This window comes from Schistocerca cancellata, unplaced genomic scaffold (genome assembly GCF_023864275.1).
Source record: "Schistocerca cancellata isolate TAMUIC-IGC-003103 unplaced genomic scaffold, iqSchCanc2.1 HiC_scaffold_799, whole genome shotgun sequence".
Classification (NCBI taxonomy): domain Eukaryota; kingdom Metazoa; phylum Arthropoda; class Insecta; order Orthoptera; family Acrididae; genus Schistocerca; species Schistocerca cancellata.
The window spans coordinates 4253200-4325288 of record NW_026046810.1 but is presented as its reverse complement, the minus strand read 5'-3'; the positions used below and the strand labels follow the sequence as shown (position 1 = coordinate 4325288).

Below are 72089 nucleotides of genomic sequence, written 5' to 3'. Positions count from 1 at the left end.
ATAAAATGCAAGCTATCTTTTCATTGTAATGGACGATGTAGGTATTCAAATGTTCAAATGTGTATGAAATCTTATGGGAATAAACTTCTAAGGTCATCAGTCCCTAAGCTCACATACTACTACACTTAAACAATTCTAGGGACAAACACACACACCAATGCCCGAGGGAGGACTCGAACCTCCGCCGGGATCAGCCGCACAGTCCATGATGTAGGTATTCTCTGTACTTAACAAATGTAGCGAGAATTAAAACCAACTACATGACACCACAACTTTGAACGACACCAATATATCACAAAAACCTGCAATATTATAAACTTGCACCAACTTGGGTGCGGGCGGGAATAAACAATGAAATACGATGCCGGGAGCGAGAGATAGCAGGCTACGCCTTCAAAATGAGGTAATTTCCCGACGTGCGTTGCTAAGGCTCTTTGAAGTTGCGTTCCGTTTCTCCACTATTATAAAACTCAATAAATTAGTTACGTTCTATATCTGTTAATTTATAAATGTCATTGACAATTTCCTATTATCTTTTTTAATAAAAATTGGCAACCCAGTAAGAGTTTAATTATAATTAATGTAGAATGGTACGAAAATTTTTAAATGTGGGGTAATTATTGAATTTAATCCGAGTTTAGAAAATCTAGTTTCCAGTAGATCTCGACGTTGTATGGTTCTACATATTCCTATTCTCTCCCACTGTGAGTAGTACCTCCTCATTCGTAAACTGATCAGTCCACCTAATATTCAACATTCGTCTTCAGCAACACACCTCAAATGCTTCGATCCTCTTCTGTTCCGGTTTTCCCACAGTCCATGCTTCACTACCCCAGAATGCTGTTCTCCAAACGTACAGGCTCGGAAATTTATTCCTCAAATGAAGAAGGCCTATGTTCGGTACTGGTAGACTTCTCTTGGCCAGGAATGTCCTTTTAGCCACTGCTACTCTGCTTTTGATGTCCCCCCCACTCCGTCCGTCACGGGTTATTTTCCTTAACTTCATCTGCTTCGTGGCCATCAGCCCTGATTTTAAATTTCTCTCTGTTCTCAATCCTGCTACTTTTCATTACTTTCCTCTTTCTTCGATTTACTCTCAATCCATACCCTGTACTCATTAGACCGTTCATTCCTTTCGCCACATCATGTTATTCTTCTTCACTTTCACTCAGGTTAAGAAATAGTATCACTGATATCTTGTCAGCTTGAATTTAATTCCACTTCTGAACCTTTCTTTTATTTCCATCCTTGCTTCTTCGATATGCAGATTGAACAGTAGGGGCGAAAGGCTACACCCCTGTCTTACACCCTTTTTAATCCGAGAACTTCCTTCTTTGTCTTCCACTCTTATTATTCCCTCTTGGCTCTTGTACATGTTGTGTATTATCCGTCCCTCCCTATAGCTTACCCCTACTTTTCTCAGAATTTCTAAAATATTTCACCATTTTACAGTGTCGAGCGCCTTTTCCAGGTCGACAAATCCTATGAATGTATCTTGATTTTTCTTTAGTCCTGCTTCCATTATTAACCGCAACGTCAGAATTGCCTCTCCGGTGACTTTACCTGACCGTCAACTAACACATGCTCAGTTTCCTTTCCCATTCTTCTGTATATTATTCTTGCCAGCAACTTGGATGCGTGAGATTTTAAGCTGATTGTCCTGTAATTCTCGCACTTGTCGGCTCTTGCGGCCTTCGGATTAGTGTGGATGGTGTTTTTCCGAAGGCCAGGTGGTGCGTCGCCAGACTCTTACGTTCCACACACCGACATTTTGTTGCCACTTCCCCCATTGATTTTAGAAACGCTGATGGAATATTACCTACCCCATCTGCCGTACTTGATCTCCAATTTTCCAAAGCTGTTTCAAATTCTGATTCTAGCACTAGATCACATATCCCCTGTTTCTTACTTTATCCGCTTCCCACGCCTGGGTTTCCGGGTTCGATTCCCGGCGGGATCAGGGATTTTCTCTGCCTCGTGACAGCTGGGTGTTGTGTGTTGTCCTTAGGTTAGTTAGGTCTAAGTAGTTCTAAGTTCTAGGGGACTGATGACCATAGATGTTAAGTCCCATAGTGCTCAGAGCCATTTGAACCAATCTTCTTTTATCACGCCATCGGACAAGTCTTCACCGTCAGAGTGGCCTTCCGTTTTCTCTTTCCACCTATCCACTATCTACTTTAACAGTGGAATTCCCATTGCACTCTTAATGTTACCATCCTTGCTTTTAAATTCACGAATGTTTTGTCTTGGCTATGTGCTGAGACAGTCCTTCCGACGATCTTTTCTTATTTTATATCTTTACATTTTTGAGGCAGCAATTTCGTCTTAGCTTTCCTACACTTCTTACTTATTTCGTTCCTCAGCGGCTCGTATTTCTGTATTCCGGAAATTCCCTGAACATTTTTGTACTTTTTTCTTTCATCGATCAACTGAGGTATTTCTTCTGTTACCCATGGTTTCTTTGTTCTTACGTACTTTGTAGCTATGTTTTGCTTCCCAACTTTGCCCTTTTTAGAGATGTCCATTCCTCTTCAACTGTACTGCCTTCTGAGCTATTACTTACTGCAGACTTAGAGAACTTCAAGCGTATCTCGTCATTCCTTAGTACTTCCGTATTCCAGATCTTTGCATTTTTATTCTTGCTGACTAATCTCTTAAACTTCTGCGTACTCTTCGTCACTACTACATTTAGATCTGAGTCTGTATCTGCTTCCGGGTATGCCTTATAATCTGATATCTAATTTCGGAATCTCTGTCTGACCATGATGTAATCTAATTGGAAATCTGCCTGTATCATCCGGTCTTTTCCAAGTGTACCTCCTACTTTTACGATTCTTGAACAGAGTATTCGCTATTACTAGCTGAAATTTATCACGGAACATATTCTCCTGTAAGCTTTTTCTTCTCCTCCACTCCCGAATAGGGGACTATTCCGGAATCTATGCTAATGGAGGGATCATCATGACAGTTTTTCAATTACAGGCCACATGTCCTGTGAATACGCTTTACGTATCTTTAATGCAGTGGTTTCCATTGCCTTCTGCACCCTCATGCGGTTGATCACTACGCTGCATTGGGGACAGTTCCCAACCCAACCCCAGTACAGGAAAGTGTCCTGAACCTCTGTCCGCTCCTCCGCCCTCCTTGACAAGGCCGTTGGCAGAGTGAGGGTGGCTTCTTACGCCAGAAGTCTTCGGCTGACAATGCTGATTATTAATCAAAGTCTAAGCGGTGGCGGGTTTCGAACCGAGGACGTTTTAGTTACTAATCAAAGACGCTACCCCAAGACCACGGATAATCTAGACTTAGATATCTTGAAAATTTGAAATACTTTTTTTAAACTTTCGTTTTTGTATTTTCTCAAAATTTATTTCTAATCTCTTTTAAACGACTCGACTGACTGACTGCAGAATCTAATCGACATTTTGTCTCGACAAACAACGCCAAATAACGCGTATTAAAAAAAACGGTAGATTCGGCCAAAAGTTATCTCTTTCAAAAATTTCCACAAATGTTTTTTTCAGAATAACTTTTCGATTTCCTAACCAACAGACATTTTTGTAAAGAGGGAATTTCAAGAACTTACAGCAGCACGTCGAATGCCGTCAAAATCGTTTAATTCATTTGGGAGATATTACAAAAAGTTTACGGAAAAGTACCTTTTTGAAATAACTTTCAGATATCTTGATGGAACAACAATTTTGAAGAGACATTATTTATTGTACTGAAAAACAGCATGCATTGCCACAATTCAGTTAATCCCTCGGTAAATATTGTCTTTCAAAATCATAAAAACGGCCATTTTTGTTCAATTTCGACCTCCTTGGGCTTGAAAAATAATAAAGTGCAGTTCTAGAGCTCGAAGAGCTCAATAACTATGACAAGAAGTATTTTTGATCGTTTTGAGCTCGAAAATAGCGGGAAAATTCATAGGTGGCCACGTGGTGAACTATTTTTCAAATTTTTCTCTCTCATTTCTGTCTATTCTACATGTGGGTCGCACCACGGGGTGTCCTCCAGTACAACAAAAAAAATATTAAAACGTTTGTTGCGATTAACTCCAATGGTGAATATGCACGGAGAAACACTAAAATCGTTCTCGTCTCTCTGAAATGAAACAAAAGACACTTTTTTTCCTGTCCTAGCTTCGTTGCACCCAGGATATGGAAGCACGTGAATTATCTTTCATTAGTTCTGCCGATAGTAGTCCATAGAGATAGCTTTGGAGAAGACTGTTTCATACTACATTATTTAAATACGCAGCCATATAGGTATGGCGTTCGCTTTACGCTATTAAAACATAATGTAAGTGTTCCTTTAACGGGACTTGTGAAATCCATTTTTCGTTCCACATAATAGGCGACCGCTTTCCACCTTGCAAAGTCACTTAATTGTAAGTCCCACGCACCGTCTGCCAAAAACATGGCGGACAACTTTCATGTTTTGACCAGCATTCGCAGCTGATGTGTGTCAATTGCAGTAGTTTATACGGTTTTTTTCGTTGTCAGCTGCTGCTTGTAGACTTAAAACAGTTAACGGAAAATTTGTGCCTAACAAGTGAACACTTCTTTCGTGGCTGAATTAAGTTTCCTCGATATTTTATCCACTGAACCGCAGGCAGACGCCTGCTTCCCCTACAGCGTGTTTTGTGTCATCACAACCCCCCCCCCCCCCCTCTCTGGGTGGTTATTCCTGGCTATTTTACGCTATTTATTCTCCCCGTCGATGTATCGCCAGCAGTGTAATCGAACAGTAGCTGACTCAGTCGCTTTACATTCCGCTCCAGGCCTTCCAGACAGACAAAACTTGCGGCAGCGTGCTGGAGAGCGGTCAGCCGAGGAGCGCGAGGGACGCTCTCTGTCAGTGTCGTCACTGCCGGCAGCCAACGCGTCTGAGTCTGGCTGCACTCGCTAACTGTGCGGAAGAACACACAGTGTGCTGACAGTCCCAAATAAACCGTGTCTGCCATTTTCCTGTTTACTCCCCATTCGTAACTGACGACCTTTGTGCCAGTTGTTAATTTCGTCCGTTGGGAGGAAAACTGAGGAGAAGGAGGGAGGGAGCGACCCATCTGGACTCCAGCGAGTGGTGTGGCGCTGAGCCACTGGAGCGCCGCACCTCGGTAACGATGCAGGAGCGCAGTCTGGAAGGGCGCCACTCGCGCACCCACTTCGGAATGCCCGTAACTCGCCCAGGACTGAGGAAGAGTGGCCAGCTGGAAGACCAGTTCCGGTCAACGTTCTGGCAACGCAAGCTGGACTGGCATTGGTCAGCTTCTCCTCGGCGCAACCAGAGCTCTTTTTTATTAGGCCACATTCCTCACAACGTAGTATCAGAGGCTGGTCGCGGATCAGACTGCCAGGGACAGCTGAGAGGGATAAGAAATGACTGAGCCGAGTAACAGCAGAAGCAAGGAACGGCGATTCGTTCAGTTGCAAGAGAACGATAAGACGATTCTGTATCTGAACAGGCCTCATTCATCTTGCTCGCGTTGACCCTTTCAGACCCTCTGGCTACAATTGTGCACACCAACTTTTACCGTGTCTCAGCTGCGACGGAAATAATCTTTCCCAATCGGAACTTCAGCTACGCATTTGTGAACGTCCAAACTTTTCATCATTCGCAAGTGCTGCCAACTGTTGGGCATCACTGTGAAAGTACCAGCAGATCGGTGCAGCAGTGGACAGCATCTCGTGACAGCCAGAATACACGGATGTGGTTGGTTGCCTGTATTGCGCTGCATAATTAAATACTGTTATTGTTATTCTGCGTGGTAATTATTGAATGATCGTTTTACTATTTGTTATAACGGAGAGTATTTCGTAACTAGTCATTTTAGTACACAAACTTAAGCCAAGTGTACAATGAAGGTTTCGAAAATGAGTGTATATTTTTGTACAAATCTTGCATCTAAAGTCATTAGTAAATCACATATCAGCATTACCACACAAAGAAAAATTTTCCTTCCTTGAGAAAAAATTGACGTCTGAAAGGGTTCACATTTGATCAACAAGGCTAAAAATTATTTTAGACATCCTCACATCTTGATACCTAAAGGCAACTGGGAGATCAGTTCACACTGATGTTTTGGTAACGGAAGGTGACTGGGAATTACTGGTGGTACCCACTTCAGTATTGCCACAACACACCCAGAGGTCATTTTAGACCACGTTCCTCATAAGAAGATACCAGCGAACCTGAGGAAGATGTGAAATGTTTGAGCTGGAAACTTGTACAAGTAAGAAATGCAATATTGTCGAGCTGCTGAATCACGTGACACGACAGGTACAGAAACATGTGGTGACTGATTTATTATTCATGCAGTTAACGTCAGTTTTTCCTTAAGAAATACCAGACACGGGTTGCAGAATGAATTTTCAATTTGCAGCACAGAGGTGCTCAGTTTGAAAACTGGCGGTAGATTAAAACTGTGTGCTGGAGCGGATCTCGAACCCTAAGCCTTTGTGACTCAGGGAGATCTGCCCAACTTACTGAACTACTCGACCTTGACTCGCTGTCCTCCCTAAAAGCCTACTACCTGGGGTGCTGGTCCCGCAAGAATTGGAGCAGAAGCTCCCCAAAGTCTGGACAGCGGTAAAGGGTTGCTGGCTGAAGGAAGCCAGGTATACAGGTATACAGTGGACAGCTAAGCTGGTGGAACGACGGCGCACGAGAGGCAGAGTGTCTGGATACGAGACCTGATCTGATAATTTTTCAGGAAGGTTCAGAAACCGTAGATAGCTTCAAATAATGGTACCTCGTAAAATAATGTCCAAAGAAAGTCCTGTTTGTTGCTGCAAGTAAGCTGAGAAACATGACGAAAGGGTGAGCGTTAAAAGTCACAGAGAAGGGGGCGTTGTGCAGCTGTAAGACCACATCCTAGCCGTTCTGTAGCACATCTTTCCTTTTGCCTACTTCAGTGTGTCATCAGCAAAACCAGGAGATCGTGCTGTATGTAACTGCAAGGCAGGTAAGGGTCATATGGGATGGTTGAGCTGAATAACAGCGTAAGCAAGAAATGATGCGTTGTCGTCCTGGAATATCATGTCCAAATACTGTCGCAGAAACAAAAGGAGGGTTTGCTTTGTAACACAACACACTCCAATGATTCGTTAACAAACAGCAGAGGTTACTCTAGGTTACTGTCCCCTCCTGCCTGGCACCTGCAGTTTGTATTGTTTGTGACAGCAAGGGAGCTGAGGAACATACGTGATGGTTGGAGAACAGTAACTTTGTAAACGCTTCATTACATGCGGCTGAAGTAACTGAAGAGGACTTGGCTGTATTTATACGGTTTACTTCAGTATTCACTCCAAAAATTCGGAAAGTCATTTTAGATGAGTATTCACGGGTGACGTACATTGGAGTAACGGACCTGAGGTACACGTCGAAGAGTGAGAACAGCTACACAGGAAGCTACGAATGGGGCACTGTCCAGTCGGATCCTGGTGTGTCGCTGATGGCGGAGGAACGGAAGCAAAGTACACTCACCCTGCACACTTCGTCGTCCCCTCAGAGAACACAAGAGTCTATTCGAGGTCACTGTTCGCTGCAGCACGGTACCCGCAGTTGCTCCAGTATGTCGCAGCAGAGGAGTTGAGGAAGAGTCGCGAGGGCTGGCGAGAGCAGTGAGGGAAGCCCGGTGCAGCTGGAAGGCCGGCCGCCGCTGGCTGACAGCCGGCTCTGTGTGTCCCCCAGGCAGCTGGTCGGCGCCGTCAGGCGGTGGCGGCTGGCAAGCAGCGACTGCCCGCGCCCGCACAACCGTCTCAGCCACACAAGTTTTGTGTGAAATGCGGATGCAGGGACTTCGCATTTGCCCAACTCATTATCACCTGCATCCCGATCCAAGGCATATAGTCCTGCGTTAGGAGTCCAATGATACATTTAATCGTTGACAAAAGACGTTAATACCGTCCAAAAATAAGTCTAAAACCTTAGTAAGGTTTAAAGTTGCGATTGTTTATAAGTAACAACTTTTCAAAGATGCTTGAAAGCACTAATAATTGAAATTTAATCTTTGCAAGAACTATTTAAAAGACATGATCTAGTCAAATTCATTAACTTATTCATTCATATATCTAAATAAAACAATATTTTTCACCTGGTTTGTGTAGATTTCTTGGCTACTGCATTCTAGCATTGAAAAAGTGTTTTGTCGTTTATTTAGGCGCTTTATTATTACGTTAAAGGAATGTTATTAATGATATTCAGGTAGCTGAAAAGAACCATCTATTACAGTTTTTGGCAGTTACAGCAGGAATGAGGTCACACCATTCATTATTATCATGTTGTGTACATCCACTATTCATTTGATTATCAGTCTATCAATCTCCGTATAAAATAAAACGAACTTAATGGTACAATATTTGCTCCTAATTAAATTTTACTCTTCCATAAAGACAAATATATTACAGCACAACTAGTGAATGAGGTCTTCAGAGCGAGTAGAACCCATTCTTATGTGTAAATTATTCTCATTATAATTAACTCATTCAGAAGCAAATTATGTGCCCTAGGAGTGCCGACTGTATTGTATTTTTACCTGATTTTCCATTTGTAATATAAATTACAATCAACCATACTTTTAGCTTATGAATAGCAGTTAAACATTCTCCCAGGTAAGCAATCAAAAATGAACTTTATTGATTGCAGTTATTTTAATTAAGTGTTGACTGAGACAGTACAGTAAATGGCCATGTTGGTGATTAGTTGTACACTTTCTCATATCGTTTTGTTCCCAATAATTTGGAACTGATACCTTACCGTATTATTATATACCCATAATCATTGTCGAAATTAATGAAGCCTTAGTGGGAGGGCTAAAACATGGCTGCTCTCACATTTGATCGTGTGCAAGTGTACCGTCTGAAGGGGTTGTCACTCCGCAGTTGTACTAAAGTAGACTTGGTGCTTTGCTTCCACATGCACTCGACGATTTACATCTGCCCAAACTTGGTTATTGTGGTAATTCATTGTCTATCTCTACGTAAATCTCTCCTCACCTGGGAATAAAAGGCAAGTTGCGAACTTTGTATCTTCTGTGTCCCGTCTTAGTATCCACTGGCAGAACTGTAATCTCCCATGGGTTGACATCTCGCACAGGCTCTAAGTGGTGTGGACAAAGTCAGTGTCTGTACAGAACTGACCACCCGAGGGCGTGCGTAATGCCTCAACAACTACAGTTATCCACACCCTTTTTACAGGACCATCTCCTAGTCGCGGCAACACTCCCTCCCCCCTCTGTACCCCCCTCGCTCCCTCTCCCCCCTCTCCCCCCTCCTGCCTCCTCCCCGGTATGTCATCTCCTGTCCTTGCTGCAGGTAGCCCATGTCTGAAAGTCGCCAGAACGACCTGATTGATGCTGTGCAGTGGTAAAGATGTCGCTCAGCATACCCGATCTGTACCTCTCGATTAACACCACCGCGAGCACCGTGTCTGTCATTTCCCATGTGCAATAGTAGAGTACAATTTGACAGTTCAAACTGGTCGCACTCCACGGTACGATTAGCCCTTTCCTGATGCCAGCACCACCTCAAAATGATACGTGGGTAATGGCTGACGTACAAGACACTTGCAGGTGCTGTGTCTGAGATAATGGCATCACAGTAAGAGGGAGTGAGGCCAGAGACAAACACGTACAACAGCAAATGAGCGACGGACGTATACAGGGAGTCTGCCAAAACCACTGAATACTGGGTCTGAACTGTGGGAAGAGGTGCGTGACGTACGGTATGTATAAGGACTAAGAGGGAGAGAATGGGACCAGGTATGAAGTGGTCAGAGTAGTGAGGTTACAAGACATGCATGTATTGCCTAGTCCTATTGTTCAGGGTATGCATGACTGAAGTAATGACGGAAATGAAAGAGAGATTCAGGAGTTGGATTAAAATTCAGGGTGAAAGGGTGCCGACGACAAGATTCGGAAATGAAGGAAATGAAATAATGCTGTGTTGAATGGAATGAAGTGGGTGCTGAGCACACGTTGTGGGTTGAAAGAAAACTGAAGACGTACAAAAGAAATAACGTGTAGCGGTGATAAATTTAAAATCAGAATTGTGGGGAGCGGCAGCAGAGCAGGCAAAGTGAAGGAATTGTGCTACGTGGGAAGCCAAACATAGACGTTCATTTGTAGAAAGAAATGTGTGGCGAAGTGATTCACGGACTGTGGAGACAACTGGAAAGGAAGAGAATCTGAGCGTTTCTGATTTGGTGCCGTCAAAGAATTCTGAAAACTGAGGGGACTCACAAGAGACGGCGAGGTTCTCCGCAGGAACGGCGATGACTGCAACAAGTGGAAAACATTGACAGAAAGAAGGGAAAGGGTGATGGGACGCGTATTAAGACGTGGAGGAATAACGTCCGCGATAGTTGATGGAGCTGTAGAGGGAAAAAACTTTTTGGGAAAGGCAGAGATTGGAATACATCCGACAAAAATAGCTGAGGATGTTGGTCGCAAGTGCTACTCCGAGATGAAGAACTTCACAGGAGGGAATTTCGTGGGGACCCACATGGAACCAGCCAGACGACTCACCACCAAAAGAAAAAAAGGACGGAGAGATCCAAAGTAAGAAATTTTATCAGGCATTTACAAATTCCCATACGTCAGTATTTGATGTGCCAAAGGTTTATACCAGCTTCTTGCAGCTGACCGGCTATTCTACCGCTATTTTCGCGACTGCTGCGACTCGGCAGTGTTGCGAGGGTTTCGGCAGGGCGGCCTGCGTGCCGGCCACGCCTCAGCACAGTCTGCCTCGGTGCGCAGCGTGTTGGGCGCACCGCAGTGGGCGGCGGGGGGCGGAGCCGAGCCGCCCCCCTGGCGGCGAGACGAGCGTGCCGCGGCGGCGCCAGCCGGAAATGCGGGGGCGTGGCGACCGCTGCCGGTTGCTGATTTCCTTCTGAACGGTGTCTCAATATTTGTCATTTGAATGCTTTCTTTTAACAAGTAAGGACTTTGCTTCACTGCATTTAGGTACAAGTCTGTTGACATTTCACTGTATTTACCTGTGTCTTAGAGTGATACTTATAAGCTCTGGCCAAAAGCCAAAGGAATTATTGTTTGCGTCGACGAGCAACGATAGTAGCAGTGCTTGTGCGTTGTAGAACCTTTGGGTAGGCAGCTGTTGCGCGGAGTGGGCGTAGAGCGGGAGAGAGGCTCCGGCGCTTGCAGGGTGCGGCAGTGCGGCGTCGACGCTCTCGCAGCAGAGAGCACCAGTTTCGGCGGCATCGTGTCCGCGCGCCGGCCACGCGTCCAGCAGCAGCAGGGAGGGCAGTGGACGGGCCGAACAGCCTGTGTTGACTACGACTGCCCGCCCCTGTAATTAGCCGTGCCTCCACGACATCCTGCCGCCTTCAACAACAGCACCAGTTCCGGCAAACCAGATTCGTCGCCGGCTCCGTGTTTCGTCGCACGCACAGCACTCAAGTACTAACGGCTAGAGATGGGCAAAACTGTTCTTTTCAGAGATTGGATCAGAACTGTTCACTCCCTGAAATGAATTAGCTCTTTTTCATGACTCACCACTCATTTACAATATAAAATAAATGGAAGGCACATTGCCCTTTAAACTTGGTTTATTCCAGTACTATACCTGTATTTTGATCTTATTTGAGCCTATTTTGAAGTAACACAGATAATGAGTAAGAATTTTGTATTGTTTATTGAAATTTCCACGATATGACAAAGTTTTTGATTATTGATTTATTTTGCACTATCGTGGTTTTTTGGGTGATCGGAAAATGTTGTAACTTGAGATTTACATTAACAATATATTTGGCTATAACGTATTAAAATTGCATTAACCTCATACAAATACATCGCAAGCCATATATTTTTAAAGTGAACGTTTCCTTTCGAAGACGCCCAAAATTGCAAAATCCGTACCAGAATAAGAAAAAAAAATATAAATTTGACTGTAAAACGAAAGTGCTGCATATAGCCTAACGCAGAATAAAACAAGGAAAATATTGGTGTATCACATTTTGCGATACGTTTATCGGTTCGCTCGTAATTAAAGCGTAAATTCGAGTGTCTATAATAAAAATCCTATAGTAAGAGGAGTCATCAGGAACCTAATCTAATCAGTTTAAACAAATAAAAATAAAATAAAAACAATTGATGTATACATAACATAATAATGTAATATACATAGCGGCATTACTACGAAGAACAATATCCAGTGGGGACGAACTCCGATGCAGAGGCGCTGAGTCGAGCAGGTCGAGCCGCGAGCTGTATTACTGCGTGAGCTGAGACCGCAGAGACCGCAGTGACACCTGAGTCGCTTTGCTCGACGCTCTGGCTAGAGTCGAGACGGTGGGGCGAGCGTTGAGCGGGCGAGTTCCGAGGGAGGGGGTAGCGGTGAACTCATCCGCTCCGAGACAAATAGTTCGTTCCCTTGCGAGCGGGTTTTTGCAAGTAGTTCCTATGTTATCCGCTAGGTGGCTCTTTGTCCTGTTGCTCGCATCAACTGCCCAGAGGGCAGGACGTGCGACTGAAACGATCGCCGACAGAGTGGGATGCGAAGTTACGCTGCGCCAGACACTGCGCGGCAGACGACGCACAGAGACGCCACGGCATATGTGAAATACAAAATCCAATGGGGCACTGCACAATGCAGGCAGCCAAGGTAGAAGCAGGGCAGAGGCTGGCGCTGGCTGTGTTGTGTGGCGTGCAGTGTGCTCTGACCAGCAGAGGCGCTGCTGATATGCTCCATCTCTCTCTCTCTCTCTCTCTCTCTCTCTCTCTCTCTCTCTCTCTGCCGTGGGAAACGTTTGGAGCTACCGTTCTTTTTTTCTGAATCACTGATTGTTCACTCCTTTGAAAGAGTGAACTCTATGAATTAGTTCAAGAGCGGATCCCCCATCTCTACTAACGGCTAACCCAGCACCACAGCTGAATGTGATCTGATTGATAAAATTTATTTCAATATTAATCAGTTAAATTCAGGGTGACTGTGTCCTCTTTGTCCCCAGACATCGTTACCAACCAGGATCCTTGTTACTTCCCCCCCCCCCCCCCCCCGTATATGCTAACCGAGTGACAAAAGAAACAAATTGAATAGTTACAGCCAGTTTATTAATGAATAATTTCACTTTTAAGAATTTTAGCCTCAGTCTACTTTCAATTAAGTGTTGTACAACAGGGTCTTCAGTATTTGAGTAAAGTAAAGCAATTCCAGTTTTCAAGTTTGAGAATCTATCACTGGAAAAAAAATCAAATCTAAAGAGAATGCACAAATTAAGAGTGCAGAAGTTTTACGAATTTTACATATAGCTTGAAACACATGGCTGTTTGGTTTGGTACGTATTGTAGTATTTAATTCTATTCAAGTCAGTAAGAAAAAAAAAGGCACAGTTGTTCAGACAATAATACGAAATCCAGTTAGCAAAATAAGTAACTTCAAAGTAAAAAGTGCTTGCCTTTTTTCTAAATTTTTTTGATAACGTTATGTTGACGTCACTGAAAGTCATTGTTCGCGTAACAAAGTTCAGTACCAACATATAGTTTAATTGTATATTTTCAAATCATTACTCGATTGCCTTTTTCAAAATTTAATGCCAAACATAACGTAAGAGCTACTTCTCAGGTTTGTTTATCATTAGATACTCACAATTAGTGTCAAAAAACGTCCCAACCTTGACTTGCCACGTCAGTGCTTAATAATACGTGTTTTTCCTCTCCCATCATCTTGTAGAGGATTTTGGATGTAAATTGCCCTAGTGGGCTGGCGGCCGTTAATTATTTCCTTTTTGTTCATTATTGTAACTTTTGGATTCATGATCGGTGGTACCCCTTTTCTGACCAGTGTTGTTCGTGAGTGAATGTACAAAATAAGATTCATTTTTTCCAAATTATAGCCCTGTTCGGTTTAATTACTTTTTACTTGTAGTAGACTTTTCCATCAGAAGCGTCGGTTGTACACTTTCCTCCTACTTGTCAGTATTACTTCTTCGGGAAAGATAGCCTTATCCAACCAGTAAAAATCCAGCAGGCACACACGCGATCCACGGTCATATTTCATATCGCAGGCAGGATAGGCAGGTTAGTAGGAGGGAGGTTACACGTCGCAGGGGACACGACAATATCAGTTTGGTATTGTTCTGGGCACGAATTTGCAACGTGCAGTTTTGCAGCGAATGATAACTTGTTGCTACAAACAAAGTCGCTAACATACAATAACAGCAAGTGGCAGAAATAAGCAGCACATTTAAATTCCACAGTAATCAGCAAACTGGGCAACATGAATAAATTAGGCGAAACAAGTAATTTGATTGTACCAAATGCGGAACAATCGGTCGAACAATGCACGATGAGGAACCGGGAGACATTGTTCAGAGTTCGGCGGCTAGCATCACAGACGCTGCTGCAGAAAACCGAACAATGGCGGAAACGGAATTCCACGAACTCGCAAATGCTACGGAATACAGAATAAAAAGTAAAACGGAACCTACTGGTGACGCATACGAGGTATTTATTAAGACGTAACCGACGGTGCAACCATTGATTTCCGGAAATATAAAAGATTTGTTCAGTTTGTTAATCAGTAAAATGGATGCCCAATCACCAACAATATATGACCAGAATAAAGCAGTTGAAAATGTTAACGGTAATGTTGGGATTATTAACCCAAAGGTAGATAAAATTGGAGCAGAGGTAGTGGTATTGAGTACAGAAATCGGTAATCTGGAGAGTGATGTGGAGGAAGCCCAAATGAAGATGGGAGACATAAATAGTCGTTTCGAAACTGAAGTAGGGAGGATCAAACAGAAGCTGTTGGTCCCACAATAGAGGGCTGAAAAATTGAAAGTAGCTCGAGAAGAAGATGTAGGAAAAATAATGAGTTTACAGACTTTAGTACCCGACGTAGGTGCTAAAGTAAATAGACAATTGGTTGTGTGTGATGAAAAGAAGGAGGAGGTGGAAGCGTTATCAGTTACCACTTGCCAAGGAGTTGCAAGGATAAATGAGTTAGAGAGACGATTAGGAGAAAATCAGCAGTGTGTGTCATACCACGCACATAGCGCTGAAATATTAGCGAAGGAGGAGCGTTTAGATCCCCTCAGAAGGCAGGGTGGACTGCACGCTACCGACTTCATTAAAAATTGTGAAAGGGGATTGCCGGAATCATGGCCAGACAAGGGAAAAATAAATACAGTAATCGACGTGTTAGCTGGCGAGGCTAAGCGATGGGGTTTAAACCTCGATATAACAAACATGACGTTTCAAGTGTTCAAAAGTGCATTTTTGAAAGAGTAGTGGTCAGAGCTGATACAAGAGGGTGTATGGCACTATTTCGTAATGTCGAGGCCCTACGATGTAAACACGCGAGGCTCCATGTAAGAATTTTGTGGAAACTGGATCGGCAAATTGGAATATTTGCGCGATCGGAAAAGTGAATCGGAGATTGTGTGGGAGCTGTGGCAGAAGCTTCCAGATGACTCCAACAGATACTTCGGCAGTAGTTCGAGAACGATTGCTGCGTTTGTAGAGAAAGTAGAAGATGAATGCAAATAGCGGAATAACCGCGAAAATGTTCAAAGTCGTGGCAATGGTAACAATTACCACCGTAGTCACCGTGGCAATAATGGTATCAACCACCATGGTAATAACAATCCACAGCCGTATAACAATAATGGTTATAGTAACAATAACAACTGCAGAAATGGTAGGGTCCAGTATCAAGTAAGTACGGTACGTGGTCCTTGGAGGAATGATAGTAGAGAGGAGCGGAATGATACATCACGGCGGTCTGGTAGCCACAGGTCTGTGGGAATCGGTGAGGGAAGCAACCAGCCGCGCCCTTTAGGGGGGAGACCTCGGCGGCCCAAACGAGAACCTAGACAATGCCGCCGTGACAAATCCGGAAGGATAAGTCAGCGATGGGGGAATGTGCGAGAGAGTAGAGAGGGCGGCGCACCTAGAGTAGTGATAACTGAGCTGTAAAAGGCAGGCGGCGCAGCTGCCACTGCTCGTAAAAGTAATAATGATATTAGTGTACCGGTAGGGGAGCAGGAGGCGGCCGCAACAACGGTTACGCAAGTTTCAGCAGAGTACGAGTCGCCAGCGTAAGTACGAGAGCCGACCTCGAATAAAGTTTCCGGAATCGAGCAGGGAAATGCGAAGAGGCGTGGTCGGTCAGTTCGGTCGGATGTACTACGAACTGAAAAGTTAGAGAGGATTGTATGGGAGGTGTGCTAATGGGGAGGGCGGACAGAAACTGACGCTTCTTAGCCCTCAAGAAATTAACGTTTCTGAAACGGAAAGCACTGTAGCTGAACGGCAGGCTTGTCCAAATGAAGTTTTTGAAGTAGCCAACCCCAGCGACGCTAGTCCTATTGTAAACAGAGGCGGATGTTACGAGGAGGGGCAAGATGAATTTGGCGACAATGACCAGGTACAACCAATTGAAAGCCACGTAGACTGCAGTATCTACGAGGCCAAACCTGGCGTTACACAAGCAGTGGAGACGGACGACGGTTGCGTGAGCTCGGCAGGTGACACAGAACACAAAACAGAGTACTTTTCTCCAAGAATCTCGGAAGACGACAGCCATCTTTGCGAAGAATACCTACCTGAAGTGACAATCAGCGAACTATTGGTTAAACAAAGTTCATTAAGCGATGAAATTGATAGTAATATTGCGATGTCGAGATCAAAACAAGTTCAACTACCACAGGACAGAGAAATAGAGATCAAAAACGTTGAAACACAAAGAATTAGAAAACCGTCGGATAAACCGCTGTCGGCATCGGAACCGGACAGAGTTTTCTGGGACGACCTGCAGATAGACGAGGATTTCTTGTGCGAAGAACAAACCATTGACAATGAAAGGTGTAGACAGATTGTAGTGCCCGTTAATATGTATGGCCTACAAATGCAAATTTTAATTGATACAGGTGCAGACCTAAGTGCTATGTTGGGAAAAAGTTTTGAGTTACTGAAAGATAAACCAGAAGTGGTAGTAATGCCAGTAGTGGGAGTCAAAATAATCGGTGCTACTGGAAGCAATAGCAAACCGACAACAAACCAAATATTTGGATGTTTTGAGATTCAAGGAGGATCATTCGAACAGGAATTCGTCGTTGTGCCACCAATGTTACTGTGGGTTTAGATTGGTTGTTAAGAGATTGGAAATGCAATTCAGTGTCTTATTATTGCAGTTAATAATTGTGCAAAGACAAGACCGAAGTAAATGTGAGTTCTGATGAAACGAGTGACGATGTGAGTAGTGAATACAAACCTGTTCATCTTGTTACTTGTCCTAATGAGATTGGTTTAGGCAGGAAAATGGAATACTACGGTATCCGCAATATGAACCTCGACAATTGTTTGGAAGGCGAAATAGAAAACATTGTAGGCACACTACCAAACGCCCTGCCTGAACAAAAACGAGATCTGTATGACGTAATTATGAGAAACAAGAACGTGTTTTCAAATAAACTGGGGCTTGTTACTCGCTATCATAGCAAGTTAAATGTAATACCCCATAAAGCATTCTTTGTAAGACCATGTGCGGTACCGCTATCCAAGAAGGAAGCTGTCCAACAAGAGATAGATCGGATGATAGAATGGAATGTTATAAAGAGAAGTACCAGCACCTATAACAATCCCTTAATAATTGTAGGAAAGAGAGATGGAAGTGTCAGGATTGTGATAGACACACGCAGGTTGAGCAAGGTCGTTCAACGTGAGACGGATAGACCAGAGAGTATGGAAGAGATACTGGAAATATTTCACTGTGTACAGTCTATGACTAGCCTTGACCTCACAGCTGGGTACTGCCCAATAGCCTTAGAAGAAGAGTGTGGAAATATACGACGTTTTTATGTGCAGGCCGATGTTACCAGTACAGGGTAGTGCCGTTCGGCCTGAATACATCTGTTTCTGTCTTTGTCAGGGCCCTGGATAAGGTGAATTCGTCGTGGCAACAACATTGGGAATTGTTGGATGAAGTTTTCAGTGCGTTATGCAAAGGCGGAATGACGCTGAAACTGAGGAACTGTGAGTTTGTGAAGAAAGAACTGAATTTTCTTCGTCACGTTGTGTCAACAGAGGGTATCACTAAAGAGCCTCAGAAAGTGGAGGCAATAAGTAACTGTCCTTCGCCGAAGAGTAGGAAGCAGTTAAAGAGCTTCCTAGGGCTCTCAGGATTCTATCGCAAGTTGGCGCAGGGGCATGCGTTAAACGACCCAAACCTGAACAACTTGTTGCGAAAAGATACGCCCTTTGTGTGGACTGCCGAGTGTCAGGCCGTATCTGAAAGACTGAAAAATGAATTACTGCAGAATAACATATTGTACCATTCTGATCTTGCGTTGCCATTTCATATGGGAACGGACTCGTCTAATTATGGCTTAGGAGTGGAATTGTTTCAAGAAGTAGGAGAAGGAGGAAATAAAGAACACGGAGCAGTCGCGTTCGCAAGCCGAACGTTGACGAAATGTGAGCGAAAGTATACGATTTCTGAGAAAGAATGTCTCGCTACCGTATGGGGTTTCAGAAAATTTAAAGGTTATTTGTGGGACCGAAAGGTGATAATTCACACTGGCCACAAGGCGCTCACTTATCCAAAGGACCGTCGTTTCCCGCGTGAAAGACTGACACGGTGGTCTCTTTCCTTGCAGCAGTTTTACTGTGACGTTTGTCACGTGAGAGGATCGGACAACCGTGTGGCGGGCGCGCTGCCACGTCTGCCTGAAACCGGCCATCGGCTTGTGGGGGACGAGTCTGAAGCCGCACTGAAATTGTACTGCTTTCAAGATGTAGAAGGTCGTAAAAGAGTAGAGACCATCTGTAAAAGCATGCGTCGTCAGCAAAACTCGGATGACTGTCTAATAATTGTTAAGAACAAGTGTGACGAAAAGAGTAGAGAAGGGGAGAAACTGAGAAAGTATTATAAAATATATAACCATATCTTGTACATACGTAAAGGTGAAGAAAGCTATAAACAGCGAGTGTGTTGGCCAGGCAAGTACGTCACGGAGATGATTGACTACTATCATTTACAGTGAATAAACTACTATCACTTAGCGTATGGTCGCTGCGGACTATACAAGTGCACTGAGAAGCTGGCGGGAGTTGTAAATATTAGTAATATGCAGAAAAGAGTTGCTCAAAGAATAAGGACATGTGATAAGTGCCGGAGGGTGAAGGTAAGGAACTGCACGAACCGTGGCCCTAGGCAGAGCATAAGACGTAACGATGTGCTGGATTTGGTTTGTACGGACCTCTACGGTCTACTGCTCAAGACCAGTGAATTTCGCGTACATATTAGTGGTGCTAGAAACATTTTCTAAGTGTGTCAAGTTTTATCCGATAAGAAAGGCAACAGCCAGAGCGGTTTATAACAGATTTGAAACTTCCTGGCAGATTAAAACTGTGTACCCGACCGAGACTCGAACTCGGAACCTTTGCTTTACCACCTGAGCTACCCAAGCACGACTCACGCCCCGTCCTCACAGCCTTACTTCTGCCAGTACCTCGTTTCCCACCTTCCAAACTTTACAGAAGCAATATCCTCTCTTTCAGGAGTGCTAGTTCTGCAAGGTCTGCAGGAGAGCTTGTACAACAGTACAACAGTATTGAGTAAAGTAAAGCAGTTTCAATTTTCAAGTTTGAGAATCTATCGCTGGAAAAAATCCAGATCTAAAGAAAATGCACAGATTAAGAGTACAGAAGTTTTATTTATTTTACGTATAGCTTGGAGCACGTGGCTGTTTAGTGTGGTACGTATTCTAGTATTTAATTCTGTTCAATTCATTAAGAAAAAGGCACAATTGTTCAGACAATAATATGAAATCCAGTTTGCAAAATAACTAACTTCAAAGTAAAAAGTGCTTGCCTTTTCTCTAAATTTCTTTGATGACGTTATTTTGACGTCACTGAAGGTCATTGTTCACATAACGAAGTTCAGTACTAACATACAGTTTAATTGTATATTTTTAAATCATTACTCGATTGCCTTACTCAAACTTTAATGCCAAAAACAATGTAAGAGTGACTTCTCAGTTTTCTTTATCATTACATACTCACTTAAGATTTGTGTCAAAAAACGTGGCAACCTACAGTTACCATGTCAGTGTTTAATAAATAATACATGTTTTCCTCTCCCATCATCTTGTAGAGGATTTTGGATGTAAATTACCCTAGTGTGCTGGCGACCGTTAATTATTTCCTTTTCGTTCATTATTGTAACTTTTGGAGTCATGATCAGTGGTACCCCGTTTCTGACCAGTGTCGTTCCTGAGAGAATGCACAAAGTAACTTTCATTTTTCCAAATTCGTTTCGAGACGGGCGAAGGTCACTCCGAACAGCCCGAGCGACTGCGTAGTTGAGGGGTCAGAGCTGGCAGCAGGTTCAGCCGCCACTGCGCGCTCCAGGAGGTTGTGTCACGTATTTGGAGACGGAATGTGTCGACATCCGTACGGAACTTGACTTTGGAACGGGGTGCTCAGATGTAGCCTAACCCCGCTGCATGTGACGTACTGTGCGGAAGGGTCACCCGCTGCACTGAGAACCCTGTCCACATTCCAGGCTGTTGACAGGCGGCAGTGATGTGTGCCTTCTGTCCCAGAATTCAGTACTGCAGTCGATATCTGACTGGCAAGTAGTGTTTCGTATTCCAAGGATGATTAAGAATGGGCATCAGTATATGGTGGACTATATCATCAAAAAGGGATGTAACTCACTGCCATTGTGTAAACATTATAAAGAATCAACTGAAGACCAACCATTAAAAATAATGCAGTTTTGGGAGATGGCGCCCACGCTTGTATTCCAGATGAAGCAGCAAATGATGTGTGAAAATATTTTTCAATAAAAAAAACGTGAAAAAGAAACAGATACTACAGTTTTGACAGTTTACGTTGAAGAAGTAGTGCTTCAATCGAGGCTAAGACTTTTCTCACAACGTTACCGTCACGTACAAGTGCAAAACAGTAACTGTGTTGCGTTAGGAAAAACTGCATCCGACCGATTCTGCATGAATATTCTTTCAACAAAATAATTTACTGCCGAATGATGGCAGCAAACTTTTATCTACAGACGATCTTGGAGGACTGAATGACAGCACTGGTGTCTGTTGGCGGAAAAGAAAAAATCGTGTTCATCAAGCTGTGAATCATTCTTTATGGATGGAACATTGAAAAATTCGAACAAGTAGTTTGGACAGTTGTTTATACTACATACCAGTCTTACGAGTTCTTGGGAGGAAACAAGCACAATTTCATTGGTGTATGTTTCTCTACGCAATAAAAAGCGTGAAACATACGGTTTTTTGTTTATCTAATATAACGTGCTTGGACGGAATCCTGGTTCTCTCATGATGGCTTTGGAAGTCGCTATTGTCGAATCAGCTGGAAATTTCTTCCCTGAGCCAGATATTATAGGTTGCAATTTCAATTTTGATCAACGTTTGTGGAAACAAGTTCAGTTTCGCAGATTTTCTTACCTGTCTTTAGCACAACGAAGAAATACACACGTAAGAACGTATGGAGCTCTAGCCTATGTTACCTTATAAATACTGCATGATGGTGGGCTGTCTATTCAGAAGAAAAACAAGAGTTTCATAACTTCTTCGACTATTTTTGGACCAGCTGGTTGATAACGAGGATGTGCCAAGATATATGTGGAGTTACGGTGGAAGGCCCCATCACGCTAACAACGCCTCTGAAGGATGGAACCAGGCGATAAACATATTAATACCAAAACTTCGAACAAATGTTTACTCATTAGTGAGAAACCTGATACAGGGTCCTTTGACCACAAGTTTGACCCATTAATTTCGAATTTCGGTGGGAAAATACGAGAGAATTGAGCAATTAAGACTGACTAGACTACTGTAAAGAGTCAAACTGATGCCAGCTTAAAATCATTTCTGACCTGTGTGACCTCTGTACGGAAATTGCAGTGAAGAAGAAAACGTGACAACCATTGGAAATTATGTGAACATTGAAAAGAAGTTCACTGTAACTCATACACACTGGAATGCTTATAAAACCACGAGTCTGGATGGATGTACCGCTTGTTGTCAGACAATATGAATGTGTGTGTCTGTGTGTCTGTCTAAAAGCTCCAGAATACATCTTCTGGAGAGGGAGGCAGACTCTCTCATCTCGGAACCACTCATCCTGAAAATGATGGCTGTATACACGGTGGCTTGCAGTCACTGGATAAAACGCCGACGCTGTTTATGACCGTGTTATACTGCATTCTTTACCACAGAGATGGGCCCTGCATCTTCTTCTTCAGGAAACAAGAGGTAAATATCAGTCTGTTCAAACGAGTGTTGGTATGTCAATCTATTTAGACTTACAGTGGTAATGGAAGTCAGAGACTGTGGAGGTGCCAAGTTAGACGCGTTAGGTGCTGCTGGTAAAAGTATCAGCCAGCCACACACCTCGAAGTAGTCGACATTATTCTCACCTCCTTACGGCGCCAGTACTTAAATGCCAGTACAGGGTGCAGACCGAGGTATGCAGGCAGACATCGGCCCTCGAATGCCACACGACCAGAATAAGACGGTATGCGGACAACATCGCTTCAAGCCTCACACCTCCCTCCGCCGAACACCCACCTCTGTCTCGGGGATTCTACAGGATGTTTCAAAAGTGTCCCGCGATCTTTAAAGGTAAGTGAGAGAACTCGAACGCTTAGAACTCGACGAAAATGAGCTTAGAATATAAGTCGCTCATCCCAGGAACTACGCTACGAAGCACTCGCATGCCAAACAGCACGTCTTGGCACGAGACACATTCGAATGATCACCTTTCGGAGGTCTAAGGGAAGAACTTTGGGAACGCGAAGAAACAAAATATCGACCCACTAGCGCCAGAAGCACGCATGTATCATCGCCGTGCTTGTCGCTACATTCCGCTCTGCTTAAAATAATTACAGTGAACTTTTTCTGCTCGAAAGAAAGTGTTGCACAGCCATTGAAACTTCGGAGTACTGGAGTTGGGATTTCAGCGAAGTGCTGAAACCACAATATGCCACTTGTTCGACATTCGGCATCCCTTCTGCACGCAGGCAGTCCAGTATCGGTCACCACACTAATTACATTTTCAGACGTTATTTACACGTGAGTTCGTGACCTGCCCTTTGGTAAACGTGTCGTAACGTAAGCTTGCATTTCGATGCAAAAAGTCTACCGTATGGCACAGAGTGAAGTCTGACGATGAACCTACGATCGTGTAGCTTTACGCGTCGTTTTCCACTCTGCGTTCTTACAAAATCGACGACCCTTCTTACGCAGAGCTTACGCAGTGTTTTGGTTTCCCTCGCTGTGCTTTCGGTGCTGTTGTACGGACGCTGGAAATGTTCCTCCCTCACCCCTCCAACAGGTGGTCGTCCAAATGCCTCTCGTGGTCAGACGGGCTGTTTTGTACGCGAGTGTACAGGGCGTATCAAAAAGGACGGCGCAGAGTTACACGGCTGAAAGTACACGACAGTAGAAGCACAAATGTCGAGTAGACATGGGCTCCAAGACGCATACCTCGAAAGTTATGAGCACTTGTTCGCTGGAAGAGTTGTGTTCCAAAGTACCGAAGGTGAACAGGTGCTCAAAGTGCGCTGCCCCTGAGTAAACATTCGCTCATATTTTATCAGCACAAGATGTACATAGCCTCAAAATACGCAAAGTGGTAGGATAATAAATATGTAAATTTTATTTGTTAAAAGGAATTCTGTTATATGTTATAGACCGCACGACAAAGTGGTGGGCGTGGCTGCCGATCGCGCTACAACAGCGAACTGGCGTCTAAAGAAAAAACAATACAGAAGGCCAAAAAAGTGTTAATCATTTAAAACTACAATGATGTAAAAGAATAAGAATTTTAGTAGTATGTCCGAAGTAGGTCTGAAGTAGACACAGAGTTCGTCGTTTGTTCTTGGTTAAGACACTAGTTCAGCGTTTGACGCTTAATTAATATTATATCTTGCTGTAGGAGAATTTATGATCTGACTTACGTATTTCCATCGATTCGTAAAGAAAGGAAAATTAGCAAGATAGTACTAAATTTTGTCCTGATTGGAAAGTTTGAAATTTGTCATCACTTACGTAAGGCTCATGTTTTCGTTTAATTCTGAAGAAGATAAGTCTGTTTTCACTTAAGGTGAGTCAACAACCATATAAAATTCGTTGTTTAAAAGCGAATAATTCTCGGTCGGAGATTGTTCTTATGTTAATTGAAATGGGAAGTTTTAAAGCTAGATGCTTCCAAATGGTTTATAAAACAAGGACTGAGCTGTTCTAGAAAGTTGAACAGAGGTTCAATGTAGTATCTGAAGTTAATTTCAGAATAAATTTTGTTTGGGTTGAATAGTGACGTAGCTGACTTTGGTTGAACTTTCGTTGTCTTCGGAGTAGTAGTTCTGTATTGTAAAATGCCTACTATAGTAGTACAAGTTTATATGCCTACTGGCTCTGCAGATGATGAAGAAATTGATGAAATGTATGATGAGATAAAAGAAATTATTCATGAAGTGAAGGGAGGCGAAAATTTACTTTAAAAAAATGGCTCTGAGCACTATGTAACTTAACATCTAAGGTCATCAGTCCCCTAGACTTAGAACTACTTAAACCTAACTAACCTAAGGGCATCACACACATCCATGCCTGAGACACGATTCGAACCTGCGACCGTAGCAGCAGCGCGGTTCCGGACTGAAGCGAATAGATCCGCTCGGCCACAACGACTGGCGAAAATTTAATTGTCATGGGTGACTGGAATTCAAGAGTAGGAAAAGGAAGAGAAGGAAACATAGTTGGTGAATATGGATTAGGGGTTAGAAATGAAAAAGGAAGCCATCTGGTAGAATTTTGCACAGAGCATAACTTAATCATAGCTAACACTTGGTTCAAGAATCATGAAAGAAGTTTGTATACATAAAGAATCCTGGAGATACTGACAGGATCCGATAGATTATATAATGGTAAGACAGAGAGATTTAGGAACCAGGTTTTAAATTGTAATACATTTCCAGGGGCAGATGTGGACTCTGACCACAATCTATTGGTTATGAACTGTAGATTAAAACTGAAGAAACTGCAAAAAGGAGGGAATTTAAGGAGATGGGACCTGGATAAACTGACTAAACCAGAGGTTGTACAGTCTTTCAGGGAGAGCATATGGGAACAATTGACAGGAATGGGGGAAAGAAATACAATAGAAGAAGAATAGGTAGCTCTGAGGGATGAAGTAGTGAAGGCAGCAGAGACTCAAGTAGGTAAAAAGACGAGGGCTAGTAGAAATCCTTGGGTAACAGAAGAGATACTGAATTTAATTGATGAAAGGAGAAAATATAAAAATGCAGTAAATGAAACAGACAAAAAGGAATACAAACGTCTCAAAAATGAGATGGACAGGAAGTGCAAAATGGCTAAGCAGGGATGGCTAGAGAACAAATGTAGGGCTGTAGAGGCTTATCTCACTAGTGGTAAGATAGATACTGCCTACAGGAAAATTAAAGAAACCTTTGGAGGAAAGAGAGCCACTTGTATGAATATCAAGAGCTCAGATGGAAACCCAGTTCTAAGCAAAGAAGGGAAAGCAGAAAGGTGGAGAGAGTATGTAGAGGGCGTATACAAGGGCGAGGTACTTGGGGACTGTTATGGAAATGGAAGAGGATGTAGATGAAGATGAAATGGGAGATATGATACTGCGTGAAGAGTTTGACAGAGCACTGAAAGACCTGAGTCGAAACAAGGCCCCGGGAGTAGACAACATTCCATTAGAACTACTGACGGCCTTGGGAGAGCCAGTCCTGACAAAACACTACCATCTGGTGAGCAAGATGTATGAGACAGGCGAAATTCCCTCAGACTTCAAGAAAAATATAATAATTCCAGTCTCAAACAAAGCATGTGTTGACAGATGTGAAAATTACCGAACTATCAGTTTAATAAGTCACAGCTGCAAAATACTATCATGAATTCTTTACAGACGAATGGAAAAACTGGTAGAAGCCGACCTCGGGGAAGATCAGTTTTGATTCCGTAGAAATGTTGGAACACATGAGGCAATACTGACCTTACGACTTATCTTAAAAAAAAGATTAAGGAAATGAAAACCTACGTTTCTAGCATTTGTAGACTTAGAGAAAGCTTTTGACAATGTTGACTGGAATACACTCTTTCAAATTCTAAAGGTGTCAGGGGCAAAATACAGGGAGCGAAAGGCTATTTACAATTTGTACAGAAACCAGATGGCAGTTATAGGAGTTGAGGGGCACGAAAGGGAAGCAGTGGTTGGGAAGGGAGTGAGACAGGGTTGTAGCCTCTCCCCGATGTTATTCAATCTGTATATTGAGCAAGCAGTAAAGGAAACAAATGGAAAATTGAGACTAGGTATTAAAATCCATGGCGAAGAAGTAAAAACTTTGAGGTTCGCCGATGACATTGCAATTCTGTTAGAGACAGCAAAGGACTTGGAAGAGCAGTTGAACGGAATGGACAGTGTCTTGAAAGGAGGATATAACAGGAACATCAACAAAAGCAAAACGAGGATAATGGAATGTAGTCGAATTAAGTCGAGTGATGCTGAGGGAATTAGATTAGGAAATGAGACACTTAAAGTAGTAAAGGAGTTTTGCTATTTGGGGAGCAAAATAACTGATGATGGTCGAAGTAGAGAGGATATAAAATGTAGACTGGCAATGGCAAGGAAAGCGTTTCTGAAGAGGAGAAAGTTGTTAGCATTGAGTATAGATTTAACTGTCAAGAAGTCGTTTCTGATAGTATTTGTATGGAGCGTAGCCATGTATGGAAGTGAAACGTTGACGATAAATAGTTTGGATAAGAAGAGAATAGAAGCTTTCGAAATGCGGTGCTACAGAAGAATGCTGAAGATTAGATGGGTAGGTCACATAACTAATGAGGAGGTGGTATTGAACAGAATTGGGGAGAAGAGGAGTTTGTGGCACAACTTGACTAGAAGAAGGGACCGGTTGGTAGGACATGTTCTGAGGCATCAAGGGATCTCAAATTTAGCATTGGAGGGCAGCGTGGAGGGTAAAAATCGTAGAGGGAGACCAGGAGATGAATACACTAAGCAGATTCAGAAGGATGTAGGTTGCAGTAAGTACTGGGAGATGAAGAAGCTTGCACAGTATAGAGAAGCATGGAGAGCTGCATTAAACCAGTCGCAGGACTGAAAACCACAACAAAAACAACTTTGTAAAATACGCGAACCTATCAATTGATGAGAAAATGACGACAAGCGTAAGTGAAGCCTCTGTTGTATATTGATTTATTTTAATGATAGGTGTCGGTATATGTAGTGGTAATGGTAGTATGGACCAAAACAAGAAAAACACGTCCAGTAAAGATGTGCTCTAAAATGCATACCTTAACAGCTTCTGAACTGCTACCCCTGAATAAACGTTATTACCGGCCAGTGTTCAACAGAAGATCCCAAAGAGGATGGCAATAGATAATCACTTTAAAGTACAACATCAGTTCTGAGGAAAACAGCACACCACTTCTGAGCTGTGGTTGCTTGGCTGACGTATCTGAAGATTCCTGTGAAGATATCAAGAGAAGATACTGACAGGGTATGACACCATAAATTGACGACGCTACCCAACTATCGTATCAAACAGATTTTCAAGGAATAGTGTCAATAGGCAAACACAACATAATACTTGCCAAAATATGGGAAGCAAAGAGCTTGCAGTAGAAGAGATTTATTTCACAATATTCAAAACCAAGAATACATCATAGCTCTTAAGGTATGCGTTTTAGAACCCATTTTTACTTGACACTTGTGCTTCTATTATCGTGTACTTTCAGCTCGGTAGGTTTTCTCCATCCTTTTTTAATACACCCTGTATACACATACACACACACACAAACGGTGTTTCTCATTCCAGAAAACGGAAGGTGTCCCTGATCTTCTGTAGCTGTGTAGATACAGAGAGGACAGCAAAAGAAATTTTGTAACATCAAACTTAATGAAAGAAGAAATGTACATTCTTTTACTTAAGGGTGAGATAGCGTGTCAGACACTTTCAGACTCTCCTTTCAAGTTAAGCTCGATTTATCTGCAGACGTCGGCTGTGTTGACGTTATCGCACTTTGGAGTAAGCGCTCGGAGAGATAAGCTGGTTACCAAGTGACCCTTATCGCAATTTAACAATTGTGAAGTCGGCTGACAGATGTACCGCGCTGTGTGCTCTGGGGAGAGTTAAGTTTTTCAAACAGTGATTCCCGTTAGCGAAACTGCTAAGAAAATACGGTAGGTCCCGTCAGAGTGACTCTTATCAACACAATAATAGCAACTACAAATAAGAGAAGGAAGTCGGCAGTTACGTTTGGGGTAAACATCTCGAGCCATTAATATCACGAATTGCTATAAAATATCACGAATTTCTATACAATTACCGCTACAGGGAGCGAGTGGACTCGTATTTGACATTCTCTTTTCTACTGGTTCGTGATAATTTCGAGGAGCAAACTGTCTTTCTTAGCCCTGAATCGACAACAGATTACCTTTCTTCGAAAATCATTCACCAGATGTAGTGATGCAGCAATAAATTAACAACTGCTGCAAGTTTAAATTTCAGTTTTGTGACCACGGCACAGAATAAACGTCAATAAGGTAATTTCGAGAACGAGTGTTACGTTTCTGATGTTTTAAGGCCGGTGTAGTACCCCATCCTCGAGGTGTCCACGAGAGTAGTTCTCCGACAAGATAACGCGACACCCGGCCTGCCTCAGTACGGAAGGCACTGGGCTACTCCCCGGCTGGCGCACTCTCCGAGTCTCTCAGCCGCCGGACACTTCCGGTGACGGGCCGCCGACAGCCTGTCGCAGACACTGCTCGCCGGCCGCTGCCACCGGTGGGGTCTGCACGCGGTGGCCGACCGAGCTCACTCCGGTTCGGTGCCGGGCTGCGACAGAGCAGTTTCTGAACTGTCGATTGCAGTGGCCAATATTCTGAAGGTCCAAAAACAATTATACATACTATTTGTGGAGAATGTGCCCTGCTTTGTCTGTTTCACGTCAGACTATTCGCTCGAATGAAAGAGAACTGACTTACGACCATCAGCAGTACAACTCCACCTGTTCCGCAGACAGTGGAAAACAAACTGTTTGTGCCCATTCGAATACAGATTGTGTACAAACTTATCACTCGAGAAGTACCAAATTTCGGTCAGACACAGAACTAGTGTCGAAATTTTAAAATTTCTGAATTTGAGACGTGTCAGCCGGCAACGACAGACAGGTTACGTAACCCCGGTCGGTCGGCGCGCTCTAGATCGGAGATAACCTGATAGGGGCCGCCACCTGACTGTCGCGCACGCGGCAACAGGTGGACAGAGTGACGTCACGCGGACTCTGCCCCCGCCGCCAGCCATATAAGCGGGGAGCGGGCTGTCCGCGCCGACACCGCTGCACCGGCGACCGACGGAGCGTTCTGCGTGCTGCGCTGACTTTGTGACGTCACTTCTCCCCGAGTCTGAGGTGAGTAGAGGCTGGCACAGTTGCTCCACGCTGCCAGCAGGCGCCGCACTGCTCGGACAGCCGGTGGCCCCTCCCCGCACTTTAGGTCCTGCCGAGTCTGTGCGCGGCAGCTCTGTAATTTGCAAAGGGACACAGGGCAGGGCCGTAGTACGGGCCACGCGGCCGCCACCGTCAGGCCGTGTCTCCCCGATGCCCTGGGCCTTCGTGTTCTGCACCCGTAGCGTTACACGTCTTTCGTGTTCTAACCGGGAAAAGAATGGTTTTGCCGGAGCTGAAAGACGCCGCTGTAATAAACTGTCGCAAATGTCGAGACGACATTGTGCAGTGTAGAGTTATCGAGGTGAACAGTTCTTCCAAATGAAATGTGATTCGTATACTTTTCAATTCAAACACGTTGTTCCCTTCAGTTTCAGATCAATTCACAGCCTTTGTCTTCAGGGAGGTAAGCTCAGACCAAGTTGCCAAAAAGCCTCTCCATGTTACACAGAGATCAGACTATTGCTGTGATGTTTTTTACTGTGTTTTGTGTAGACAGTTCAAACCGCTTCGTAGGACAACTCACATGACACAACTGTGAAGAAAGTAGCAGCTAACTGGTAACAAAACTCAGTATCTCAGTTTTTGCCGATGCTAAACTACCAGTCCTTCAGATGTAGAAGCACTGTGTGTTGGCGTAGCTATAATCCTAGATGGAAACGTAAACCGTGAGTGTGTAGCAGGAAGACAGAAAGTGCGACACCTGCCTATCACCTCACGTTGCCCCCTTTAAGCATGTAGTGCCTCGTTACATCAGCTGATATTCACGGGGTAGCAGTGTATTCCATTGTGTGAAAAGTGTGAGGTCATCCTCGTGAGTGCTAAAAGGAATTCCTTAAACTTCGGTTACACAATAAATCAGTCAACTCCAAGGTCGTAAATTCAAGTAAATACCTAGGAATTACAATTACAAACAGCTTAAATTGGAAGGAACACACAGAAAATGTTGAGGGGAAGGCTTACCAAAGACTGTGTTTTATTGGCAGGACACTTAGAAAATGTAACAGATCTACCAAGGAGACTGCCTACACTACGCTTGTCTGTCCTCTTTTATAATACTGCTGCACGGTGTGGGGTCTTTACCAGATAGGACTGTCGGAGTACATCGAAAATGTTCAAAGAAGGGCAGCACGTTTTGTATTATCGCGAAATACGGGAGAGAGTGTCACAGAAATGATACAGGATTTGGGCTGGACATCATTAAAAGAAAGGCATTTGTCATTGCGACGGAATGTTCTCACGAAATTCCAATCACCAGCTTTCTCCTCCGAATGCGGAAATATTTTGTTGACATCGAGCTACATAAGGAGAAACGAATACCACGAAAAAATAAGGGAAATCAGAGCTCATACGCTATACGAGATTGGAATAATAGAGAATTCTGAAGGTGGTTCGATGAACCCTCTGCCAGGCACTTGAAGGTGATTTGCAGAGTATCCATGTAGACGTGGATGTAGAGAAGTTTTTGTGACGAAAATATCTGGAACTCTGTAGAGTAGTTGATTAAACGTGAAGGTTTCGTGCAATGGGAGAGGCGTCTTCCTTTACAGTTCAGTCATGTATACTCTGAGACATCTCGTGATGGAACTGATTTCTGCTTTACATGTATATTGCTTCTGATCAGGCTTCACAGATCAAAGGAACTTTTGCGATAAGGAGGGAGAAAATGATCCTCAGTTAAAGGTGCCACCAGTCTGGATTTAAATATAAATGATGTCACGTTACGAGTAAAAGAAGTTTGTTGGTTTACCAATTTTTACCACGACACAAATGAAAGTCTTTGGACTTGGCATGATAAAATTTTTAGTGGGTGAAAGCAGTTCCGAAGGGACTCCCGAAGTGTGTGTGTCAGGCAACCCCGGTAACGAGTTTTCTGGACTGGTAGCTTCACTCATTTCGTGGCAAATGAACGGGGGAGGAACATGTGGTAGTTCCGAGGCTGTATTACATTGCTACAGCTTCATTATTGTTTTTCACTTCGTTATGTCATAGAGGTATGAAATTATATTCTCGAGCGAATTATGGCAGTCTGTGTTGAGTGCAGAGATTTGGGCATTACTGTGGAAAAGGAAAAAAAAAGGTACTCACAGTGTGTGTGTGTGTGTGTCTGTGTGTGTGTGTGTGTGTGTGTGTGTGTGTAAAGTCATAACAGAAATAGACACGAATATAAAACAGGAAATATGTTTATGGCTCTTGAGCAAGTACAGTTGTAATGCACTGGTCATTCTAGCAGTATGGCACATTTTGACACTGTGCAGTGACCTATTTTCGTCTTGAACTCTGTGATAGCCGTTTCTGGTGAATGCTCAGAACAGACAGTAGTGAGTGATGTAGGGAGTGTGACTTGTCAAGTGGGAGAGAGTCTGCAGAGGACACCGTACAGGCTGTGAAAGATTATGAGAACATATGTGGAGGAAGTAGGATCGCCCACCCCTGTAAGTGTGACGTATAGCGCGCTCGCTTGGCGGCAGGGAGGTGAAGTGGAAATTCCGCACAACGGATTACCGACCGTGGGTGGTGCAGCCGCCCGCCTGAGTGAGGTTTTCAGGCGGTTTCCCACACTCGTTTACGCTAATGCTTGGTCTGTTCACGATTTCCACTGCACAAAATTCGGTACAGAAGCAGCGACAGTGCGAACACACACACAGAAAAAAGTGTACACAGTCAATAGACAGGATCCACAAATGTCTCTCCTCCGTTAGGTAACTGACCATTGTAGTGCGATTAACTGTAAGAAGAAGAAGAAGAAAAAGAGGAGGAGGAGGAGGTGTTGAGAAATAATGATCGCTAGTTCTGATATAGCATGAGGGGTAAAGCGTAACCACAAGATGTGTGGCTCACAATACAAGACAGTGAGGCTCTTAAGTCGCAGACAGTCAGTGTTAAATACATCAGTGACAACGTATAAGTTACCGAGATTAGATCTGTGATGTTTGTGAGGGGAATAGTGAGACATGAGCTGCTTAGTTTACTGTATGAGAGTATGGGTCGACATTGTGACTCGATCGAATTTGAGTGGGGGAAGAGGAAGAACTCGTGGTGTTAAGGTAACTGCAATAAATAATGGGCAGCTATTTGTCCCCGGGTTTAGGTGAATTGTGTCAGTATCTAAAGTAGAGGTTATAAACACCGAATTTGAAATGCAATTAAATATTTGGTCTCCTAGAATCAGAAAGTGGAACTGAGAAATAAGATAAATGAAAACGATGCTGTTACGAATACCATCATTTACATTGTGAGTGTGTGACATCAGTCACAAAACGATAGCTCATGTCTCAGCTAACTGACAGACACATTCTCTGTGAGTTGCTGCACAGCTGACCAATTCTCGGTTAGGTGTCGTCTTGTCGGAATGCGTCCGAAAGGTCGAGAAGGATCGCAGTCCGAGTCCGACAGTTACCCCGTGGCAGTGTTCGCCGTCAAGTCACCCCCGACTTTAGTAGCAGAAGTTCAGTGCACTGTGCGAGGGAGCTCCTAAGAGACGTGCACAACTAGCTGCTAGCCGCGGAAGAATACAGATTTCTGGAGTCAAATAGAATTCTTGTCGTAAATAACTGGAGAGATTGGGACGGTTACTATCTCCATTTCTGCAGAAAGAAGTTAGGCAAGTGAGGTCTGCACCACTCCTGAGGACGCGTCCAAAATCAGGATGCTGCGGCGAGACGGTAAGTCCGGAAAGCCGTGTTGTCGGAGATGTGCAGCTCGTCACGTGTGGCGCGAGTAGGCTCGTGCGCCGTACGAGTGTGGAGGGCGCCGTGTAAGGTGGGCTCGGTGGCGCCATGTTTCAGGACCTTCCGCCATGTCGGCAGCTGCTGAGGTTCAGAGGACGGCGGCCGTGGACCTGGGCGCCCTGCTGGACGCGGGCGAGGGCGCGGTCGTGACACTGGTGGCGGGAGAGACGCGGCTGGCGGCGCACCGCGCGGTCCTGGCCGCCAGGAGCCCCGTGTTCCGAGCCATGTTCCAGCACGACACGCTGGAGGCCAGCTGCGGCGAGGTCAGAATGGCGGACGTGGGGGGCCGCGTCCTCAGGGAACTCCTTTCTTACGTGTACACCCTGCAGGCCCCCCAGCTGACCGGCACGGCCCCGGAGCTGTTGGCGGCTGCCGACAGATATGGCCTGTCTGCCTTGAAGGCCGCCTGCGAACAGCAGGTGGCGGCGCAGCTGGAGGTGGAGACGGCGGCGGCTGCAGCCGTGCTGGCGGTGAGGCACTCGTGCCCCAGCCTAACTGCGGCCGCCATCCACTTCATAAGGGACCACAACTACAAAGTAATGGCGACGCAGGGCTGGACAGACGCCGTGCTGCAGTACCCGAAAGACATCGTCGAAGTCAGTCGGCTGCTCGGTGAACCACCAGCAGAACCCAGGTGAGCACGGGGCAGGATGTTGTTCTATGTCTACCAGTAACATATGTGTGTGTGCGTGTGTGTGTGTGTGTGTGAGTATTTCTCAGACTAAAATATTTGTCAGCGTCTCACCTCGGATGTATCAGTGCTGTACAGTACCCGTGCACGGAATGCCATTCGCTGACAGCTCACGATGCCGTAATTGTCTTGTCACGACTGGTTTATTACAGCTCCACATTGAACTCTTTTTGTCAGCAGTAATGTCAAGTAAAGAAATCAGAGACACGCCCAGTGTAACATCTCAGATACTTCCATTCTCTCCTGCTCCAGTTTCCCCACAGCCCATGTTTACTACTATACAGTGCTGTGCTCAAACGTACATTCTCGCAAATTTCTTCCTCACATTAACGCCCATGTTTGATACTGGTAGACTTCTCTCAACCAGAAATGCCATTTTTACCTGTGCTACTCCGCTTTTGATGTTCTCCTTCCTCCATCTGTTATTTTGCTGCCTAGTTAGCAGAACTCCTTAACTTCAGTTACTTTGTGACCATCAACCCTGATGTTAAGTTTCTCGCTGTTCTCATTTCTGCTACTTCCCATTACTTTCGTTTTTATTCAATTTCATCTCAAACCATATTCTCTATTCATTCGCTTCTTCATTCCATTCCCTGTAATTCTTCCCCAATGTCATTGAGGAAAGCAATCTCATCAGCAGTTCTTATCATTAATGCCGTTTCATCCTGATTGCTTCCTCGACGTGTAGACTAAACAGTACGAGAGAAAGACTACATCCCTCTTTTACACACATTTTAATCCGAGCACTTCGTTATTCGTTTCCCAGTCTTATTGTTCCCTCTTCGTTGTTGTAAATATTGTATCTCTCCTGTCTTTCCCAAAGCTTACCCCTAATTTTCTCTGAGTTTCGTTCATCTTGCTCATTTTAACACTGTCGAATGCTTTTTCCAGGTCGGCAAATCCTATGAACGTGGCTTGATTTTTCTTCAGTCGTGCTTCCATTATCAACAGCATATCAAAATTGTCCCTCTGATGCCTTTAACTTTCCTGAACCGACATCTAACAGAACTTCAATATCGTGTTCCAGTCTTATGTACCAGGTGGTCAAACAGTCAGTATAAATTTGAAAACTTAATAAACCACGGAATAATGTAGATAGAGAGGTAAAAATTGACACACATGCTTGGAATGACATGGTGTTTTATTAGAACAAAAAAACAAAGACGCTTGAAAGATCACTTGCGCATGTCGTTTGGTGATGATCATGTGCTCAACCACCACTTTCGTCATGCTTGGCCTTCCAGGTCCCCAGACCTCAGACCGTGCGATTATTGGCTTTGGGGTTACTTGAAGTCATAAGTGTATAATGATCTACCGACATCCCTAGGGATACTGAAAGACCACATCCGACGACAATGCCTCACCATAGCTCCGGAAATGCTTTACACTGCTGTTCACAACATTATTCCTTGACTAGAGGTATTGCTGGGGAATGATGGTGGACGTATTGGGCATTTCCTGTAAAGAACATCATCTTTGCTTTGTCTTACTTTATGCTAATTATTGCTATTCTGACCAGATGAAGCGTCATCTGTCGGACATTTTCTGAACTTTTGTATATTTTTGGTTCTAAAAAACACCATGTCATTCCAAGCCTGTGTGTCAATTTGTACATCTCTATCTTCATTATTCCGTGATTTATTCAGTTTTTTAAATTTATATTGACTTTTTGATCACCTGGTATATTATTCTTGTCAGTAACTTGGATGCATGTGCTGTTAAGCTGATGTTGCAATAATTCTGATACTTGTCTTGATCTTTTTCTGATAGTCAGATGGTGTATCACCAGACTCGTACATTCCACATTCGAACGTGAATAGTTATTTTGTTCCCACTTCTCCAATGATATTAGAAATTCCGATGGAATGTTATTCATCCCTTCTGCCTTATTTGATATTGAATTTTCCATAGCTCTTTTAAATTCTGATTCTAATACTGAATCACCTATCTCTTCCATGTCGACTACTGTTTCTTCTTCTATTACGTCATCAGCCAAGTCTTTCACGTCATACAAGCATTCAGTGTATTCTTTCCATCTGTCTGCTATCTCCTCTGCATTTAACAGTGGAATTCCGGTTCCACTCTTAATGTTACCCCCTTTGCTTTTAATTTCACCAAAGTTTGTTCTGACTTTCCTGTTATGCTGAGCCAGTACTTCCAACAATCATTTCTTTTCTGATTTCTTCACCTTTTCCTGGAGCTATATGGCCTTAACTTCTACACACTTCCTATTTATTTCATTCTTAAGTGAGTAGTACATCTGTATTCCTGAATTTCCCTGAACATTTATGTACTTCCTACTTTCATGAACTGAAGCATTTCTTCGGTTACCCATGGCTTCTTTACAGTTAGCTTCTTTGTAGCTATGTTTTTCTTTCTAGCTTCTGTAATTGTTGTGTTCAACCATGTACCTGCTGACCTGTTCATTATCACAGTATCTATAGTCTCAGAGAACTTAAAGCACTCTTCGTTCCTTAGTACTACTATATCCCACTTCTTTGCACACTAATTCTTCCTTGCTAGTCTCTTAAAATTCAGGCTACTCTTCATCACTACTAAATTGTGATCTGCATCTGTATCTGCTTCTGGGTATGCCTTACAGTTCAGTATCTAATTCCAGTATCTCTACGTGACGATGATGCTATGTAACTGAAATCTCCCCACATCTCACATCCTTTCCCAAATGTACCTCCTCTTCTTGTGATTCCGAAACAAAGTATTCGCTATTGCTAGCTCAAAGTATTGTACAATTCAACTAGTGTTTCTCCTCTCTCTTTCCTGATACCAAGTCTATATTCTCCTGTAATTCTTTCTTCTTCTGTTTCCCTTGCTGACTATTAGATTTTCATCTTCCTTTACATACTGAATTACCTGTTTAGTATCCTCACATGGTTTTTCTATATCTTCATCTTCAACTTGCGATGTCGGCATGTATACCTGAACTATCATTGTCGGTGCTGGTGTTGGTTCGCTGTCGATTCTGTTGGCAAGAACCCTATCATTGAAATGTTCACAGTAGCTCACTGTCTGCCCTACCCAACTACTCATAATGAATCCGACCCCTATTGCGCCATTTTCTGCTGCTGTTGATAGTACCCTATTCTCATCTGACCAGAAGTCCTTGCCTTCTTTCCATTTCACCTGAATGACCACCACCGTATGCAGATTGAGCGTTAACATTTTCCTTTTCTGCTACTGGCCATTAACATTGCTACACCACGAAGATGACGTGCTACAGACACGAAATTTAACCGACAGGAAGAAGATGCTGTGATATTTAAATGATTAGTTTTTCAGAGCAATCACGCAAGGTTGGCGCCGGTGGCGACAACTACAACATGCTGACATGAGGAAAGTTTCCAACCGATTTCTCATACTCAAACAGCAGTTGACCAGCATTGCCTAGTGAAACATTGTTGTGACGCCTCGTGTAAGGAGGAGAAATGCGTACCATCACGGTTCCGTCTTTGATAAAGGTCGGATTGTAGCCTATCGCGATTGCGGTTTATCGTATCGCGACATTGCTGCTCGCGTTGGTCTAGATCCAATGACTGTTAGCAGAATATGGAATCGGTGGGTTCAGGAGGGTAATACGGAACGCCGTGCTGGATCCCAACGGCCTCGTATCACTAGCAGACGTGATGACAGGCATCTTATCCACATGGCTGTAACGGATCGTGCAGCCATGTCTCGATCCCTGAGTCAACAGATGGGGACGTTTGCAAGACAACAACCATCTGTACGAACAGTTCGACGAGGTTTGCAGCAGCATGGGCTATCAGCTCGGAGATCGTGGCTACGGTTACCCTTGACGCTGCATCACAGACAGGAGCGCCTGCGATGGTGTACTGAATGACAAAACTGGGTGCAAAAATGGCAAAATGTCATTGGCGACATCACGGTGAACGCACATTGGAAGCGTGTATTCGTTATCGCCATACTGGCGTATCACCCAGCGCTATGGTATGGGGTGCCATTGGTTACACGTCTCGGTCACCTCTTGTTCGCGTTGACGGCACTTTTAACAGTGGACGTTACATTTCAGATGTGTTACGACCCGTGGCTCTACCCTTCATTCGATCCTTGCGAAACCCTACATTTCAGCAGGATAATGCACGACCGCATGTCGCAGGTCCTGTACGGGCCTTTCTGGATACAGAAAATGTTCGACTGCTGCCCTGGGCAGCACATCTCTCACCAATTGAAAACGTCTGGTCAATGGTGGCGGAGCAACTGGCTCGTCACAATACGCCAGTCACTACTCCTGATGAACTGTGGTATTGTGTTGAAGCTGTACACGCCATCCAAGCTCTGTTTGACTCAATGCATAGGCATATCAAGGCTGTTACTACGGCCAGAGGTGTTTGTTCTGGGTACTGATTTCTCACGATCTATGCACTCAAACTGCTTGAAAATGTAATCACGTCTCTTTTCTAATATAATATATTTGTCCAATGCATACACGTTTATCATTTGCATTTCTTCTTGGTGTAGCAATTTTAATGGGGAGTAGTGTATTATTTTCTAGCTTTCCAACCACATTCTAACTCCTCACATTCCACGTCTGGACTCGTATAATGTCATCCCTTGGTTGGTTATTCAATCCTTTTGTCAGGTCATGTCACTCTTGGCAGTCTCTTCCCAGGTATCCAAATGGACACTAGTCTGGAAGCTCTTGGCAGGATCATCGTGATACGTGTTCAGTTACAGGCCGCATGTTCTGTTGGTACTCTTTGCGTACCTTTAATGAAGTGGTTTCCATTTCCTTCTCATGCCACTCATGATTGCTGAATCTTCCACTAACCTAAACGGCAAGGCAGAGCCCTGAGCCTCCGTGATCCCCTCCACCCACTTTGACAAGGCTGTTGGCTGAATGAGGGTGACCTTTTATGCCGGGAGCCTTCGGCTGCCAATGCTGATTATTTTTATTCACAATGTGGATGGCGGGATTCGAGCCCAGGATCGAGGACGACGATACCTCTAGACGACGGGCTCCAAACAGCAGGGTAATGATTCCCAGTCATACGTCCAGGCGCCACGCAGGGTAGCAGTGTGGTCTGAGGCACATTATCACGGTCTGCGGGGCTCCCCCCTCACCCCCTTCCTGTTGGAGGTTCGAGTCCTCCCTTCGGCATAGGTGTGTGTGTGTTGTCCTTAGTGTAAGTCAGTTTAAGTTAAAGTAGTGCGTAAGCGTAGGGACGGATGACCTCAGCAGTTAGATCCCGTAACATCTTTCCTAAAATTTACAAATTTTTTTACCGCCGTCCAGTACAGAAGGTGGTGTGAGCACAGGGGCTCCTCATGCACATTGTGAGTGAACGACAAGAGAACAATCCAGTCAGCACGACAGCATGGTCACACACAGTGGTGGGCCTCACAGTCACATTGTCTTCTCGTCTCTGTTCAGCCATCACCCGCAATATGTGCCATGCCTTTCCTCCTAGGAAACACACAGGTACTGGTTACCTCACTGTACTGGATGCTGGAGGAGCGGGCGACAAATCTCTGCCCTCCTGTCACGTCTGTAATCGTCTCTGGCGCCGCCGGAGGCCGTCCAGTGGAAAGCACCAGCTTGCTCCTACTGGGATACGCCAGATTACGTTGCCTATGGATCTATTTGAGTCTGAAGCATCTTCTACAATGTCAGTACTGATGTGTCGCTTGGATCCTATTCGTTAGTCTCTGTCTCTCAGATACGTATGCTTCATACAGGGCTGTCTCCTTTATTTTTCAAATCTTTTGGAATGTGTATGCAATACTCTACAGATTACTTGACAAGTTGTAAACTTTGCCTGTGAGGCAATGTTGCCTGTACTGCCTGACCCACTTTTTCTTGTAACAGCAGCCTGTAGTGTAATCTTCTCAATCTCAATCTCTCTTGTCCAGTTTAAAACGGAAGAGAATGTTTGAGTCAGAAACACATAACCCTTGCTGTCTTTTCAAGAAATCGAATTATAGAGACATTACATGCCTGTATGATTTTGTCTGCTTTACTGAAAAGCAAATTTTTAAACTACTCATTGTAACGTTTGCAGTATAGCTGTTGTAGTTCCTGGCCATCGCCTTCTTCACTCCCTCAGGCCTCAAACGTATTGCATGGTAGTTATCCACTGTTCATCAAAATATCAGCATATCAAACAACTCTTGTATGTAAGTTGGTACCCCGACTTACCAGATTATATCTTTTCTATCTCCTCCCCCCCCTTCTCTCTCTCTCTCTGTCTTCAGTGAAATCATTGAGCTTCCATAGTTTAGGTTTCAACCAACCTCACAAACCAGCCGACTTGAACTGCTTGTCAGGTTGTGCCCGACAAGTGTAGTGTGAGTGAGACAGAGCTGCTGGCCCCTGCAGCCAGGCTCTCGTGTCCAGTTCGGTGTCCACCGCCTCCAGCCTCGCCTCTTGTTTTCCAGCGCGCCGGCCGCCCCCGCTGCCCGGCCGCCCAGCGACAGCAGCCGGACCACCACCGCCGACCCCGCCGACCCCGCCGACCCCGCCTCCCGGCCACCCAGCGGCAGCAGCCGGACCACCACCGCCAACCCCGCCGACCCTGTCGACCTCGTCGACCCCGCCGCCCCCACCGACCCCGCCGACCCCGCCTCCCGGCCACCCAGCGGCAGCAGCCGGACCACCGCCGCCGACCCCGCCGACCCCGCCGACCCCGCCGACCCCGCCTCCCGGCCGCCCAGTGGCAGCAGCCGGACCACCACCGCCGACCCCGCCGACCCCGCCGATCCCGCCGACCCCACCGACCCCGCCTCCCAGCCGCCCAGTGGCAGCAGCCGGACCACCACCGCCGACCCCGCCGACCCCGCCGACCCCGCCGACCCCGCCGACCCCACCGACCCCGCCTCCCGGCCGCCCAGTGGCAGCAGCCGGACCACCACCACCGACCCCGCCGATCCCGTCGACCCCGCCGACCCCGCCGCCCGCCGATCTCCCCAGCCGCCCGACAGCGCCGCCGTCTCCCGCCTGCGGTGAGTGGCGCCGCTGCAAGTCCGCGACTTGTACCCTCAATTGTACCCACACTTACTGCCGTGTCAACCAAATACTAACGAAGAATTCGAATTTCATATAGTTTTTGAAATGTTACATGGCGGCCAGGTTATAGTTACCAGGAAAAATTATTTCCTTGCTTAACGGTGTGTTTAGTGTAGTTGCCACTTTCGATAGTCTTTATGCGTGTTACAAATTACTTGTGAAGGAAATGGGTGTCAAGCCAGGGTTTCAGAGCATCGGCATTCACGTAACCTAGAGGATGCATTAATGAATCGTTGCGTATACAGGTGTATGCACAGTCCCAAAAAAAAAAAACAGTGATAAAGTAAGAGTAAGCAGAATTAGAAGTAAGAGGGCGCAAAACTGGCTGTTAACAGCAGAGGGTGTTGATATGGCTTGTTTCGTGCGTGTCCTCAAATATTACTCGAATTTGCTTGAGATGACTTTCCAGGATGGATACTTTCGTATTGTAGGGCATATTCTGAGGCCTCAAGTGATCACCAGTTCAGTACTGGAGGGCACCGCGGAGGGTAAATATCGAAGAGGGAGACCAAGAGATGAGTACACTAAGCAGATTCAAGGGGATGTAGGTTGCAGTAGGGACTGGGAGATGAAGAACCTTACACAGGATAGAGTAGCATGGAGAGCTGCATCAAACCAGTCTCTGGACTGAAGACCACAACAACACAACTTTCGTATGTAGCAGCCACTGATGATCTTAATGCAAATTAAAGCTCTGGTAGTAGCGTTTAGAAGTGAAGAAATTCAGAAAACATCAGCCGCAATGAAATTTGGAGTCAGGGGTGAAGGCAGGCACAGGTGGGGTGGCGGCTGCGGTGCCCGTCGACGATGGGCGGGAAACGAGGTCAGCTCTGCTGTGGGCGTGGCAGGGTGGAGGCGTGTGCAGCACTGCACACCCCGCCCACTTTAAACCACGCCCTGCAGCTGGTGGGGTCTGCCACGCTTCTCGAGCACAGTATCTCCAGTCAGCGCAGAGCAGTTTTTTCCTTAACAACTTCCTAATATTCATCTCGCTTGTTCGAAATCAGCTACCGATGTTAGTGGACATACATAGTCAGCTTTCTGAAAAAGTATGCCTTACAGCCAACTGAAAGGTTTACAAGATGGCTTCACTGAGGCTCCACTGACATAGCTGTTTTTGAACTTGAAGAAGGTGCTTGATGTACCAGAATAACATCTGCACAGGACTAGGACTAGCAACATTGCGACTATTCAGCATGCCATTTGAAACTGATCAGAGCAGAATGGAGCAAGACGCAATAGAATAGAGGAGTGTCCTAAGTTTCAAGTGGGAAAGTAGGTGCAAAATAAATGCTGTAACTTAAATATATGCACTGACTTTAGAAAACACATTGCTCCCCCTATACGGAGACTCACGGATTTCGTGGCTCGGTTACATATCGTGGTCAGCTGTAGACATGTACAGCGTGTGGACCTACTTGTGATCGAACCACCGGCCTCCTACTGTTACAATCCAGTTTCGTTGTTCTATTAGTGAAGCGAGGGTTGCATCGTTCTGTCCAACGGAACCATCTGTGATAACGTCTCGGTGTTGCACCACCCAGAACCCTACCAGGCTGCCTTGACTGATTTGGTTTTTTCTCCTAGTTCACTATATTATAACGACGGTTTGTTTTCATACATTGACACGTTTGTCGGATATATAGCGATTGTCAGCTGCCTTTCATGGAAACACAGCCTGACCGTGTGCCACTCCCGCCTGCATAGCTCCATAAATGTGCGAACTTCAGATACATTAACTTCTTACACAGGAAACAGCCTCTTCACGCTGTGTACAGTGTCACTGTGGGCAACTGGCAAAATAGCACCACGGAATAACAATACTGACTGCACAGGAGTGAAGCTCAGCTTACACACTAATAGTGAAAGCTACCCACAGCTACTACTGGATTTTACACTACTATTATTGTCGAGTGTAAAACTGATGAGAGTAATTACAGCCTTATCGGAAACTGGATCGTCCCAGTGGCAGGACGTGGCCAGGGTTTAACGTGGCGTGAGCGGCCACTTGCATTTTGTAGGCTGGTGGGTGCAGCTGTCAGTGCGGTGACGTCAGGCCGGGTCCTGCCTGCACCTCACTGGTGCTGCAGGCAAGTTTCAATGACAAAGTGTTCAGGTTTGGAGTTGAGAATATTTGGTGCATCAGTGAAATGAGACAGCAAATCCAGTGAAAAACTGCAAACACTGTATTCCCCATTAACTGACACCACAGTTCTGAACCAATGTGGTACACTGGTGCTGGCCACTGTTGTTTGACGTTCCGGTAAGTCTCTGGAGTTGGCTCCCTGTCCCAGTGAGAGAAAGTGATGGTGCAACCAAGCCCTGACACCTTCACGGATCGGACTGCTCCCTGGACAGCATACGAGGTGCGGCTAGAAAAAAAAACCGGACTGATGCTGGAAAAAACATTTATTTACAATTATTTACAATTTCATGTTATCTCCTTCAATGTACTCTCCTCCTCGGTCTCTACACCGCTCCATACGAATTTTCCACTGTTCATTGCAATGCTGCAAATCATTTTCGGTAAGTCCATACATTACTTCCGTCGCTTTTTCTTTTACTGCTTCAACAGTCTCAAATCTAGTTCCTTTCAAAGCTGACTTGACTTTAGGGAAAAGAAAAAAGTCACAGGGGGCCAAATCAGGTGAGTAGGGTGGATGATCTAAGATGGGAATGTTGTGTTTTGCCAAAAACGTCTTCACTGACAACCCACTGTGAGCTGGGGCATTGTCTTGGTGAAGGATCCATGACTTTTTTCTCAACAAATCGTTCTGTTTTCTCCGTACTCGCTCACGTAGGGTAGCCAGGACGCTAATGTAGTAATGCTGATTCACTGTTTGCCCCTCTGGTACCCAATCAATGTGCACAATCCCTTTGATGTAAAAAATAACAATCATCATTGCCATCAATTTCGATTTTGACATTCGCGCTTTTTTTTTTTGTCGTGGAGAACCAGGAGTTTTCCAATGCATCGATTGGCGTTTAGTTTCGGGATCGTAAGTAAAAAACCACGATTCATCGCAAGTAATAACATTTTGTAAGAAGGTGGGATCACTTTCAATGTTTTCCAGGATGTCAGAACAAATCATTCTTCGGTGTTCCTTCTGTTCAATGGTGAGACACTTTGGAACCATTTTTGAACACACTTTGTTCATGTTGAAACTTTCATGAAGAATCTGCCTAACACTTTCCTTGTCAACTCCTGTTAACTCAGACACTGCTCTGATTGTTAAACGGCGATCTTGTCGAACAAGTTTACCGATTTTTTCAATGTTTGCATCAGTTTTTGCTGACAATGGTCTGCCAGTGCGAGTGTCATCACTGGTGTCTTCGCGGCCATCTTTAAATCGTTTAAACCACTCAAACACTTGTGTTTGCGATAAACAATCATCGCTGTACACTTGTTGTAACATTACAAACGTTTCACTTGCAGATTTTCCTAGTTTGAAACAAAATTGGATGTTAACACACTGTTCTTTCTGTGCACTCAACATTTTCCGACGCACAGACAAAACGTCAACTACTTAAAACAGACGCCAAGGGCAGACTGAGTGCAGGAGGCAGATGAAACTCGAGCAGTAGGCGGAGCGAGAGTCACGTGACAGGCCACGCGACTTTCAGCCTTATTGCATTCGTTTTATTGTTTCACCAGTACTAGTCCGCTTTTTTTCTAGCCACACCTCGTATATGCCGAGAGCCGATTTCTGTCGTTCTTCTAGCTGCAGTATCCCTACCTCTTAAGAATAATGATGTAGAGGTCCTTTGCAGACAAACACATGTCTGAAGGAAGAGGCACAGTGAGAACAACAGCTGTTAAGAAGATACAGTCAACAACACAGGCTAGGAATTATCGTCTTCATCCTCCAGCACCTGGCAATGACTTTCAATCAGAGTATCCTCCCCTGCACGGTGATTGATGTGTTGTTGTGTTCATTGTTCCACGTAGTCAGCGCGTACACAACTTCCCCACTAGAGGGCGCCTCGCTAAGCACAACAGCACAGGCTCAGCGCTCGTCCATCTCCGCACTGCGAGATGGCGCTGCCTTAGAGACGGACCAAATTCTGCTTCCGCCGATCCGCGTATTAATGTGTAACGCAGCCAATGAGATTGCTGCTAACACAGAACCTTTTCTCCTCGTGGATCACACTCGCGCAGTGATACCTAAACACATGATGTATTATAATGAGTGTACAGACCTCGGATTAGTCAGTCTGCATTAGTATATAGTCAAGTTTCAGTCTGTGCCTAATAAGAGTATCATATTCCTGTACATAGCCATGAAGATAAGTGAATAGTCACTTTGTCAAGTATCAGAGATACGTGAGAATAAGATTAACGTACCAAGACCAAAGGAACTTCAGATTGTCAATTGTAAACAGCATCCAGAACCAAGTTACGTAATGCCTATGATTTTCATTATTTTAATAAATGTGTGTGAAAATTAATCAAGTTGTGTTTTACGTTGGTCACCATCAATCTGCTACTCTAAGCGTGCAAGTGGCATTTCTATCGTCCGACCTAACGGCAGAAGATAAACACGACACGATAAGACCACGAGACATATTGCTGACACTCTCCTACTTCGTTAGAGCGACAAGTCAAATAATCTGATGGTGTGCGTACCGAAGGTCTTACAGTACGCACACCACATGTGTGTACACGAGTACAGACTGTGATGGAGTAACAATGACATTTGGGAGTTCGGGCCTGGCCGTGAGTCGTGCACTGATAGTCGAAGTGGTTAAGGCGAGCGCTCGCGCAAAGAGAGGAATCCGGGGCAGAGTCCTTGTCCGGCACAAATCTTCATTGCCTTCCGTCCCTCACACAGCTGACGGTTGCCCGTATTCACGTCTGTGAGTTCCTTTCAAGCTCTTCACAACGGCTACGGCCACTACAGTTTTATTTTACTTTATTTATTTTTTATTTGGTATGTGTATTCCATAGATCTGTACATGCGAGTGATTCGCCTGGATGTGGAACGTGTCAATACAATTGTACAAATACAATTAATGCTACAGAAGAGTAGTATAATACAATGATATAGATATTAATAAGTATCACTTTTTCTCATTTACAAGCTGTCATTTAACTAGTATAGCAATTCTCAATATAACATTATAACTATGACATTAATACTATAACATTAACATAATATTGTATTGTCCATCTAATAACTAAGAGACTAAATACATCTATTATTAAGGGAGGTCATTACCTCTGGAAAAGAATTCATCTAACAAGTACAGTGGATGGTCAAGCAGGTATTTTTTTAACATACCTTTGAACAGCGTTTCATTTTCTCTTGTACATTTAATATAACTAGGAAATGCATTAAAAGTCTTTATAGCAGCATACTTTACTCCCTTCTGTACAAGTGTTAAATTTTTTAGTTCAACATGTAGATCATCTTTCCCTCTAGTATTGTAGTTATGGTATGAACAAATTGTTTCATACTGAGCATAATCTTTATTAACTACATTCATCAGAGAGTATATGTACTGACATGTTGTGGTCAGAATACCTAACTGTGTAAAAAGTTTTCTACATGAGGTTTGTGGAGGAACCCCACACATGATTCTGACTGCTCTCTTCTGAGCAGTTAAGATCTTTTTTAGGCTGGTGAATTACCCCAGAATATTATGCTGTAACTCATTAATGAGTGAAAGTACCCAAAGTAAGCTGATTTTAAAATGTTGATGTCCCCAAAATGAGTAATGATTCTTAGAGCAAAAGTTGCTGATGAAAGACTTTTTAGAGTAAGGGACACATGCTGTTCCCAGTTGAGCCTATTGTCAATGTGACCCCCAGGAATTTAGTGGAGTGCACCTGTTCGTTCCTGATTGTCATGAGCAATTACAATATTTTGTAGAGTTTTATTTTTTGTGTGGAACTGTATAAATTTAGTTTTTTAATATTAACTGAAAGAGAATTAATTGAAAACCAAGCTGTAACTTCTCTGAGTATATCATTAACATCAGCCTCCAGATCAGCAGTAGACTTACCATCTACGACAATGCTTGTATCATCAGCAAACATTGTGAATTCACAATTTTTACTAATGGACAGGGGTAAATCATTAACATACATTAAAAACAGCAAGGGTCCAAGGACAGATCCCTGGGGAACTCCATGCTGAATTTTGCCCCATTCAGAATCCACTACATTAGAAGATCCTTTGTTGCAGCCATTTAGAACCACCTTTTGTTTCCTGTCTTGAAGATATGATTTTAGCCATTTACCTATAGGCCCTTTGATTCCGTAATGATAGGCCTTCTCCAAGAGTATCTTGTGGTTTACACAATCAAAGGCCTTGGAAATATCACAGAAGACACCAACTGGTGACTTCTTACTATTAATAGACTCCAAGACATCATTTGTGAGTGAATATATGGCACGCTCTGTGGAAACCCCTTTTTGAAAACCAAGCTGTCTGTGGTTAATAATATTAAGTTTATCAAGATGTGCCACAATCCTGTTATACAGTGCCTTTTCAAGAACCTTTGAAAATGTTGTTAAGAGAGAGACAGGACGATAATTTTTGACATCTGTAGCATCGCCAGACTTGAAAAGAGGTCTCACGATGGCATATTTCATTCTCTCTGGAACAACTCCCTCATAAAGAGATGTGTTGCAAATGTGAGCAAGTACTAGACTTAAATCATTACTGCAGGCTTTCAACAGTTTACTGGAGATGTTACGTATACCTGAAGATCGTTTACTTTTCAATGAGTGAATTTTTTTTTATTTCATTAACAGTTATGGGTGTTACATTTATATCATTATAACATTGTGGGAGGTTAAGTTTCAGAATATCTGCAGCTTCCCTTAGGTCACCACTGCAACCTATTTGAGAGGTGACACGTAGAAAGTGGTTGTTAAATGTGTCTGCTATCTGTTTACTATCAGTTATTTCCAAATCGTTAATTTTTAGGACAGCAGTTTTTCCATTGTCAGACGGTGCACTACCTGTTTCCCTCTTTATTACATTCCAAATCGTTCTAATTTTATTGTTTGAACAGTTAATTTCAGATTGTATGCACATACGTTTAGATTTTTTTAATGACTTTAGTTAAGATTTTGCAGTATGTCCTATAACATTTCATCTGGAGGGGTTATTGGATTGTCTGGATATTATATACAGTTCTCTTTTTCTCTGTCATGATATTTTTATGCCCTTGGTGAGCCATGGTTTTTTGCTTGATTGCCTGTTCTGTAGTCTACAGACCTTTTTTGGAAAGACATATATACCTGATAATTCAGCAGTAAATAAATTATGTTTTGTATTAACATCATTTGCAAGATAAACATACCTCCAGTCAGTCTCCCGAATGCATAATTTGAATTTTTGGATATTTTCCTCATTCATGTTTCTAATGGTTTTTCACTGTGCACTAGCTTTGTTCTGATTTGTATTAAAGTTGTCAATTGTGAGTATTTGTCCATCATGATCAGAGAGACCATTTATGACTTTTTCAACTTTGTAGATATGAGTAAAACTAATGACATCAAAGATATTGTCTATTAGAGTGCTGGAAGTGGCAGTAGTTGTTGTGGGAAAACTGACAGTGGAGACAAGGTTGTAGGTATGCATTAAATTTGCAAACTCTGTCTTAGAAGATGAGCTTTCTATATTAAAGTCTCCAGTCACTATAATGTCCGTATTTTTTTTTTGTGAGATACAATAGCACAGAATCTAATTGTTTCATGAATACTTTGAAATTACCAGATGGAGCCCTGTATACTGCTACGATTACCAGTTTCTTGTTAGCTTCTACTATTTCTGTGACACATGCCTCAAAGTCTTTCTCTACACAATATTTCTCTACATCTATTGTATTAAAGGACAAGCTGTTTTTCACATAAATAACTGCCCCACCTTTGCACAAAATGAGGTAGCTAAAACATAGTTTGGTATACTGAGCATTTCGATGCCAAAAGTGACATGGTGTTCTGTCAGACTGAGAATATGAGCACAATTTGCGCCTGTTGGTTCATCAATATTTACAATAAATTGGTCTAACTTACACGATTGGTTGTGGTGCTGTCACAGTCGGGACTGAGTTTTATTTCTTTTGACATACCAGTATTACAGGAACAGTTTTCTGCAGGGAAGAGGGAGCTGTTGTGCTGGTAACACCCACATTTGTTGTTGTTAACTACATTACTTACATTCTGATTGGAACCTTCCCCCTCATGCCCCAGTACCATAAAAAATCCCCATTTGCAGCTGAGGACTTTCTTGATCTCAGGCACATCCTATGTGGAGCAGCTGCAGACACTAGTGTGCTCCTTTTTGCCATAAGGGTGGATCTTCTGTTGGTGCGGTTTCTACACTGCCAGCTTGTACACTTGATCCTGTGGGGGTTGGTGTTGCTGTTTCTGATATTGATGACTGTTCTTCCTCCTTAAATGCTGCTGCTTCACACGTTGGTAGTGGACTAACGTTTCCCACTTGAGTTGTAACTGCTGGTGCTGTCTCGCTTTTGTATAAAAGACCTGTTTGTGTTGATTCACATACATGTGCTGCTCCATATGAAGTCTTCCATTCAGCTGTTCCATCAGGTTTGAAGGAGTATTTTGACGACACTGTCTGTATTTCTTCCAGTGGTACAGTTTCAATGGGCACACGTGCTTTTAGAATGATTGGAGGAGTGGTGTTTCTAAACAGTTTGAATGTTTCTGCTAATAGTGCTTCAGCTAGTGCACGTTTTCCTAGCTGGTTCCTGTGCATTCCATGTCGAGTAAAATGGTTTCTCTGTTCGGAATTACTGTCCGAAAACTTCACGCCCTTGAATGCTTTGCATACCTTTTGAAACATTCTGTTTGTGAATTTGATTTCATTATTTACACATGAACTGTTTATTAGGTCATGTCTATGTGGGGTGCCAACGACGGTTGTTTTTCTGGGCGAGATTCTTTCCAGTGCATTTCGCAATGCTGTGATTGCATTTTTCGACTCATTTTTATAAACATCGTTAGCTCCAGCAATAATTACACAAACATCGTTTGGTTGAGGGCTTAAATGTTTAATTATTTGCTGGAAAGGAGCCCCGGGTTATACTGTGGCAGTAACGGAAAATTTAGATCGCATATTCGAAGGAATAGTGGCTAAATCTCGTCCATGGCTGTCTGCAAAGATACAAACTTTTGGTTTTGTCTCGTCTTCGCTCAATAATTTCATTTGTCGGTGTTCCTCTTGTGCAATGGGAACAAACGAGTTTTTCATAACTATAGCAGATATTGGAGGACTTTGAATTTCAATAACGGTTTCTTTGAGAGTGTTGTAGTTTTCACTTTGTACATTTTTCACACAAGGATTAAAATTGACATTCAATGAATTAATTGACGATTCGATGTCATTCATATATTTTTTAGCTATTGCGAGTTCTTTATTCAGCACATCAGAGATGAGTTCTTCAGTACCAGCATTATACATCTTGACTGCACTTTTTCGACCACTGCACTGAACAAAGCCACGTACACAATTCGGATTTATCACTTTTCTCTTCTTCATACACGATAGATGGATCCATATATGTGAGAAAGAGCACAATCGGCTACCGCTATGAACACTGTTTTGGCAGAGTATGCACTTTAAACTAAATGTAATACGATTTTGTACAGCGCGATTTACTACTGCTTGCATACTCGACGCCATCTTGTGCAATTCTTCCTCGGAGTGCACGCGTGTCAGAAGGAACGTTACGTCGTTCGTCTTAAAAGCACAGGCGCGGCAATATCGTGAGTGCCAACACACTGGAGTGACAAACGTCGTGGGATGCCTGCTGGTAACGTGGCGGGCACCCCTTTGCTCGACGTAGCGTAGCAGCTGGAGATGGCGCGGGCCCAGCAAGTCGCCAGAGGTCGCCTGCACAGATAGTGAGCCGTGCTGCCCCTGCAGCCAAAGTGCAGCCGGTGCAGGACTTTGTGCACCAACAGATCTCTCACTTATGTCCATAAGTAGTCGGTGAGGTTCATATCGGGCGAGTTGGGCGGCTAAATCATTCGCTCGAGTTGTCCAGATCGTTACTCAAACCAGTCGCAAATACTCGTCGCCCGGTGACAGGGCACACTGCCACCCACAAACATTCCGTCGTCGTTCGGCAATTCGAGGTCCTCGGCTCGCTCCAGGTGCCCCCAGAGTGGCCGACCTCAACTGATTCCCAGCCAGTGTTGGGTTCAGCTCGACCACAGGGCCCAGTCCACTCCGTACAGACGCAGCCCTCGCCACCACCGGCCTGCACAGCGCCTCGTCGACATCTCGCCTCTGGGGCTTCGCCGGGTCCACCTCGCAGCCGAACCCCACCGCCAGCCCTCACCACCTGAACTCTGGACCCGCCTGACCGGCCCACAGTTCTCCAGGTGCCTAGTCTCCAGCCACGGACCCCAGTGAGGCGATGCAGGCGATGTCGCACTGATCGCAAAGGCACTCGCGTCAGAAATCTGCTGTCGTAACGCATTAGCGCCAAATTTCGCAGCACAGCCCAAACACATACGTTCGCCGTAATGTCCCACGTAGATTTCTGCGGTTATTTCACACAGTGCTGCTTGTCTGTCAGCACTGACGACTCTTCGCAAACGCCGCTGCACTCGGTCGTAAATTGAACGCAGTCGGGCACTGTGTTCTCTGTCTGTGCTGACAGACAATACCTGAAATTTGCTATTGTTGTCGTACTCACATCACTGTGGATGTCGTAATATTGGAATGCATAACGATTTGCAAAATGGAATGTCCCATGCCTCCAGCTCAAGGATGTTGATGAAATGTAGATACATCAATATCTTCTCCAAAAAATATTTATGTATATCGGCCATACATTTTCTGTCGCTATATCAATACGTCGATATCAAAACGGCAATATCGACTGCGATACTTTTATTTTATATTATATTTCTTCACAATTTTCGATAAATATTTGAAGCTGTCTTTTTTTCAAATTGCAGTGGCACATGATTCTTACCATCAAGTGTGTAATAATCTTACTACTTTCTGAGCTTTAATCACGTCCAATCTTGCCCTTTGAGTGTGTGAGTCAAGTATTTGTGGCAGAGAAGAAAAACACCGATTGCAATGGGGCGCTGGAGGGGAGGAGAGGGTTGAATGGAATGACATGATTTACGATGTGAACAAACAAAACACCAATTTCCTTATAAAATAATTTTCAACGCAACTAGTGTGCTATCTTTGCACATCAAAATTCTTGAAAAACAGTTGCTGAAAATGAAGAACAAAAATGTAAATGACAAGCCGTGGGCGGAGACGTGTGAGGCGAAATGCTGACGTAATCGGCGGGCAGCGCTGCCAACGGAAAAAGCAGGCTTTAACTTGGCCGCAGAATTTCGACGCTGCAGCTGGTAGGTCCCTGGCCTTTATAGAAATGAAAGAACAGGGAAGCCAGCATGAAGTGTTCCGGACAAACCCGATGTGTGACTAAAGCGGACCATGGACCCATCACATGCCTTTCGTTGTGCCACCTGCGTGCAGTTACCATTTTTAGCAGAGTGTTTATCGGTGTGCCTGAACGTCCAACGTTTTACTTTGAACTCTCGCTGTGAAGGGGATAGGCAGGCTGCTAGCTCAGGGTGTATACGACCCGGGACAACCGGGAGATCCGCGAAAAACCCGGAAATTTTTTGATCTGTGAGGAAACGGGGAAAAACCCGGGAATTGTTTAGAATTGCACGAAATTTTCATTGTTTTAGTTTTGAGTTAAATTTTTATGATTTTGGATGGTAAGAACTAATCTTCTAACACAGGATAAAACTGTATCCCGCTACTGCAGAATAATACTGCAGCAACAAAACATGAACGACAGAAAAGAAACGAAAATAAAACTTTAGTTGCGAAGGAAATGCGCCACATACAACAACAAAACACAGTGCTCATACAAGCGTGTGCCAACAGCAAAGTATGTCGAAGGCTTCAGGAAGACTGTGCAGTGATCGATTACAACAAATTGCCTCGACGTGACAACTCTTTGAATTGGATTCGTCTGAACAGTTGCGGGCTGCCTCTCGCGCATGCGCAGTTGAGTGGCGTGTGAGCAGTCCCTGCTCCCTGTTGTGGCTACAGAAGTGTGGCTGGGAGCCGCCATCTGACGTCGCCGGCCTTGGGAAATGCGGTGGACCCGGGGCTGGTGCACAGGGCAGCCCGAGCTGTGGTGGGCGGGTGGGTCGCCTCCACGTGGCCTGTGTATACGTCCAGCGGTTTCACTGTTTCCTCTTCGTTTATTGCTCTCGGGTTAAATTAAAACAAAACGGATTTTGGTGACCGGGAGCTGTCAAATGAATTAAAATACGTTTCCATAATTAAGGAAGGCTAAAATATGTTGTCAGTTTCAGATTTTATTTCCACCTTTGACAGTCAACCATTAATCGCCATGCAGAAGAATGAAGCTATTTTTCGCTAAAGAGAAGGGGCTTTTATTAATCTTTCCCGCTGAGGCAGTCAGTTTATTTGAAACAAAGTGTTGAATTTCACAGTATTGCCTAGTTTCAACTGTTCGCTGCACATCAACTGCACTTACGGCATTATGGCATAATGAAGAACCAAGCATCAGGTAATACAGTACTGGTGCACCAAGAAAATTTACATCCGAATCTGGACATACGAATGTGCACTTTGAGCCGAATTGTGCATTTTAGTATGGTGCACGAATTCCGGAGGCTCTTAAAGTAATCTTGTGATGTCTTGTTTCTTTCGAGACATGATGTAAGATCTTTCAGTGTTTTACACGTACGAACATGAGGGCCTCCTGCGTCATCGTAGCTGCGCAAGCGCGGTGACTCCTTCCATCTGGCGCTCTCTGTCAACTGCTGAAACGAACCTCATATTTCTAACAGGTCGCGGGAAAATACTGCCAATGTTGGTTTGAAAAGCGTTACATTCAAAGCAAATTACCTTTTACCCATTGTGTACTGTGTGCTACGATGTACGATGGATTTATTAAATCAGAGAGCGTTGGCTCTCATTTAAAAATGAACTCTTCGGTGACGGGCCATTTAGAGGAAATTCGAGCCGAGAAGATGAGACATTTAGGTCGTTACTAAAAGTTTTACAATCACTTTAGCGTGATGTGTCTTAAAGTGTAAAACGCGCACAGATGATCAATATTACATGTGCAGTCTTAGCTTCTCTTGCAGCTTATTAAACTTTGAGACCAATATTGTATGTGAACGATGTGTATATTGATTTAAACCATGAGCTTTTATTATTTCTGTCTTGGCGCTACTTAAGAGTGATGTTGCTGTTGGCTGACTACATCGCGTGTCGCGTGCTGTGATCACCTGGCGAGATCACGTGACTTGAGCTATGGCTGGCTTACAGAAGCTCACCGCAACCTCGATTTCAATGGATAGGAAAGTAACGTGCGGTGTTTGGTGGAATTCGAATTTATACCTCCATAATAGGAACATATGGACGACATCAGAGGTCTTGCAAAACGTTTTTTTTTTTTCCCCGCTTAGTTTCGTTTTCTAATGTGGCGGGAAATTGTAGGTTGGTATAACAGTAAGAGAATTGTTGAGTTCTACAGTGGGGAGGAAGAGTATAGTGTCGCTTAACACAGAGAAAGTGTATTTTGATCCGGGAGAAAGTGTACTTTTAAGTGGGGAATCCGGGAAAATTTCGGGTAGTTTTTTTCCTTTTCGACGTACACACCCTGTTACCAGAATGACATTTTCACTCTGCAGCGGAGTGTCCGCTGATATGAAACTTCCTGGCAGTTTAAAACCGTGTGCCCGACCGAGACTCGAACTCGGGACCTTTGCCTTTCGCGGGCAAGTGCTCTACCAGGTGCAAAGGTCCCGAGTTTGAGTCTCGGTCGGGCACACGGTTTTAATCTGCCAGGAAGTTTCACACCCTGTTAGCTTGTTGATGTACAGAACATGTAATAATAAGTCGATACTTCTACAACTCTAAAGCCAGCAGTGTATTTACAATGTGCAGCCGATATTTTTGTACGCAGGAGTGTCCCGATATTTTGTCCGCCGATACACACTTTTTTCAAGATGTCCAGAGTCGGTATCGACATTTTAGTAAATATCAATCTATTGGATGCTCCACATTATTAAAAGTATCCTGATGATGTAGCGCCGACTGCCGTTCCGCAGCCGAAGTGTGTCAACTGCGGCGGTGCGGCCATCGGAGAAGGCGGCGGCAGCCGTTGCAGGCGAGCCAGCCGAGTACAGGGGGCAGCCCGGCCGGCGCTCGGCCCTCCCTGCAGCTCGCGTGCGCCACGCCGCAGCCGCCTGCGTGTGCAGACACGGCTGTCGGCTCAGTTTAACATCCGACCTGGTCTCTGCCTGAAGGCACGCAGTTGCTTCCTCACGGTGAAACACCTGGTCTCAGGTCGAAATTACAAACTACTCGCAATTGTACGTAGACGGAATACACTTTATTCAAATACTTTGAGCACATACTGAAATGTATCGGACAGTCGCTGGCAGGCGGTAGGGGGCGTCGCTTGCGGGGGCCGCCTGCAGACGGCGCAGCCTGCCCTGGCCGCCCTCTGCCCTGGACGCGGTACAGTGTGTCCGTCAAGTCGTGCGCCCTCTCCGCTCCACAGTGCTGTCCCGGCGACCCAGTCTGGCCACACAGCCTGGCGGCGCTCACTCCCAGCTCAGCGACTGCCCCGTCCAGAAAAAAACACGACATTGCGGGGTAAATTGCACCAACACGGGAACAGGATTCAAATGTCAGCGTTCCCTTATCCGTTAGAAATATAAAAGCGGATGCCTGTTCGTGTGAATGCGTGTTCGTGTACAACTTCGTCCACAATTGGCGCATACATTCCGTCCGACACGGTTTTTAAACAAAACATAGTGTAGCTCTACTGGAGAATTTGAGCCTTTTCTTCGATGGGGCGCTCTGAAACGCGACAACTCTTGCGACACGAGTAGTGCTCAAAAGTAACGGGGAACTCGCCATTTTGCGTTTCTTATAACTGAGATTCGCAAGACTTTTTTTATCGTTGTGTAGGTAAACATGTCTGAAATTTATGTCTCCACCAGGTAAATGGGATATTTAGTCTGTGGTCACATCTTGGAAAGGTTATTGCTGTGTTACTAGAATCGGCGATTATTTGTTTCATGTAAAACCGGATTATCGCGTTTGTATTAAATTTGGCTATGAGAACGGAGTGAAAGTCATCAAGCTTTTAGAGACATTAGATTTTCCTTTGTCGAATCTACTATTAGTACGGGAAGTGTTTACGACTGGTGTAAATGTTTCTTCGATTTCAACAGTTCGATGCAGCACAAATTCCTGTCACAAGGTGAAACGGTCAGCAAGCAGTAAAACCTACAAGCTCAACGCCAGCGGCATGACGCAATCAAAAAAAAAAAAAAAAAAACTCTAGATTTGTGGCGGAACAGTTGATGATTTCTGCACTGCGATAACGCATCTGCTTAGAATTCGTTGCGTCTTCTTGCATGTTTCGCTACATACCATACTGTGGTGACGCCCTTGGCTGCACGATCACCCGATGTGAAATTTTGTTCCTAAAAATTACGACGAACCGTAAAGGGCTGTCTCTTTCATACACAGATGAGATTTCAAATGCACCGCTGAGAGAACTACAGGGTATCACAACAAAACTTCCAGCATTGTGTGACACAGCGGAACAAACACTGGTATGAATGTATTCACATGTGGTGGAAAATATTTTGATGAAGACAACATTGATACAGAGTAATACATAAACCCAGCAATGGATCCATTATTCACCGCTCTCGCTTTCACTAATATTGTCCGTGTTGCGACCTACGTTTTGTTAACAGACGAGGAAGTTGTGTTTCTGTACTTAGAGATGTCATTAGTTACCTATGTTTTCTTCCCGAGTGTCGAAAGGGATTGCTGTAAAGACAACGTAGCATTAGAGGTGTGTTTCTCTGAAGCTCAAAGATCGGTTACCAACAGGATGCTGAGGTCACAGGAGGTGACTCCTCGGAGTGAATTAGGAGAAAAAGTTAAAACAGCTGGCAATGAGATGCAGTGCACCAATTTTTAACGGGAAATGGCTTCAGATTTCAATCATGGGATAATGGTATGTATGTTCTGCGATAGGCTGGTTGATCTGTATCGTAGAGGGAAGAGTTCTAGATTTGTAACTCGTGGCTGGGCAGAAGTGTATTGAGGGCTGCTCGCAGTGTGGCGTCTGTGACGGTTTCTTTCATTCGGTGTGTGTGTTTGTGTGTGTGTGTGTGTGTGTGTCTGTCTGTGTAGTAGAGTGAGAGAGTGTCGATGTTTTGTGCAGGAGCCTCTCTCAACAGGAGAGAGGGAGGAGGCTGATAGAGGCGGCCGGGCAGGGCGCGGCGGAGCAGGTGCGCGAGTTGCTGGCGGCGGGGGCGGACGTGCGGGCGAGGGAGGAGGGGTTGTTGGGGAGCAGCTGGACCGCCCTGCACGTGGCAGCAGGCAGGGGTCACGTGGCGGCGGCCAGCTGCCTCGTCGGCGCCGGCGCGGAGGTCGACGCCAGGACCAGCAGGGAGCAGCAGACGCCCCTGCACTGGGCTGCACAGTGGGGCCACGCTAGTGTGGTGCGGCTGCTGGTCGGCGCCTCTGCTGACCTCAACGCCAGGGATCGGCGGGGGCAGACGCCGCTGCACATGGCGGCAGCGGGGGGCCACGCAGAGGCGGCAGCTGAGCTCCTCCTGTTGGGGGCGGACAGGGGGGCCCGGGATGAGGATGGCAGGACCCCCCTGGACCTCGCCAGGGAGAGGGGAAAGCAGCAGCTGGTGGATATGCTGACACACCGCTGACATACGGCATTCAGGAAGCACAATCAGTTACATCATATCTGTCGGTCTTTCAAATAAAGAATACAAAAAATCAATCCTTTGTTCATTTATTTGTACATATCATTTCGTGCTGTGTATGACAACTCCGGTAACACCGTGACAACTGCAACGACGAGAGATACCTGTAAACTAATGTGAGGAAACCTTTCTTTTGACGATTCAGTCTGTAAAATACTTCACGATCAGTTTTTTGCAAAAGATGAGTAACAACTGAAAAACACTCCACTATTACTAAATACCACTTGTCTCTTTCAAGATTGTCTTCCTCATGGTGTACAACACATGCAAGAAACTTACAAGAACACAGCCGACATCTATCACGACCGCCTGCATTTCAAAACGTCAGCACTCAATCTCTTTGAAGACACGAATGGCGCAATATTGTTGGTTGTCTACCACATCATGCAGCTGCATTAACGTTCCTTGTTCGAACCAGTCCACTACATTACCCCATTACTGGAAACTCGTTGCTGGCCGCAAGCCTGGTGCTATGTTACACCAGCATATACTGCACCATACTCAAATTACTGGCACACAAGTCGTTCAGTCAGAATGTGTCTTCAGTTGCTTTCTCACGCCGAGTATTCTTATGTATCTCCAGTACGCAAATACTTGCCGTCTTTAATTGCAGCCTCACATTGGCAGCAAGAGTTACACCACGTACTGGACAACACTGCACACGGAACGAGTCACACATCAGGCAGATTCGTAGAGGTCACGCTATCACGAAAAGTAAAATAGATAAAATTCTCTACTTTCGCCCACGAATCGAGCAAGTGCTTCCAACTGTTGGTGAGATTCTAATGAGCGACTTGCTGTTACGTTAGTTCAAATGTAGATGTCACTGCCGATGTAAACAACGCAGTTTGCCATACTGTCGCCATCTGTATATGAGCGTGTCGTTATTTCATAACTTTCGTCACCTCAGTCTACGACGTTTAATAAAAATGACGGAACGAACAGTGGGGATGTCAAAAACGAAACGCACTACGACAACTAACTTTTAAAAGACGTTTCCTGTGACAACAGTGCTACACTGAAGCGAATCGCTTGTGGCTACACAGAGGGAAGAGATACATGTCCAGTGTGCACAGAAGAGGTTCTTATATAAAGTGTCAAGCGATGTGAAAGACCCATAAAATGTTGACGTCGAAAGTGAACTGGCTGGATTGAGCGTGGGAGGTTCCTTTCCCTGTCGACAGCAAAACCTTATTTTTCCACATTTTAAGTTTCAATGTGACGCTGCAGCTAAGGGAACAGTGCAGAATACAGCGGCGGCGGCGGCGAGCGAGAAGGCGTTCCCCGCGCATGCGCCGGCAGCGGATTCGGCGCGCGGCGTGACGGTGAGTGGCTGGGGTGAGGCTCGCGAGCCAGCCGTGGGGCCGCCAGAGAGACTCGCGCCCGCCAGCCTCCAGCACTCGGCTGCGAGGCGGACCTGCAGCTTCCCCTCAGCCAGCGTCGGCCGCCAGGGCCCACCTGTGGCGCAGCAGGCGGTCACGTGTGCAACCGCTACACGGCGAAACAATCTACTTAAACCCACACATTCACACGACGTTACAAACGGAAACATAAAACACACTAAATTTTCTGAATCTCGCCGTTCGAAAGAGAAACACCACACATGGCTTCACAATATTCGGGAAACCGACAGCCACGAAGCATCGCCGTTCACAAACTGCCGAATCACCCGGTGGCGCACGAGCTTCAGATTCGGACTCCACAGACTGAACGGAACATCCGTAAGCAAACACCATTACACAAGGCAGCTACACACAATAAAACATATAGCAGAGGAAAATAGTGGCAAGTCCCATATGGTCGAGAAATTAAACCAACAAATTAGTGGAGAGAAAAGCAACACTCAGACACACACACACACTCGCGCACAGGGAGGGACAGACAGAGAGACAGGGAGAGAGAGAGAACAATATTCAAATTCGTCGCCGAATACTCTCGACAAGAAATGATCGCCAATGGCGTTGGCAAACGCTACAATGTGTGTGTGTGTGTGTGTGTGTGTGTGTGTGTGTGCAGTGCCCTCAGAACGTAGAGGAAGAATGTCGCAACAAAACCTGACTAATAACAAATATGTAAGCAAAATATTTTGATACGCCAAAATCATGTCGTTTAATAATCAACAGCTTGCTGATAAATTTCATATTTACAGCGTTGACTTTGCAGATGACAAGCAATCATTGCAGGACAGCACACAGATAGTCCTGCAAAACTGTGTAATGTGAAAATTTCGGTAAGGAGAAAAACTAACAAAAACTTTCTTTAAGCCTCACTGTGTTGGATCAATTAAAACATAAAATACGTTCACTTTCTACAGCTTACAATAACCACATCTCACTCTGGATGGCACAGAGTTGCCGAAACATGTTTGGGTAACAACAAAAATTAGTGTTTCATCATAAAAGGGAACCCGATTTCAATAATATATGTATATATTCGCCGTTTACTGTAAAAGTTACTTTCGCAACTGCAATGTCGTCTTTTGGCTCTGAAAAAGATTTCATCTCGGCACATGTCAGACTTTAAACTCCTGCGACACACACACACACACACACACACACACACACACACACACACACGTCCCGATTTTTGTAACTTCATGTGGTGAACCGTTTCACCTATTTAAATGCTAACTTTTTACTGCACTCTTTAACAAATGTACTGTGATGGCGTCTTGGAATTTATTTCAAATGGGTCAACTACTCTCACCACCAAATTACACACACAGACCGCCTGCCTGCATCTAAACAGCTGTCCGTTCTGCTGCAGGAACTGCCCAAGTGGCCATATCAGCGAGAGACGTGCGGAGAACAATCACGAGGGATTGCGGTGCGTCGGCTCACTAACACCGTACAGGAAATAGTCAACTGTAGCAGTCTCGGGTGGCAAGTTACGGTGTGTTTATTGCTTTCTTCGGAGTCGTGGCTACATGCAGAAACATGTACGGAGATTTGGTACCAAATGCGGGTCTTGCGCGTAAAAAAAACGTTGGAAGAAAAGTAAGGAGTAAATATTTGTACAAAGAACGGGTGTTGAAAAATTACAGGGTGTATACGACACAGGACAACCGGATATCTTGGAAAAACCCGGGAATTTTTTCATTGTTTTAGTTTTCAGATAAATTTTTGTAATTTTGGTTGGTGGGAAATGATTCTCTGGCAAAGAATGCTACTGTATCCCGCTACTGGAGAATAAGACTGCAGCAATGAAACATAAACGGGAGGAAAAATAAATAAATCCTTAGTTGCAGAGGAAATGCGCCATTTACAACAAGAAAATACAGCTAAAAATATGTCAAAGGCCTTAGGGCAAAGACGACGTAATACTTCGTAACAATAAACTCCTTTGTGTGAGCGTGACGTCACAGCTGCTTACGTCAGGTGCATCTGGGCAGTCACCAGCGGGCTGTTGCGCATGCGCAGTTGACTCGCCTGCGAGCAGTACCTTCCCCCGACCCCCGCTGCTCGGGCTGCTCCGGCTAGTGGTGGGCAGGAAATCGCGTATCTGTTAGAAATCGTAGTGATTGAGAAGTCACAGATATCACAATGACAACTTCACAAAATCTAACTGCGATTTCAGTTATAGTTAGCAGTCGCAAGTAGCATTTCACATTCAACGCCGTGAGCCATCTGTTGGCCGAATTCCGTACTGCTTTCTGCGATTTCAGTGACAAATCGCGGCTAGAAGTCGCAAGTAGCAACTAAAAAGCGCAGTTAACAGTGCCATCTGTTGGCCAAAGTTCGTACTACGCTCATCTCTGCGACACACTATCGAGTCTAACTGCGATTTCCGTGACAGGACGCAACTAAGAGTCGCAAGTAGCAACTAAAAAGCGCAGTTAACATTCTTTTCCTAGTGCCATCTGTTGACCGACGTACGTACTTCGTTACGAGAGCCTTGTGCCTCACGAGATCGACGTGCTGTGTGTGACTGTGTGCCTAATACTGCATATGAAGGACTTATTTCAATAGTGGTGCAAGTCCACTTCTGTTCATCTTGAGATACAGAGTCGTAAAGTTGAATGAGTGCTGAAAAATCTGCAGTTGAGATACCAGAAATATTCAAGCATATGGCTTCTTACTAGAGATGAACCTTTATTTATGTTTGTTTGGATCATTAATTTCAGAAGCATTATAGACAGAAAAGTGGAGGTAATGGACTTGTATCACTATTGAAATAAGCCCTTGATATTATATGACGACATGCACATTCAGCATCAGTTATGGTTGGTCAAACACAGCTGTGACTCTGAATATATTATATTAATCAGAAGCAACATTGCCTTTTTCTCCTGAAAATATCAAGTAATGTAACAAATGTTTGATTCTGCTTCCAATATGACAGTTTTGGTTAATACTCCAGATGCCTACAGGACTTTGCAATGTTAACACAGCAGAACTCAGACACCTGTATAAGTGTAGTGAAATAAAAACAGTATTATTGAGTCATATGAATCCCTCACGTTTGTTCCGACACAGTTCAAGATTCGGGATAAAAGTTTCACACCTGGTGTTCTACATGGCAACTTCACACACAAGAACTTTTTGCCGACACTACTACCACTACATAAGTAAGCTTTTCCTGTGTTACTTTCAAGTAATGCACTTAAGTTATTCCTGATTTAACTGGAACATCTGTACTTCCCACTTTCGTATCAACAGCCTCAAAATGGATATTGCAGACTTTGGGATATGTTACAGGTCAGTGTCACACCAAGATTGTGGAGAAAGAGAGAGGGGGGGGGGGCATGTCACTCTCCAACAAGTGTTTACCAATAAGTAAGTGGCGGAAAATTACGGGTATAGGACAGCTTAAACATGTGGAAAATGAGATTTTCATTATTCACTCACTGTATTTAACATTTATTATTCCTTTAAAATCGCACAACAACTTCAATAAAATACAGTTTCATCACTCATCTGCACACTTCTTTCACAGTTATGTCACTTTTAAACTGCAAATCCTCTAAGAGCTCTCTCGAATCTTCACGAGTCTCTCCCAACAGCCTTGATGTGGATAGATACGTACAGCAACCAGAACTGTGTCTGCAAAATCACAAGGATTATTAAACAATTTTTGCTGTCACTAATTACAAGCAATATAATTGACAGAGTTGATTGCTAATATTTGCTGTAATGAACGCCACTCAATGGGGTATATTTCACATTTGCAAGAACGATCTGACTTGAGTAATTAAGTCCATCGAAACACTTACAAACTAACCTCTCGTCTGACGAAAACGGTCTAAAGACGCAGTGGCAATTTCTCCAGATCTGTTGACAATGATATTTTGAGTTATCACTTTACTGAGTGACTGAAATGTAGTTCGGGTACCTGTGAACATAACAATCTGTTAGAATTCATTTTATAAACACGAACTATTAAGCTACTGTATGGCTACTTACATATTAATTACACTATTAATATTTTCACAGTTGTTTCTTTAATACAAAATTAAAGCCAACGGAAGAACAAACGTAAAACATACTTACCAATGACAGGTTTGTTGAGATGCAATTTTCTGTGTGGACAGATGTAACTTTTTCATACGGTGGCAAGTCGCAGAAATCGCAGGAGTCACAGATATCGCAGAAGTAGCAGTGCTGGAGGGATACACGAACTAGGTTCCTTAACTTCGACTCTTAACTGCGATAAATCACAGTTGAGAATAACAGATACTGAAAAGTAGCATTCACAGAAATCACTGATATCGGAAAATCGCAGTTTAACCCATCACTAGCTCCGGCCGTTAGCTGTATCGCGCGCCCTGGCTGCCGCATTCGCGCATGCGCAGAGTTATCTGAGTTGTAGAGAAAGGCGGGGAATGCTGTCCACGTGACCCGTGTTTGCGTTCAGTGATTTCGCTGCTTCCTCTTCATATACAGCTCCCACGTCTAATGAACACAAAACGTATTTCTGTGGCCAGGAGCTATCAAGCGAATTAAATTACATTCACATATTTATTGAAGGCAGAAATATGTTATTAGTTTCAGTTTTCTGGATTTTATTTCAAAGTTTTTGGCAGTCAAGCATTAATCACTTTGCAGAACGATGAAGTTACTGTTGTCAACTTGCTAAAGAAATTTGGCGTTACCATTCTCGCTGAGGCAGTCAATTTATTTGAAACGAAGTGTTCCATTCCACAGCTGTTCGTTCAATGTAAAGTGCACGTTTTCATGTTCTGCCATGTATGGCATGATGTCATAAAGAAGAAAAAAGATGAGATGCTACAGTACTGCTACTCAAAGAAAACTTACGTCCCAAAAACCACACCGAAAAGCTTAATGTCAGGTGGGACCTACTTAATTGCGAATCTGGACAATGTGCACTTCAGACAGAAGTATTCACGTTAGTATAGTTTACGAAATTCCGATGCACTCGGAGTATCCTCTGACGTCCTGTTTCTTTTGTGGCGTAATGTAACACCTCTTTGTGCTTTATACACACAAACATGCGGCCTTCCTACGTCACTGCAGCTGCGCACGCGCAGTAATGCCTGTTTTCTGGCGCTCTCTGGCAACTGCTGAGCCGAAGATGTTTGTGGCAGTCTGGGGATAGTATTGCGAATGGTGGTTTGAAAAGTGTTACTTTCAAAGTAAATATGCTTCTACGAGGGATGAATTATGTTACGTGTGAGAAAGTGGGCTGATTTCCTTAGATCACAGAGCGTATGACTCTCGTTTAAAACTGAACACTTTCAGGACCAACCCGTAGAAGAATTTCGGGCCCTGAAGACCAGACATTTACGTCAGTATTTAAAATTTACTGGCAAATTTGTGCGACGTACCTTAAAGTATAACACACGCAATAAAAGTCGATATTGTATGTGAAAGCTTGGCTTTTCTTGTTGCTACACTACATATTTTAATGTTAACCCCTAACTTTTCCTATTTGTGTGTTCACCCTACGTAAGTGATTGCTGTTGGCTTACCACATAACGTGTCCTATGCTCTGAATGTCTGCTGTCATCGGCTGGCCAAGTCACGTGCCATGACGTCGCAATCTCGATTTCAAAGCTCCGGTAACTAGTGTGCCGTGTTTGGTGCAGTTCGAATTTATAGTTTCGTAATGCGAAAATATGCAGCGTAGGCCTATATGTTGCTGCAAATGAAAGGCTGTTCAAAAACTTGTCTCCCCGTTCCATTTTTTCCAGGAAGTTCCACGCCAGTGTATAAACCGTAAACCATTCAAAGGATTGATAAGTTTCACAGTTTCGAGGGAAAATCTACAGGAAACCTACCGTCACTTAGCACGGAAAAAGCGTATTTTCGCTCTGGAAGAAGTATATTTTATTAAACGGGATATCTGAAAAAAAATCCGGGAATTTTTTTCGTTGTGCGTGTATAGACCCTGAATTAGGAGTAAAAAAACAAAACAAAACAAAAAAGCAAGTGAGAATCCTGGAGGTCAAAGAAAATGCGTGACCGTTAAGAAGCAGCAAATACACTTTCCCACAACGTAAGTAAGACATCTGGTAAAAATTATTCTCTGTATCAGGAACCTGACTTCGGTGCAGTCTGCCCCCAAAATCTCGGGTAAATTACTCTAAAAGCTGACTGATATTGTCGTGTTGGTTCCTCTAGCGATGGTAACGACAGGAATTACCGAGAATAACTACCATTCATTTCATTTACCACTATTACTCATGTCCAACAGGTGTATTTACCGGTTTCCGCTACTTGCAGAAGACTCCAAAGCTTGGAAGGCTTCGCCGTAAAAGACGTAACGTGGTAATTGATGTACTCGATGTCCCCGGTCAGCGACTCGTATTTGTTACACTAGAGGGTGCTGTGGCGTGGCTGGAGGATGCGATATCTTTCATTTCGATAACTGTGCTCAGATGCCGGCAGACGAACCCGTTAAATACTTCGGAGCAGACTGCGAATAACGTAAACTATAAACGTAGGTGACTGGACGATTAGTCGGAAAACAGACTGCGCGCTCCTAAACAGAAAGGTGGCAGCTGAAGGGCGTGTTGCACGATGCCTCGGAAGTAGCGACAAGCGCGTGGTAACATTCTCTCTGAGAGTGTGGCTCATTTCCAGTGTAAGGGGGGCTGTGCAGATCCTGATCCGCTCATTCGAAATCTGCATCTACATGATTACTCTGAAATTCACACTTAGGTGCCTGGCGGAGGGTTGATCGAACCACCTTTAAGCTACTCTTCTACCGTTCCACTCTCGAACAGTCGCGGGAGAAACAAACACTTACATATCCCCGGGCGAGCTCTGACTTGTCTTGTTTCATTATGAAGATCATTTCTATCTGTGTAGGTGGGCGCCAAAAAAACATTATCGTACTCTGAGGAGAAACTTGGCGATTGAAATTGCATGGGAAGGTCCTGCCGTAGCAAGAAACGGCTACGTTTTGACGACTGTCACTTTAATTGCTGTATCGTATCCGTAGCGCTGTCTCACCCATTTCGCGGTAATACGAGCTGCCCTTCTTTGAACTTTTTCGATCGCTTCTGTGAATCCTGTCTGAGGCGGGTCCCACACTGCACAGCAGTACTCGAGAAGAGGGCGTACAAGTGTAGTGTAGGCGGTCTCTTTAGTATACCTGTCACGTTTTCTACTTCTGTCAGTAAATCGCTTGCTTTGTGTACAACATTATCCATGTCATCGTTGCAATTTAAGGTATTAACAACTCTAATCCCTACGTATTTAGCTGAATTCATATCCCTCAAATTTTTTTGATTTATCGTCTTAGTGGTTTCTTTGTCGTGCTCATGTGGACGAATTCACACTTTCCATGATTTATAGTCAATTGCCAGTTCTTACACTATTCGGATATCTTGTCTAAATCATTTTGCAATTCGTTTTGGTCATCTGATGACATTACATGACGGTAAGTGGCTGCACCAGCTAGACACTGTCTAAGAGCACTGCTCAGATTGTCTCGTAAGTGGTGTACGGAGACCAGCAACAGCAGAGGGCCTCTTAACACTTACTTTGGGCAACACCAGGCGTTACTTCTGTTTTACTCGATGACCTTCCGTCAGTTACTACCAACTGTGACTTTTCTAACGAGAAATCACGAATCCAGTCACATAACTCCACAGGTGCGCAATTTAACTGGAAGGGACGGTGTTAGAAGCGATATGGAAACCTAAAATCTACGTAATCAAATTGACGTCCCTTGTCAATAACACACATTAGTTCGTGGGAATAAAGAGCTAGTTGTGTTTGACAAGAGCGTTGTTTTCTGATTCCGGGCTGGCTATTTGTCAATAAATCTTATTCTTCGAGGCGGTTCATGGTGTTCGAGCGCAGTATATGTTCCAAAACACTACTGCAAACCGAGGTTAGCGGTGTGGGCCTGTTATTCAGTGGATTACTCTTATCCCGCTCCTTGGCTATTGGTGTGACTTGCGCAACTTTGCATTCTGCTGGGTACGGAGAGCTTTCTGCCAGCGAGCGGTTGTGTGTGGTTGCTAAGTGTGGAGCTGTTGTATCAGCATACTGTGGGAGTAACAGACTGGTATACAATCTGGACCGCAGGCTTTGCCTTCCTTGTGGTTTAAGCTGTTTTGCTGCACCAAGAATTTCTGCTTCTGAATTACTCATATTGGCAGTTGTCCTCGATTCGAGTCCTGGAATGTTTACTTCGCCCTGTCCTGTGAAAGAAATTCGGAAAACGGTTTAGTAACTCTGCCTTCGTGGCGCTGTCATCAAAAAGATCACCATTGTTATCGCGCAGTGGAGGTATCGATTGCGTCTTCACGGTGTATCCGATCCGGGACAACTGGGAAATCCGCGAAAACCCGGGAATTTTTCCATCCGGAACAAAACTAGGAAAAACCTGGAATATTTAAAATGCCGCGAAATTCTCATTGTTTTAGTCTGCAGTCAAACTTTCGTAATTTTGACTGGTAAGAACTGATAAACGGCAAAATGTGTCAGAGGCTTTAGGACGAACTCTCGAATACCTTATAACAATAAACTGCTGCCGACGAGTGTGACGTGACACCTGTTTGCATTAAGTTTAAAAAAATGGCTCTGAGCACTATGGGATTCAACTTCAGAGGTCATCAGTCCCCTAGAACTTAGAACTACTCAAACCTAACTAACCTAAGGACATCACACACATCCATGGCCGAGGCAGGATTCGAACCTGCGACCGTAGCAGTCGCGCGGTTCCGAACTGGAGCGCCTAGAACCGCTCGGCCACAACGGCCGGCTAAATATCACACCGACGCATCCTTTTATGCGCAAAACAGCTTAGGCTCTGAAAAGATAAAATGTTTCACGCGTCCCTTGTCTTCCTAGTACTTTCTCTTCGGGAAATGTCCTATACTAAGTGCGTGGTTTGAAGGAACCCGTTTTAAAGAATCAAATACCTCACCAATGCAACTTTTTCACACCTCATTCGCCTTCCTGCCGTCTTCTCCAAATGCCTTAAATTTGCTACTTGGCAGTCAGATACCGCATCAGTGTAGCTTTTTATGCACAAAACAGCTAGGTGTGAGGCGGTGAACTTTTAACACTTCGTTTCATTACACCAGTTTCCGCTGTCGGTTTGGTTGCGTGCTAGTGTGCATTCCAACCTCCTTGTTCACTTACGCAGCTCGCAATACCTGTTGCGGAAATTTTTCATTTTCCCCTGACGTCAGAAAATAAGTTTTGTTTGAGGGCCCCGCCTTGTGCGTTGTGCGGTTCTGATGCGTTCTTCTCGTCGTCATTTCGCTACACGGGACCAGCCGTAGTGCTTCTGGAATCTCGACACGCCGTTTTAGATCACTGTGTAGTTTACCTCCCATCTTTTGCGATCCTGCTGACATATTCTTGTGTAACCGTGGAGGAGGGAGATTGTAAACGTTGTAATAACCAACTCCAGACTGTATCGAGCAACAACTGGTCATTTTCAGAGTTCTTCTGCACTATCGCGAAATAGTGGGGGGAGTGTCACGGATACGATACCGCAGATGGGATGGCAGAGATTAAAACAATGGCGCTTTTCCGTGCGACGAGATGTTATCCGAAATTTCAGTCATCGTCTTTCCGATCGCAATACGAAAATGTTTTGCTGCCGTGCACCCCGTAGAGAAAACTCTTTTGAAAGCCTTACTGAGTGTTTTTGCAGGTCTTTTGCGACGTTGTACCAGTAAGTACGGATAGCGGAAGTGCTCTGTGCATGACAGACTTTGGTGACGTCACAACACGGACAGCCGCGAAGCATTTATCTCGACTGATTCCGCAGCGTGACGTATACCCTAGTGAGCTTGTCCTCCTATTCTTCTCTCCTATATAATACATTTAGTACCGTGAAAGATTCACCCTTTTACGACGAAAGCAAGACTTTTTGATTCTATTGTGTCTACCTTTTGTTATAATATAGTTGAAGACACACAACTGACGAACATCTGTCACACCGTTTCTTACGCTCCGGGATAGAAGCGCCAAACGTGTAATTTTTTCCCCGCTCTATTTCTGCCTCGACAAGCCGGTCACGTGACCTGTGCTGGCTGCAGGTCACCACTGCTGTAACGTCTTCCGTCTCGAAATTCTGCTGCAGTCTGCTCCATATTCAGGGCGTATATTAAAACTACGACTTACAATGCAAAAGTCCAGTAAGTCATGTCGAAATCTACTCTGATAGTTTTTACAGAGGAAGAAAACAACGAAAGAAATGGATTGCCAAACTTTTAGCTGCTAAGGAGCACTGCAAGTATTTTGTAAAGAAATGTTGGAGTTACGGTGCACACATTTTTGCCGCGCCGAGAGCAGCTTACGACAGCGGTTTGTGCAGCCCTGCCCGCGTAGCGCGCGACTCGCAGAATCAGACAGGCAGCGCCGCGCAGCGGGATTGTCCGGAGTTAACAGACAGCAATTCTAGGCTCTTGAAGCCTGGCTTACGTTGTGTTTAGGAATCCCAGATACTCGGTTCGCTAGACAAACAAACAACTCGTACGAATGAGTTTCATTGCGAAACACAATTACAATTACTCAACGTAGGTATGTGTCTTGCAGTACCACATTTTATACCATTTCCTGTAGACCATTCTTCGCAATCATGATCGAATGTTGTAGATTTGACTATCAGGGAAGCAGTTGTTCCTTTATTCTCTGTAGTTGTCACAAAAATGCAAAGTGTCACTTGAATGTCAAAAACAAACTGGACAAAGGAAACATTGATGCAGCGACCACTAGTTTTATTTAGACAGAACTGGGATGGAGTCAGAAATGGTCCTGGGCATTGTTCTGCATATTGAGCTTTATTCCAGGCATGAGTGATGTAATTCGTAAAGTGTGGCCAAGACAAATGGCGATGCACAAATGTCGGTGGCTTAAGAATACTCTTCCGCTGATAAATCTGAAACGAGAGAGAGGTATCGGAAATGATGTTGTCTGGTAATTTCCTGATAAAATGCTTTCCACTGTCGAAAACGTCCTTTATCCAGAGGTCGAATCGCACTACTACTTCCAGGCGGAATCCACATCACATCCACAGATTTTTCGTCGCCCTCCACAAAAACAGAGGCGTCGTTATGTCCAGAGGATGAATCCAGCAAAAGCAATGAATTGGTTTCTGCAGCTGGTAGGAATACGTTTCGAACGAAATGTTGAAAATTATTCTTTCCCATTTTTACAGATTATGATGCATTGATCACAAGATCTTTTCCCACTTGACAGTCCATTTTCTATTTTTGGTCCCTAATTTGTGTTGCGGTTCTCGCAGACTGATGCACAGATGCGGAAACAATAAACCGCCCGTACTTACCAACGGCACTATCGCACAAGAATGTGTCACTGCATTCAGTGGGTGGGCAGCCGGCTCCGTCTCTTTTCCACCCCGACACGATAAAGAGCGGGGCGCACGCAGTTCTCTCACCAAACCCGACTGATCAGAGCTGTAAACACCAGTTGAAGGGATGGCGGCAGGTTTCGCCTCCGAGTCAGCCGCGAATTCCCGTGCAGCACTGCCCGCCCCTGGCAGCTGCTCCACACGGTCACGTGACGTAAACTCGGCGGCTCTGCGGCCTCCTGCTGTGTGCGACTTCTGGGAGCTGCGCAGCCGGCCGGACAGAGGCCCAGAGCCGGCCGCGGCCCCGCACACCTCCGCCGCTGACGGCGCACAGCCTCCCACGGCCAGTCCCCCATCTTCCCCCGACAGTTTCTCCACTCAGCTGGTTTCGGGTCTCCGTTTGGCGCGCATTCCTCGCTTCCTGTAATTCCTTCTTCCACTTCTACCGTCCACGCTCCGATTGTACGAAACGGAAACGCCTTCGCACACTGCGTAACTTCGAGCGTTTTCCCGTCCTTCGCCTAACCGATACTTCGCTGCCTTCTCTTTGTCGCTGAAAGCTGTTGCAGTACGTGTGTTGTTTTCAGACTTGTGAGGTATTCACCTTCACAACTGTTACTGGCACTGCAGACGTCGTCCCAACCACACTTCACGGAATCGTCACCGCTATTTCGTATTTCTCCTGACGTATCCACAGTTTCAAATGAAATGTCGACCTCATTCGAATGAATGTCAAGGGAATCAACTAACAAATGACAAATATGCACATCCTCAGGAGAAGTAGGTGATTTCGGCTGGAAGCCACGTTGTTCATATTTCATCATTGCTACATTGAGAACGTTATTCGAATCCACATTACTGTGAAACAAGAAGAAAAAACGTTCTGTTAGTAGGTGTGCCTTACGAAAGCGCACTAAATATTAAATCAGCTTCATCTGTATTGTCAGTAGCTCCCAATACTGCAAAATGGAACTGATAATTTGTAATAAATGTTTCCTGACTGGCTAATTCCAGAGAATAGTAACAGTGTACTATAGTGTCCGAAAAACTATCAAGGAAAGGTTACCTGAGACGTCCTTTACAAATTACAGTCGGGTTGTGTCGTCTTTCCTGATTATAAATGCACCGCCGATGTCGGCTGTGTTGAGCATGCGGAGCTGCTACAGCACCAGTAGGGGTGTACATTTCTACCCCTGCCTGGCGCGCAACGCATTTGGCAATTTTCAACGATTTTTCTAAATATTTGCAGTGCCTCTTAGCAGCTAATATTTTCAAAGTGCATTTCTTTCGTTGCCTTCTTCCTGTGTAAAATATTTGAGGGCTAGGTTTCGACTTGTCTTATTGGAACATTCCCTTGTTAGTTTTCTTGATCACTGTGTGAAACGAATAAAGAATTGTAATCCGTATCTCCTCTTCAAAACTGAGCCATCCGCCTTATTTAACTAGTGGACATCATAAAGTTGTTCCAGAAATCGGCGCGATTCGCATCTATAAGCCTTCTTCCAAAATCATTGCCCACTATGGGACAAAAGCATCTACTTTTCATCCAAAATTTTTCGTTGTCTTACG

At 44.5% G+C, this 72089-nt stretch overlaps 1 protein-coding gene across 1 annotated transcript; it reads left to right on the top strand.

The window, feature by feature from the left end:
- Positions 1 to 33454: 33454 nt before the first annotated feature.
- LOC126143450 (cortactin-binding protein 2-like) lies at positions 33455 to 57722 on the top strand. Its single transcript, XM_049915378.1, has 3 exons — positions 33455 to 33864; positions 40333 to 40896; positions 57221 to 57722. Exons 1-3 carry the CDS (start codon positions 33455 to 33457, stop codon positions 57720 to 57722), a joined length of 1476 nt encoding a protein of 491 aa, XP_049771335.1.
- The last annotated feature ends 14367 nt before the right edge of the window (positions 57723 to 72089 follow it).

What these genes read in the sequence shown, in the direction of transcription:
- LOC126143450 (XM_049915378.1), top strand. Translation starts at nt 33,455, where the DNA reads ATGTTCCAGCACGACACGCTGGAGGCCAGCTGCGGCGAGGTCAGAATG. An exon ending in GAACCACCAGCAGAACCCAG is followed by an intron (nt 33,865 to 40,332) that starts GTGAGCACGGGG and finishes CTTGTTTTCCAG; the next exon opens with CGCGCCGGCCGCCCCCGCTG. An exon ending in GCCGCCGTCTCCCGCCTGCG is followed by an intron (nt 40,897 to 57,220) that starts GTGAGTGGCGCC and finishes TGTTTTGTGCAG; the next exon opens with GAGCCTCTCTCAACAGGAGA.